Raw genomic sequence first — 72089 nt, forward strand, 5'->3', positions numbered from 1 at the left:
GAAGTTTTTGTTAGAATACCAGTAGTTCTCTTAGACTATTTGTTATGATACTTGATTTAGTTATACTTGAAGTGTTTTTCTACGATATTCAAGGAAAATTTAAAAGAAAATGCACTTGTTTCCCAAAATAAATGATGTTTTCTATACATAGTGTTGTTTAACTCTGAAAAGTTTTACACATTCAAATGACATGGTGCAGTATCGAGTAGCGAGTAGTTGTAGTGGAGTAGTAGCAGTAGCGAGTAGCGAGAGCAGTAGCGAGTGGCTTAAATGCCGGCCTATAGAGTCGAGGGTCCCAGGTTCGAATCCTGGGTCTGGCAAGTAAACATATTGTTTTTCAATTTGTGTATGAGTCAGAGTATGGACCTAATAGGTTGAGCAAGTGGCTGACATCCATTTCTCGTAAAAACAAAAATCTGTCAATACAAACCTCCACTCTGTGGAGGCCCATATGATCCTATTAGGATCGGACATGGTCGAAAGAAAAAAAGAATATTGAAACCAAAATACCTACCTACAAAATAAATAATTGCTACATTATGGATTATACAACATTTTCTCCTACTTAACCTCACTCTTCTGGCTTCTTTCTCTTCGCATGTGTAGGAATATTGCATTAGATTATTGTGTCCATGTATGTATTTCCCATGGGACTTGTGAATAGCTTTTTATATCAATTTACCACAGACTCACTATCCACAATAATAATGAATTCAACATTCTACGTAAATACAACATAAATTACTACTCATTCAAGGTCCATTTACCTGGATCACCCAATGTTAAAACTCCAACTTTTTTTGTGTGCATTTGTTTGTGCATCGTTAGTGCACGTTTGTGCACCTATAATAACCGAAAAATTCCAATTTCAAATTGGGTGTTCCAGCTAAACGTTGGGTCACCCAATGTTGAAATTTCAACTTTTTTTGAGTGCATTCGTTTGTGCATCGTTAGTGCACGTTTGTGCACGCGTTTATTTCGTTTGTGCACGCACATTAAGGGGGTTATTCGCATTTCAATTTGGGTGACCCAGCTAAATGCTGGATACTTGTGTCACTAAACTTATATTTTTTTCAAAGTTTAAATTGTAAGCACTAGTGCGTTGGTAGTTAACGTTAGTGCACGATTCTTTTTTGTCTTTTCATCTGTATTCAGCGCGCTATTTAATTTTTAAGTTTGTATGCAAAACCTGACTGCGTGGGTTTAAAAATATTTCTTTTACTAAAATCTCTTGTCGCATAGCTAATGCGCAGTCCTGCATACTTTTTTATTTTTTTTCTCATATAGTGCGTGAGTTATTTGATATGAAATATTTGATGAACGTTAAGTAGAACCATCCAACAAACTTTTTTAATTTTTTATTAGGTCATCAATTTGACTATTATTAGTTTACGTTTGTGCACGTGCTTTTTTTTGTTTTAGAGATTATATCGTGAGAGATATTAGTTCTCTAAATTCAGTGACATGATACTTGAACAAATAAATTTGCTTTAAAAATTTTTTGTTAAGTGCATACGATTATGTATATTTATGTTGTAACACGATTTTTCAAATTTTTATCTTTTATATTAACCTAGAAAATTAATTTTGAGTGGCCGTCAAGTTTTAACACCAAACATTTTTTTCCACATTTTTTAAATGCATACCTTTGAGTAATTTAATTATATGACTTTTCATATATTTTTTATTGTTTTTCCATGTAAATTACGCGAAAAATTCGCATTTTTCCATTTTCACTAAGTACCCTGTCAAAATATCCCGAACAAAAACAACCGCATCCGCATGGATGGTCTGGTCAAAAGAGTTTCGCAAAACAGCCAATACGGCTCCTATCTACCTGTTTTCCATTTATACTAATTGATGATAATCAACAACTTCGTGCTTCAATTTGGAAAGCACCTGTATATATTTTTATTGGTGCGTCGTCAAAATATACTATGCAAAGCCATTCGCAACAGTTATAGCTGTCACCAAAAACTGTTTTCATCACTCCAATGTCACAATATAATAATATTATACTATTTATTGTTATTGATCTTACAAATTATTGATGGCTTTCACTGTATCTTTAGACCTCGTGCGTTCATAAATGTTTCGTTATGCATTAATTTATGACGAGCAAGCTTTATATCCAACGCTAGTTACTTTAAAAATCCCAATTTTAAGTACGTTTAATAATAAGACAACCAATAAACAAAATTATAAGTAGTTATTATCCACCTTATCGTTTCGATTGACAGCGTATGAATCATGTATAATTAATAGTTATTAAATATTTGTATTTTGTCATATATTGTCTATGATTATATGTATACTAAGTTTGTTGTCGTTGCCTATCATACGTCAAAATCTTCTGTCACATGTGATGCGCCTTTCAGGTTTAGGGTACTGGAAATACTATTTAATACAAGTTTATCCGTCTATTTACCACATCCCTGCTTAAGCAGTTATAGTGGATAATTATTGTTCTCCCTAGAATTTTCCCAGCACCTAGTAACTACATTGAAGTATTCTATGGTAACAATGTCACGATAACGTCGATATTTTTTTCATTTCCTAATACCCATCATTTTCTACACACCCAGTGCCGTGGTCAATATTGATGGATGAGCCATAATGCACCAGCACCTATGCCACATACGCTCCTTGAAAATAACTAGGATGCCATCTGAACTGAGAGAATCATACTCTGTTTAACACTGTCATGAGACTTGTAGCTCTATAGCACACCGGTGCGCCGCTAGACGGTAGGTGTGTCGCGGTGCATTGCTTGCAAAAAAACAAATAATTTTGTATATTATACGATAATTACTTAATAACCAAATTTGCGTACATATAAAAATATATGTTCGGTAATATATTTTAGCACCTGCATGAACTTAATAAAACAATGCAAAGTCAGAATGAAAATAATATATTGACGTGCTCTGATAAACTAGGAGTTAAGACAAGGATCTCTACAAATGTATCAAAGGACCTACCAGACCACCATTAAAAACAAGCAATTAATTTTGGATCCGTCTCAAAAACAATTAACTTTGCAGCAAAAGAAATTTCATCATTACATTCATACAATCAATACGACTGGATTCGAAACCCTTTCGCAACCAATGCCGAAAATTCTATAGAAGCGCTTTCGTTGAAGTTGAATTGAGAAACGATGGGACTCTAAAAACTAAATTTTGCAGATGTTCCATTGGCTATTTTCTGGATTTCGGTTAAAAAAGAATATTCTTGGATTTCCGACAAGGAGTAAGATAAACACAAATTACAAATTTGCTCACATATTAAAAATAATTGACTGCAGCGCTATTTTACTACGCTGGTATTAATAATTTAAAACATTCGATTGTAGGTTACAATAATTATTTATTATTATTGTGTCAATATTCGACAAACAAATATTCTTAACCAGACAACTAACCATAATTCAAGTGGATGTATTAATAAATACAAACATTCAATACCATTAATTTTACCTCAAACACCATTTTAAAAACTCTATTTTAGGGTATCACACTGTCTTTAACCTTAGCGATAGGTAGGGGGGGCAAATATCCTAGTCTGGGGTCCCCCTTCAGGATGTGGGGTCCATGTTTTGGTGTATAAATTGTTTTACATGCGGTGTGTCACTGTCTTCTGTGAAGACCTGTGGTGTGTCGTGGAGAAAAGGTTGCGGGGCACTGATTTACATACCGGTGCAAGTCAGTTTACAGAAAGCCAGGCGGGAACCGCGCCAATTTTTATTGCTGATTTTGGCAAAATTCATGAATACAAAAATGAAAACCTAACCTAACAAATAATCCAGTAGGTATATCAGCTATTTTCAAAATTTGTTTGCCGCTGACTTCCTATAAACCGACAAGAACAATATACCTACCTACTTGCACTGTTTGAAAACACCTCAGAAACATTGGTACTTAAAAAAATATGACACCTGACAGAATTCGAACCTGTATACATTGAATTCTGGCCGATGCGCTTTACCAATTTAGTCACCAGTATTATATCCAATTACGGCATAACTAGCCGTAATGTGACTGAAGCTTTTTACAAATTATGCTAGTATTGTTGACCTTTGCGGCTTGGTAAGAATACAATGGGACTCAGCTTCCAGCGGTTCCATTAATCGAGCAGATATGTTTTAAAATTGTGTTTTATGTTCATAAAGAATGTCACCCTCACAAATATTGTGATATAGTATATTCTATAAGATCCCTTTAGAGCAGTGTGGACTCCTCCAAAAGTGCAATTAGTAATATTATCAAGGCCTGAACAAAAACGATGCATGAGTGCGAGTGGGAAAGTATTCGGCACCCTTATAATCTCTGCGACACGATAAAAGGTCTACATATGTTTGAGTTAGTTTCCAAAAGTATCGCCGACAAATTGTGGTAAATCGCTTCACGTAGCGTCGTAGCTCGTGTTGCTAAATTGCTATTTTTTGTGTTAAACATAGTCATTGGTAAATATTTTTAGTTATTTAAGCAGGAAAGATGGTTTTATGTGTTGTATTAAAATATGGTAGCCGTACTGATAAGCAAAAAGATGGTATTACGCTTCATAGGTAAGTTGATACATGTTCGTGATAATTTATTTGTATATTATTATAGAAAATTATATTTTAATTCTGAGCGTCTAGTGCGAGCACTACCGAAATGGTCTATGGTCTCGAACATTTGTAGACGAATGCGTTTGCTCACCCACAAACCAAACGCATGGCACGCAGCTTCATTTAGCAATGCAACGGGTGGCGTCTAGATGTATCTAGTCTATGAATATTATGCTCTCTGCGAATATAATAATATTTTATAACAGCTGAGCAAAGGAAAGGGTGAAAAAATGAAATTCAACATTTATCATAAAACATCAATTATTTATTAAAATACTTTAAACTACCTTTCTATTAACAATCATCAATCCAAGAGGTACTTAACTGGGTGGTCGACTTAAACTTAAAAATCTAAGGAGGTGTAACGTGTAATTTCTTTGCTTGGTCTAAATATATTACAATAAATCATCAATGTTATAAAGGAAAAATCATGAAATTTATGATACAAAAATTAATCAATTTTCTGTGGGTAGGTAGTTACATAGGTAAGTATTGAAAGTAATAAACTTCTGTCACCAATCAAAACGTGGGCGGACATTCTTCTCGGGATGAGCATCATGGTGTAGAGTAGAGAGCCGTTACAAGGCCCAACTCGTCTGGCTCGTAGCAAAGCTATATTGGCTTCCTGGAGTCGATTCGCATACGACACAGCTCGGGCCATGTAAATCAAATCATCCACATTATGGTGAGCGTGGAATTTGTTCAAACAATTCTCATACTGCAAACAAAAAAGCATTGATAAGATTAAGCAAACGTGTACAGAAATTAACAGAATATTACTTAAAGTATTTGCTGTATAAACGTATACTACGTAGTCAACAATTTATTGTTTTTACATTTCATTGCTTGTTTGACCATTAGATGGGTGAGCAGCACATTGCATAGAAAGCCTTGGGGGATTGATAGCAGTGGTGAAGGGTGGAGGTAGGCTGTTAAGAACTGCCATAAATAGTGCACTTTAAACTTTGTCAGTCATGCATATTTTTTTCATTGAAATAAGACAACTTACAGATGGTGTTGGGTTAGTTTTTAAAATTCAATTAAACCCTGCGAAAACAAGTCTTTTACAGATTAACATCCACATAGACTTTTTTGGAATACACTTTTTTTATCCCAAATTGCTCCATGAGATTTAGTCGATCACCCTTGTCATATAGATACACATATTTCGGACCATGAATTGGATCTACAATATGGCTGCTGCTCGCTATAAAGACGTGCTTGGTGAATTGTGTGAATCACTAAACTGTTTTACAAGTTTCACAATGCAGATAATAAACACCTCTTCTCTGAAGTGTATATTGATCTATCTAGTATCAACGATGAAACAAAGACAGATGACAAAATGACTAAGATGGTTATACATAATTATTATATCTTTAAAAATGAAAGTTTATGTCTTGTATATTAATAAAAAATGGGATGATATAACTGCAAATCAGACTGCTCTAATTAAATCCAAGCTTCGATGTCATCTGGGAATTGATCAGTGACTTTCTTGAGATGTGCACGAGCTACATCTCGTTAAGATTGAAAGGTAGATTTAGCGTATAGTGATCCAAGAATTTTTATTATCTCGTAGTTCTTTGGTTGAGCCTTTATGACATTTTTGAAACATTGGGAGGCCCAGTGAAGGAATAATTGTTGAATACAATAAAACAACTTAATATATTTATAAGTACATTTGCTTTGCATGAATTATTTAAATTCGCCCACCATACAGTATTAACAATAATAATTACAACATTATAATAATATAGACTAGAACATAAATTTCAGTCCTCATACTTGATAAAAAAATAAGAAAAAACTCGGCAATAAAGTTGGATGGCAAAATTAAAAAGTGGTCACGATCCTCAGCCATGAGTGAACGACCAAGAAGAAGGATGTATGTGGCAGTGAAGAATTATGGACCGAGAAAAATGGAGGAAGCTAAGGGAGGCCTTCATCCAACTGTAGATCGACCCCGGCTGATGATGATGACTTGATAAAAAGCTTAGTGCCCATACGCACTTGCGGCAGGCCGCATCGCGGCTAGCCGCATATCGTTTTTTGTATGCCGGCTAGCCGCAGCGGCCTGCCACAAGTGCGTATGGGTGAACAAAACAATTATTGTAAAGCAATTTTCTTAAGTGGTGAATACCAGGTCATATTCTATTATATACAAATTTTGATTCATAGATAGCATAAGGATCTCTTCGAATTTTCGTACTGACATACTAGTACTTTTTAATAGTTTAAATTAAATTATAGATTCTTCAAGATGTTACACAAGATTTAACAATGAAACATTCATCAATCTTCCATACATAACTCGAAACAGGTTCAGAAACAAACCTAATTGATAAAAATGTTAGAACATGACATGGGAATCAACCCTAGATTTATCGCATGCCAGCTGAGTCAGCTTGAGAAGATCCAAGATTTTTCGAATGGGTATTTTACTGAGGCTGTTCCAAGTTAAATATTTTCAATGAAGACTGTTACATACTTAAATCACGTGTATTATTTAGGAATATCAACTGTTAAGCTGTGGACCCAATAGGTTGAGCAAACGATCAATTATATTTCTTGTAAAAAATATCTGTTATGAGACCTCTTCATGAGGCAGCCGAGATCCACATCGGATTGTAGGTCCAGTAAAAAATATATTTTTAACTGTACGCCTATACAAATATGATATAAAATATACATACATTCTCTGAATCCCCTCGATAAAATGATATACATCTGCTCGAGGCCAAAGTGCGGCAGGACAAATGCAGAAAGTGCAAACTGCGTAGCCTGGTCGCGGTTTCTCGTGCAAGTTAGTAACAGTTCTCCGCACACAACCCCCGATTCTCTGTGTTGTTATTGGACTTGGATTGTAACCCTGAAAACAAATTACAAGACAACTGAATGAACTGAACTGAGAAAAATTTTCACCCTGCTGAATTAAGCGGATAGACAAGGTTCTTGAATTACTATTATGATTACTAGATAGATGGAGCAATGAGATCTTTTTAAAATTTATGTAGAAAGGATTTTATTCTTTTCGTCATAAATTTCATTTCATACTCATGTGATATATGAAATTTATATCATAATATGTAAATAGTATGTAATTTTATTAATCAGACATAATTATAGGTTCATATAATTTCTTCATGTTTTCTTTACAGACTTAACGGCCCACATGCTCAGCATAGGTAAAAATGGAGCTTTTATGGTATTCTTTTTCTTTTTTCTTTCGACCATGTCCGATCCTAATAGGATCATATGGGCCTCCACAGAGTAGAGGTTTGTATTGACAGATTTTGTTTTTAGGAGAAATGGATGTCAGCCATTTGCTCAACCTATTAGGTATATTCAGAGCATAATCCTGGACATTCCTTAAACGTTTTAGATAATCTATTTATATAATTTTGAAGCCTTATTATCCTTTATATTTATTTTAAACATTTGATGACTGCATAAAGTATTTTTATTACATAAAATAGTATTTTTTTAAACTTTTCGCTCTAATGTTTTAGAATATAGTCATATTTCGGTACATCCATGTGCAGTGGTATTAATATTTTTTAGATTCATTATTTTTTAAACGCATTAACAAAACCATTAGTAAAATTAATGTTAATATTATATAGTGACATATTTACGATAAAAAATTATATTTAATAATCTTTGTGATCCCAAATTTAACAAAAATTAGGCATTTTATTATTAAAAAATTGGCACGATTAACACATTTGAAGATAATTCTAAAGATAATAATTATAAGCTATGTCTTTGACCATTCAAATGTGATAAACATTCTACGAATAATGTTTGCTTTATAATAATTTATTGACCTAAGAATAAGGTACTATTTTTTGAAATACGCCATATTTATTGGCATTTCCCAGTGGTTAAGCTACAACATACGGCCGTAGCTATAAATTGACAAATGATAAATGAAGTAGGGAGTAAGATCATGGTAATGCCCGTGTTTGAACATGTACCGATTTAAAAAAATATTTTTTTTCGGTTAGGTTAGATTATGGTTATGGCTACGGTCGTATGTTGTGGCTTAGCCACTGGGAAATGCCAATAGAAATGGCGTATTTCAAAATAATACTACCTTATTCTTAGGTCAATAATTATTATAAAGCAAACATTATTCGTAGAATGTTTATCAGTTGTGTGATTCATGCGCACTAGAAATCGTATCTGTGGATGATCAGGGTTAAATTATTGTTACACTATAATGGTTTTTCATTGGAAAAAATATTTTAAATATAAAATATTTTTTTTATGAGAAATTGATGTTTAGCCACTTGCATTACCAATTGGATCCAGAGTCATGAGTCATGACTATTTAGAATTTGAATATAAGATAGATAATGCAAAATTGCATTTGGCACATGGCATTCATCCGTAAATCAACAAAACTTAAAAAAACATGAGAATTAATGGATCTTTGATGAAATATGCAAACTCAATTTTGAAAAATTCTAGATATTCATTTTAACTGAATGTTTAAAATATTATATTGAACTATTTTAAATGAGAGATGAGTATATTCTCATTTCACAGATTGACGTTTGCTGTGAAAAATACCTAAGTATCCCAAACCTTGCTTTATCCTGATTATTTAGCTTCATAAAGCAATGGCCCATGCCGAAACGGAGACGGAGAACAGCCAGGCGGTTGGGGTTGGTTCTCAGAGTTTCCCTGTAGAAGCCGAGAGCGCTGCGGTAGTCTTTTTTATTGAAAGCGATGCACACTTTCCAGAACAGCGAGGGGATGTTGTTGGAAGATTGATTCACCACAAAATTGAATTGTGCATCCACCGTCCACCACTTTATCACCCTCCAACAAGCACAAGTATGCTCGGCCCAAAAGATTCTGCAAAAAAAAAAAATACAGATGTACAGCATTTTCGCCGGTAAAGTAAATTCGGCTGTTGTATAATGAAAAATCAGTTGTTTTCATTTTGTTTTTCCAAGTCATGTTGTGAATGGATTGAACTTGTAAATTGTAAAGTTCACTTCATATTATTATATATAAAGAAATTTGAACAAAATTTGACTAGGTTGAATAAAATAGGTAATGAAAGTGGGTAGGTATCGTCTTACATGATCATACATGATGATTTTGTCGGCAGTGGTGTATAGGTTTGTGGCTTTGGTGAACAGATTCCGTTTCATGTTTATATTCTTTCCATGGTTAGCTTCCTGCACGCAGTATGTGGCGAGCATGTCCAGGCACCGCATCTGATCTTTCTCCGAGTTAGAATAATCGATGTTGGCCGCGGTGCGGCCCGCATCCAAGATTTTAATGAAGTCATCAGTTCTTTTTGTTTACGTACGGCACCTGTATAGAATACAAACATTTATATGAGAATACGCAATTTGAAAAATTGAAAGGACCCTCGCAAACGATGCTAATAGAAATCAAGATCCGACAGGTCCCATCCATTCATTCAAATATCATTCTCTCTGGACATAAAAATGTGGATAAATGTGGTTGAAAAATTAACCCTGCCTACATCGCAATAAGGGTTATTGTTGTACATTTCTTTCCGAAACGCTAATATAATATGTTAATAGAATTTAAAGACGTGGTATACCTATAAAAAGTTCTTTTTATCTTGTAATTATTTATATTTAGGATGGCTTCCTCGCAGTGTTAGGTACTAATCGTTCAATAATAATTAGGTACCTACTTATGTAGATACTACCTATAACCTATAAGAAGGTCCCGGTTTCAAACATTGGTCCCGGCGTCCCGGCCGGTTGGCATTTTGTCCCGGCTGTTGTTCCGCGTATCAATGGTTGTCATGAAATTGTCATTGTTGTGAAAAAGAAACACTTATAATATATTTTAATACACAGTTCGACTAACTTAATAATTGAAGGAATTCTGTGGAATATAAAAAATAGTTCAGCATGGAAGTACCAGATTTCTTTCTGTGTTGCTGGCAGTCACAAGATAGGTAGGTACATCAATGGTCGCAAGAATTTTCTTTCTCAAGAGAAAAGTCCACGTGCATTGCGAGATTTTTTTGAAAGTAAGTAAGTACCAGCCTACTTCCATCCGTCGCCACTGCCGTGTACCTACCTGCCTACTATTTTATAAAAACTCGAAAATAGTTCATTAAATAATTCATTCGAATAATTCATTAATTCGTGGTAAGTGTTCTCAAATAGCGAAGTCATCATTAGAGCATGTTTGTAAAATGCAGGTTTTTTCTCCTTGTCCAAATATGTTTTGTAAAACTCTTCCAAACCAACCTAATGGAATTTCTCCTTTAACCTCCTTTAACCTCCATTTGTAAATTTCTCACTAATAAATTCACGTCTACAGAGAATGGCGTTGCAAATGCAGCAAAAAGCATACGGTGCTTTTTAAAATCTTAAGCCAATATTGAATCTGAATTTGCGAAATTAGCACATCTAGCGGCAGCATTAGATATTATTTTTATTTTCTCACTGCTCCACGGGCCACAAGTTGACACCCAGTGGGCCGCGTGTTGGCCACCCATGTATTAGAGCATCCTTTTTTATTTATTTTCAAAAAATCAAATGATTCAAAACACATACTTTTTGAGTTATTAATATTTGGTTGATGGAATGACCTACACCATGACCCAACCAATGGAAGACAATTACACAATAACAATTAAAAATAATACCAATTACAACTAGAGTTGACTTTCCACTAACAGGGCATGGCTTTAATATAATGTACACTCAAAGGGAGACAAGTTTGAAATAATCTGTCTATCCGCCGCTGAGGTAGATCCCGGCCTTTTTTCTACGTCACGGTATCTCGGCGGGATTTTTAAACTGGCCGAAGGTCTTCTGGGATGTCTTCCACCCAGCCCTCCTGGTTCAGGGGTTCTTGGCGACCGCCTCCGTATACATGGTTCGCCAATTACAACGATGCAAATCGCTGCTTCACATGCAGTATAAAAGTAATGATTTTTTTTAACAAGTATAATTAATAAGTAAGTAATTTTTTAAACTTATTTCAAAATAATGATTTTAATTCTTTTTCAAATCTTCAATTTCGATTTCTTTCATTTTACTTCATTTAACCAGAGAAAAGTGGTAAATAATCAGTAAACAACAATCGAAAACGATGTTTTTATAAGTAATTTGCGCATTCATTTAAATTTAAACAATAGAACATTCTATTTTTACCATACTTTCCAGGCGCGCACACCGGAGGGTGGTGGTTCAGTAACTTCTTCTTATTCTTCGTCAGGACCTCATGATTGAGGATCGTGACAAGCTGGGCTCCAAATGGACCGGAGCTCACCGAAGCGCCGTTCCGGTTCGTGAAATCGTTAAAATTATCACTCCATCTCGCCGAAAAAATAACTTGAGCGTCTGAGCTAGATAGGCCATATAACAAAAAAATTCAACACTTATTTTTATAAAATACACATAAATTTGATAACTATGTTAATAGGTAAGTATCTCAGAAAATTGTCGAGCGCTTCGGTTTGTAAACTTTTCCATTTCGAGCGCTGGGACAGGGATTATTTGCGTGTCGACAGTCTTCTGATTGATTCAAATAATTATTATAACCATTAAGCTACGCACCTCCGATAATCAATTGTGGATGCGATAGAACGCAAAAATGCTTAAATGAACACCTTAGTTATATAGGTATGCAGGCCAGTTGTTTATAACTAGACTTAAATTGCGGATTGTTTGGGTATAGGGAATGTACCCAGAAAAGTGCGGTGTTCCGCAGTTAAAGCGACGAGAACCCATGAATAGAATAGAATATGAATAGAGCCCTACCGGCATAAGAAGACCCGCGAGATGAAGCGGGGGGAAAAGAAAGAAAAATATTGCCAGGTTCAATACGTATTTTGCCTCGTTAAATAATTAATCTTTGCTTCTAATAATAATAGTTTTATAGAAGTCCATTTGTGTAATAATTAAATTATAATACATGGAATTTTAACGAAATCATGTGTAGGTATAGAACGTATAAAATATTTTGAACGTATAATGCATTATTAATTATTGATGAATGAACTCATTCAAAAACTCAGAACATTACATCACCTTAAAAATGTATGTGTCCGAAAGATTTAAGACAGTACTTACATAAAAAATATACTTACCTAATTGTTTCCAAGAATTTAAGTAGGTATGAGCTTCGCCCCAGACAATATTTATATTTTACAACTTCATGTGACATCCATGTGTTTGGGACTTTGGGCAGTTTGGAAGTATTTTAGGCGATTTAAAAGGCAACAAGGCCTCATGTTTATTTAATTGGTATGCCGATCTTTGTTATTGATTTGAAACATGAATTTGGTAGGTAAAATAGCCGATAAACTGGATTATTTGTTAGTTTGGGTTAGTTTAGGTTAGGTTAGGTTGGGTTAGGTTAGGTTAGGTTAGGTTTGGTTAGGTTAACCTAACAAATAATCCAGTTTATCGGCTATTTTCAAAATGCGTTTTCCGCTGTATCCGCTTTAACCGAACAGTACCGAAATAAGTAGGTATATAATATTTATAAAAATTACTTATTTATTTGACACTCCTAAAACAATGAAAAAATAATAGCGTACATAAAAGGAATGGATATTAAGTGTATATAGGCGGGTACTTTTTGTAGTTATAAGTGTAGATATTATAATTTGCGCAAGAAAAAGAAAATAGTTGGTCCGAGTGGGTACTAATACAAAATGCAATAGTCATATTAAAATACACCTTTTCAAACACTACTTAGAAATCAATGTCTTTTTGAAACTATTACAAGAAATAAAAATAACGCTTCATTTTTTTCTTTAAAAAATATCAAACTAAATTTTAAATTATTGTACATGTCATCATGGACGCTCTAAGGACAGTCTAAGAATTGAATTTTGCAAAGGGATAATGACTTGCTTAATCTCTTTTTCTTCATCGCAAAATTTTGCAACGTTATAAAACAATCTCCCTGGCAGGTTCGGGTATTGGTTTTCCAGACTTTGAAGTCATTTTGTATGAGATATTGTTAAAATACTGGAGATGTTCGCGGTAAGTGTTTACTGAATGGAATGTGTCGCTGGACATGAGTGGACCTACCACTACCCCCACCTTTCGCAAGCCTTTCCTCTCACCCCGCATCATCTCGCGGGTCTTCTTATGCCGGTAGAGCTCTAGTAGTCTGCGCAAATGTGGATGTCAGTGGCACCTGCCCCACCCCCTCCTGCCGTCTTAAAAATCATTGAAAAATAGTATGGATATATTTTCAAAGTGGACCCCTCAAACGTTTTTTCTGTGTGCGCGCCTGATACTCTGCCTGATACGCCGCACTCATAAGAAGGTTCGCTTACCCCATGATTTGGTAATTTGCGGAACTGGCTTTCATACTTTTCTTTTAGATATACCAACAGTAGATACTGACAGCTATAAATATGGAGAGATAGTGTTTTATCTAAATGTACCGGAAAGAAATAAAAAGTTGCAATATTAAGTACCTACGTACTGAAATATGTTCTCCATGGAAAAACCTTTTTAGTCCATCGTACAATCGACCACGTTGAGTAGGGCAACCAGATGAAATAATATGAACTACTAATAATTAGTCGTGGATGTTGGAGCAACTTAATTTGAAAATGGCAAGAGAACAAAACAGTTCCACTCGAACTGTTCAAGCGTTAATTTTTTCCTACTAAACAACTTTTTTTTTGTTGACTTATGGAAGAATTACTCATTTTACGAGTTTCTCCTTTTTTAGTCTTGTTTATTATTATAGAAACTTATTTTCATCTGATATTTTTGGACATCTTTTCTTAAGCAGCTTAGAAATAAAACATTATAATAAAGTGCATTCTTTCTGCGCATTTTAAACTGTTTGTGTTAAGTAATGTATATTTCATAATTGCCGTTTTTTAAAACATTCTAGTATTATACCGAAGTACTGCTAATATTTTCAATCCGCGCGAACTGTTTAAAAATTATTAAGGTTTTTTCTCTTGTGCAGCATAAATAATTTTGAAAATTCATAAATATAAATAAAAATGTTTAAGTGTAACCTAACATCCATTTTGCTTATATGACATCGAGCTTCATCGTGACCATACTGAAATGAGATTCGATATAAATAAAAAGCATTTCAAGTTACAGGTACACTTTTATTTTATAGTGATGTACAATTTGCGTAAGTAAAGTGATAGGTATTAGTTTACATGGTATTTTGGTTATAATTATTTTTTAAATTTCTATCTTAATATCAATAATAATATAATTTAAATGACACTTTTATTTTATATCAATATTAATATACAACACAAATATGAATAACTAACATACCTCTTGGCACAGTTTCTACTAGATACATTTTTATATGCGTTTTTTTTATATAATTGTTATTTTAATTATATTAATACATTTAAAAGAATTGAAATTTAGTGAATTCACAGTGGTATAATATAATAATATAACAGTTATATTTATAGTGGTATCAAATATTATAAACTATTTCTTTTATTCAACGAATAATTCTCAAGATTTATAAATGTACTATTCTAATTATTGAACATACATAATTTTGAAAAACACTTCTGAGAAAATAATATTATAACCAATAGAAAAAATCTTTTTGAAATCAGCTGGAATCGAACTAGCATCTCTTGGGTTTACGTCCCGTCCGCGCATTATCCTCTACGCTACGAGGCGACATACTAATTTTAAGGGCGACAAATTTTAACTCTTGTGTATTACTCCTAAGATTCAGCGGAGACATCTATTTTTAAAGTTATTGTGATAATTAGTGACGAATAATATGAAGATATTACATAATACAGGCTTCGTCATAGTTGGTAGTTGCATTAAAATTATTTTTTTAAATCTTATAATATTAAAGCAATGGTGGCGAAGTTGTTTCTAGTGTTGATATTTCTTTAATGTTGGAAATTAATTGCAAGCTACATTCCTACTGCCCCCTATGTGCAATATTTTGCGAATAAAGTTTAGGAGATTTTTTCAAAAAGACATAAATCGCATTAATGTGGTTTTTCACAAGTAGATACGTCCCAATTTATGTGTTTTAAAACTACTAATTTTCCGAATTTTTTAAACACTTGTGTTAATGTGGTTTTTCATAAGTATTTGTAATTTTATATATTTGAATTGTACCAATTACCAGATTTTTTAAAACATATCGCTTTGATGTGGTGTTTCATTAGTAAATGAAATATTATGTTTTGAGATGAACAATTACCTGAATTTTTATTGACACACATCGCACTGATGTCATTCACCAGTATGTTACTTCATGTTTTTTAAGATGCCTTAATTGCAGAAAGTTTTTAAAACATACATCGCATTGTTGTGGTTTTTAACCAGTATGTATCATTTTATGTTTTTTGAGATCATCAATTCTCATGAACTTTATAAAACATACATCGCATTGATGTGGTTTTTCACCAGTATGTATCATTTTATGTTTTTTGAGTACACCAGTTCGACAGAATTTTTTAAAACACACATCGCATTGATGTGGTTTTTAACCAGTATGTATCATTTTATGTTTTTTGAGATCATCAATTCTCATGAACTTTATAAAACATACATCGCATTGATGTGGTTTTTCACCAGTATGTATCATTTTATGTTTTTTGAGTACACCAGTTCGACAGAATTTTTTAAAACACACATCGCATTGATGTGGTTTTTAACCAGTATGTATCATTTTATGTTTTTTGAGATCATCAATTCTCATGAACTTTATAAAACATACATCGCATTGATGTGGTTTTTCACCAGTATGTATCATTTTATGTTTTTTGAGTACACCAGTTCGACAGAATTTTTTAAAACACACATCGCATTGATGTGGTTTTTCACCAGTATGTGTCATTTTATGTGTATTAAGATGACTAATTTGCAGAAAATTTTTGAAACACACATCGCATTGATATGGTTTTTCACCAGTATGCGTCATTTGATGTGATTTGAGAATACCAATTTGCAGGAATTTCTTCAAACACACATTGCATTGATGTCGTTTTTCACCAGTGTGTGTCGTTTTATGTCTTTTGAGATTACTAATAAGCTGAAAATTTTTAAAACATACATCGCACTGATGTGGTTTTTCATCAGTATGTGTCATTTTATGGGTTTTTAGATGATTAAATTGAAGATATTTTTTAGAACAGACATCGCATTTATATGGTTTTTCACCACTATGTGTCATTTTATGTTTTTTTAGTTGTCCAATTTCCAGAAATTTTTTAAAACACACATCGCATTGATGTGGTTTTTCACCAGTATGCGTCATTTTATGTGTTTTTAGATGATTAAATTGTAAGAATGTTTTAAAACATACTGCGCACTGATGTGGTTTTTCTCCAGTATGTGTCATCTGATGTCTTTTGAGATGACCAATTTCCAGAAATTTTTTAGAACACACGTTGCATTGATGTGGTTTTTCACCACTATGTGTAATTTTATGTTTTTTCAAATGACCAATTCTCAGAAAGTTTCTAAAACACACATCGCATTGATGTGGTTTATCACCACTATGAATCAAATGATGACTTTTGAGGTTACCGATCAGCTGAAATTTTTTAAAACATACATCGCACTGATGTGGTTTTTCATCAGTATGTGTGATTTGATGTCTTTTGAGATTACCAATTATCCGAAATTTTTTAAAACATACATCACATTGATGTGGTTTTTCTCCAGTATGTGTCATTTTATGTGTTTTGAGATGAGTAATTTGCAGAAAGTTTTTAAAACACACATCGCATTGATGTGGTTTTTCACCAGTATGTGTCATTTTATGATTTTTAAGAACACTAATTCGTAGAAATTTTTTAAAGCACACATAGCATTGATATGGTTTTTCATCAGTATGCGTAGTTTTATGTCTTTTGAGACTACCAATAAGCTGAAATTTTTTAAAACACACATCACACTGATGTGGCATTTCACCTACATATACCTTGGTCCTACCACGCTGCGAGATTTTATTCGAGCGAACATTACATTTATATGGTTTTTCACCAGTATGTGTCTTGTGTGACTGTATATCCTGAGACTTCTTGCATGAAATGTGGTGACTATTTAGATGATTTACAGATTCAAACACTCCATAACAATCATTGCAAATAAAGTTACGTGGAAAATATGTAACTCTTCTCAGCTTAATTCGAACCTCCTTTGGCAAGTATAATTTCCGAACTTCCTGTTTAATATTTTGTTCATTTATGGTTATCTTTGACTGTTGTGTCATATTATCCTTTTTATTGGTGGTATTTGATATGTTGTTATTGGCCAGGTTATTGTCAACTGTATCTTTTTTAACGATGTCCAGTGGTTTATTTGTGAAACATTGCTGAGAAGAAATCTACAAAAAGAATAGAGTTGGTATATTTAATTCAAGGATGTTAAATATAACTCGGTCAAAACCAAAGGCCGCCTATTCGACGCTTGCATTCTCACCGTGCTGCTTTATGGTAGCGAATTATGGCACCATATATGAAAGCTCAGATCATCCGTATATTGAGTTTCGAAAACAGATGTTTGCGACGGATACTGGGAGTGCGGTGGTATGACATCAGGAGCAACGAGGAGATAAGAGAGCGCACATAACAGCAGCTCATCAAGCTGAGAGTGAAGAGGTGACGTTGGACCTGGATTGGCTACTGCGGATGCCAGAAGAGAATTGCAACCTGGCTTGCCTGTTCTTTAAGCCAATCGAATTCCGGCGTACTGGAATACCGCTAAATACTATCTATAGAGCAGGGGTTCACAAACTTTTTCGTCAAACGGAATATTTCGCGGGTTGCCCTTACTTTTGTAAACATTTTCTGTTTATTACAATTTTTTCACCACGTTATTTTAAGCTCAAATTTTGTTGTGCGAATACGCAAAACAGATGCAATACTATCATTGTCTGTTAATTTTCATCTTAAGTTTCATTTATTAATTCTTATGGTAGACAAATATAAGGAATACGGGATGCTGGTTTGACATGGAACGAAGGAAGAAGACTGGAGGGCAATATGGATTATTGGAGGCGCCTCGTGGTGTCCATATGCTCCAACTAAGGGGTGGATATGGCCGAAGGAGTAATCCCTAACACAGCATCCATACAATCTGTTTACACAATACAGACATGGACCAACCAAACCAATCCGCCCGGACCACACTCGGTCTGAATCGAGTGTAACACGAACCCCTACTGTATTGTTGTTTAATTTAAAAAAACATTATTACATTATTAAACAACTTAATTCACTGTTGAAAATGTCCATCTGAGGCGGACGAAACCGGTACAATATTATTTATTATAAGTAGATTAAGTACTACAAAAAATGCGTTTTTTTAAATCAAACAATACAATGCAGTTTCACCATGAATTTACAGTTAACAAAATAAAAGAAATTAACGAAGCCCTATTTTTGGGTGTGAAGCATCAGCAGTTTTCCGTATTGGTAATGTATCTGGAGTAGATACCCAAGACTAAGGTCACCACGCTCTCAAGGAGCTTTGGCTAATTTTATTAATTTAACTCTAATACAAAGTGCTTCGGTAGAGAAAGGCACAAATAATTTAAAAAAATTAATTTAATTTAATAATATTTATACCAATAAACGAAGCTAATAATACGGTCAGCAAAATTTATGTGAAAAGATTAACACACCACCACTCTTGCTAGCTCAGTAGTGTGGTTGTTAAAGTTTAAAGTTTAAAAAATAATTGTCTGTAGTATTAAAATTTTATATTAAAAGTTTCAGGATCGAAGTGGGTACCTACGCGGTATAACTAGACATAATATAAATATAAAATATACAATATATTGAAAGAACCACATTACATTATAAACAAGATGATCAAGCTGGAGACAACAATTATGAATGATTACGAGGAAACAAAACCAAAAATATCAAGACACCTGTTCATCGAGGAAGCAGGTGCGTAGCAACTCAACACACGAAATGTTGGGGAAAAAATACAGTTCGTAGACTAAACCAAATCTGAAACAATGAGAGAAGTTGACTGATACAAAGAATACCTACCCAAAGTAACGAAAGGGCTTACGGTTGATGAGCAAAACGGTTACGTGTAAATTGTGTGCAAAAATTTCACAGTGAGCTTTCTATCGGAAAGAAATGACCGTATACAATAAAATCAATCATATTAAATTTTATTAGATTCAATGTAAACATTAATTTAATTTTCATAGTCGATTTTGGTAAAATTCATGAATTCAAGAATGAAAACCTGACTTAACCAAACAAATAATCCATTATACCGCCTATTTTCAAAATTTGTTTGCTGCTGGCACCTGTAAAGTGTAAAAATTTAGATATGAATTTTATTCCAGTACTATACGACGCTATGAGGTTGAACGGTCTTTAAATATGCGACCATATAATATTTCCGATACAACATTTCACGGTGAAGTGTTATATGACTAATACGGCGTACTGCATAGGTACGATTTCCAGACACGGCCAAAACAATTTGTTGATGGACTGCATCATCAAATTGATGCTTTTATTATCGACCTTCAGGTCGAATTAGACTATATCCTTTGGGATGCTGCTGCTATAAACAAAATACAACTAAAAGGTGTCGAACACATACTTACAGAACTGACTCTTATTCGTATTACATTAATGTAGAATAATCGCACAATTCGATACCTTCTGCTTATATTATCAATAAGGAAACAACTTAAAATTGAAAGGTTTTGGGTCAACAGCTAGAAAAAAGAGTCAAAAATTTCTTCAATATGTAATACAAACGAACAGCCGTTTCTGAGATTAATATTTAATTTGATTATATACTGAAATGTCTGGGTTTATTCTTTATTAAACTGTAAAATTTCATTGTGCATTGAAGTAAAAACGTGAATTTATTCAAAAATTTCAAACGCCATTATCTTGTAGCAAGGTTTTTTTGAATTGTTTCCCTATTTAAATATGGTATAGAATTGGTATTAGCTTTGTAAATAACAAAGGTTGAATAAGTACCTCATCAAAGACATCATATTCAAATACTGTGGATGTAGGTAGGACAATACATCTATTCACACTTGTATAGATAAACAATTTGAAATCGTTGTAGGTACGAAGCGTGTTTGCCGATACGACAGGCGATAATAACATGTACCTGTTGCAATTTGATCACAGAGTTGTGATAGCAGACGTATACAAAGGAAGAAAATATCACATAATATAGGTACAATTTACCTTCTGTACTGGTCTGTAATCTGAATACGAACATCCAGGTGTAGGATCTTCTTCGTGGAATGGATGTATTGCATCTGCAACGAATTCGCGTTTAACGTCAACCAGCTGGAGGTCAATCTCGGGTTTTATATCAGTGAGACGCGTTGCTGGATGCTGAAAGAAACATCATACATTTGATTTATGTAATCACACAACAAAACTAGTTTGAGCTTGCGTATTTTATAACAATATACTTAATATAATTATTGGAAATCGCAGCTAGATGTCTAATCGTGCCAACGAGAGTTGACAGGCTCGTATGTTGTTAAACAATTTGTAAAAAATATAAACATACCTAATAATATGCATAGTATAGTAAATTATCGTTGATATTCCGCTAAAATAATTATAAAAAGTCGCAGAAAGGACTTAATGTAAAAAACTAACCTCAAAATAAGAACTGGAATCGTCGGTATTTATCTGCTTGACATAAGTGCGCGTGTCAGGGCTGTTCTGATGATTAGTTACATCAAATTGAACTTCAGTATCAGATTGGTCTCTATCAAATTCTCGCTTGACTTCCATGTTTATGTATTTAAAAGGTATCTTATAAAATTAATGATGTAGACAACTTTTTCTTTTGTTGTATTTATGTGAAATACAGATAAAAATATTTCGTGGAGCTCTTTTCTGATTGACAATAATGCATTGAACTTTTAGGTATTATGGAACAGATGCTAATGTCAAAAACACAAAAACGTCGACTACTTCGCTGGAGAGTGGAAGATATCATCAGTGTTGACATTGTAAGAGAAAAAAAACCCAATATAATTATTTTTTTATTGTCAGATTAATATTATTCAAATTCACAACTACAAGACGTGTCCCAAATCTATAAAATATACTTTTTTAAAAAAAGGACGCCTGGCGGGTATGACCAGTAAATAAAAAGATAGGCATGACCAACGACAAGAAAAAGAAGATACATTAGTAAAATAACACCTCACGCGAAGAAGGTAGAGCTAACAATTTTCCAAGAACTTCAAAGTCAGCATTAATAATAAGAGTTTTATTGGGAGGTAAAACTCCTTTCATAATCATATGTCATTTTATTTAGGTACTTATAAAAATATTCTCCAATTCTCAAAAACCAGAATAATGTAGTTTTAATAATCCTCCGTGTCAAATCTACTGTGGGTAAAACTGAATTAAATTGAACAGTGCTCTTGTGGTTATCGTGAATGTGATTAATATTTGAGTAATAATAACAAATAAATTAAACTGGGTTTTTTTCTCCTTTAATGTCAACACTGACGATATTTTTGACGTGAGTACTTGAAAGTGTTGCCAACCGTACTATAATTATAGTATTTGTACTATAATTTTGGTCCGCGTACTATATACGATATAAAATAGGTATAGTATGCCCAAAATACCATAATTTTGAATATCGTACTATAATTTAATATAAAAGTACTCTAATTTCGCAATCGACTCGTCTTCGGAAATTTGGAAATCTGCGGCACGCGCCTTCTCTTCGCCTAAAAAAATGAGCTGACCATGAAAAATAGGGAACCTGCGGCCCGCGGTGAAATATTTACACATTCTAATAAATTCTACGTTATTTTTTTTCTGAGAAACAAAAAACCTATACATTTTCAACAGATGACAACGCGTTCTATATTTTATCCCCAAATACTATAATTTTGGAGGCTCTGTACTATAATTCCATTTTCAAAATATGGCAACACTGGTACGTGACGGCCATAGACTAATACAGTTTTAGTGACGGCCATTGATATGGCGACGCTGCGCGCACCAAAGCCCAAATATTGAAGCATGGATACTATATGGATACTATTATTAAGAACGATCCTGATGGTCCTGATCCTGGTGCAGCCTTGGTTTAAAGTACCAATAATTCCGAATCCTAACGTCCCGGACGCCTCCACCATAAAGCAAGAAAATGCGGATGATTCAGTCTACAAGTTTGAGGTTAGTTTCTTATAAGAATCTGTCAAATACTACTGCAAAAGACCAGTCCGGCATGTTATAGTATGCTTCTATATTTTTTACAAACCATTTAAAAAGGTTTCCAAACTTTGTTTAATCAACTTCGACATCAATAATTATTATTTTATATCAGTAGATACCTACTTAATAAATGTTCACCATTATTTTGTAAGTACATGTTAGGCTTATACCCCGTTTACACATGCATGGATTTACTGCTGACAGTACGTATTATCGCGGTCGAAACAAGAAAATTCACGTGTAAACACTTATTGTCATGCACGTTACAAAATTGCATGCATGAATCAAATATTCTGAATTTTCATGCGACAGGTGCTATTTTTTCGATCTGCGCTGCGCGGTAGACCGATAGTAGCAAGACTGCCGGCAAAAAAACCAAACTGCTCCGCGGAGACTAATTTTGAGGTTAACCGATTTTTACGACCTGTCAAATAGTGCCATAAAATGACAACATCGCGTCTCGCTTGTTCTTGATGAATCAGATTAGAGAGTCAGCACTTTTACGTGAATACAATTATTGTCATGATAGGTAGTTTAAAATATTCATGATTGCTGCAAATAAATTCATGCACTTGTAGAGGCGCTATTAAACGGTACACATGCTGCTAGATAGGTGTATCTTTACTAAAAGATATTGCGATTTTAAATGAATATAGCTTACAACGTAGGTACTGTCAAACACATTTCGTGATTGTATTTAACTTTCTTATCATATCATAGCATATTCCTACTCAAATTTTTGTAAGTATTAAAATAATAAACATTGCATAGGTAGGTAATTATTATTTACTCTGTTAAGGAAACGTACGCTAACTTGTATATAGTAACATATCGACCCTTAATCGGCAGAACAACGTAAGCGACACTTTTTGGTAAATTGCGTCTTAAACTGAGAACTGGTTCTATCTATGGTTTGTGGTTTTTCTGTCTGGGTGATCCTTCCCGTAGCCAAAGGTCTCTCGTTTTAAGGCGCCAGAGTTTCGCCTTGCACCCTTCTCTATTAGCTACAGATATTATGTTGCGTTATACAGCACATTATCTGCATTGCCCGGGGGACGCCACGCGGAGGCTAGAGATAGGATTTGCTGACTTTCTTGGACTGTGGCGTCTCAACATTTTTTAGAAGTATACCTATTGGCATCAGTATACATCATTGAGGCCATAGTCAGCCTTTGCCCACAATACTCGACGCACTCAGAAAACAAGGAATCCCTGGACGATATATAAATATTTTCAATAATATATACAGTAGCGCAACAGCATCTGTAAATCTCCATAAACCATCGCGCAGATTTCCTATCAGCAAAGGAGTCCGACAAGGTGATACAATCTCACCTAAACTATTTACAGCTACCCTTGAAGACTTATTCAGGCAACTTGACTGGAATGACAAAGGGATCCCCATAAATGGAGAATACCTGAGTCATCTGCGCTTTGCCGATGACATAGTAATTTTCTCGCCAGACTCAGAAGACCTCCAAAGCAGAATGCAGGAACTCGCTGAAGTAAGCAACAAAGTAGGTTTGAAAATAAATGTAACAAAGACGAAAGTCATGTTCAACTGCTTTGCAGGCCAAAAAGAGATCCTCATCAATGGCACTCAGCTCGAACAGGTGAAAAGCTACATCTATCTGGGACAACAAGTATCTATAGATGGATGTATATTTGATGAAATTGTTAGCAGAGTAAAGCTAGGCTGGAGTGCTTTTGGCCGCCTGAATAATGTCTTCAAAAGTGACCTTCCACTGTGCCTAAAGCGCAAAGTGTTCAACCAGTGTGTGCTTCCCGTGATGACATATGCGTGTGAAACATGGACCTTAAGTAAAAGAGAGATCCAGAAACTTAGAGTAGCACAACGTGGTATGGAGAGGTGCATGCTGGGCATAACGCGAAAGGACAAAAAGAGGAATGAGTGGATAAGGAAGCAGACAAGGGTTTGCGATGTAATAGAGTTTATTAAAAGCCTTAAATAAAGATGGGCTGGACACATAGCTCGAAGAAGAGACAATCGTTGGACAAATCTAGTCATCCAGTGGTATCCAAGAAGTACAAAACGTCCACAAGGTAGACCTAGAGGCCGCTGGATCGATGAAATGATAAAGTTCTGCGGAAGTACGTGGCAACGCAATGCACAGGACCGAGAGAAGTGGAAGCAACTTGAAGAGGCCTTCATCCAGCAGTGGATAGATTCAGGCTGATGATGATGATGATGACAGTTAGTAAATTATTTTGCTAAAAATAAAATTTTTTGGCCTCTTTCAATTGATACAAAAAAATATGTAAGTAATTAATGTATACTTTAATAATTAACTTATTGTTACAATTAGCCGCCTCAATACATAAATATGATAAACTACCCTCGAAAGCCGCCGATAGCACCCTTTTTATAGAATACATGGACTGGGATGCATATATAGACTATTTCATCATCATCAGCCTGTATCTATCCACTGATGAAAAGCCTCTGAAATGAAATGAAAAAAATGAAGGCCTCCCCAAGCTGATTCCACTGCTATCGGTCCTGTTCCTTGCGTTGCCACGTACGTCCGCGAAGCTGTATCATTTCATCGATCCATCGGCCTCTAGGTCTACCTTGTACCAGACGTTTTGTACCTCTTGGGTATCACTGAATGATTACATTTGTCCAGCGATTGTCTATTCTTCAATCTATGTGTCCAGCCCATTTCCATTTGAGACCTTTAGCGTACTATATATTACGACTGAAGACTATTTAAAACTTGTTAATTCTGGCAACGATTCTCGTAGTGAACAATTTCAACATTAATAATGATCATAAGTTTTTTGAGCTGAATGTTTTATGTGCATTTATTATTGAAATAAGTCGTTATTTCTATTATCAAACCGCCATTAATGTCAATAGTTGTGTATAATACCTACAATAATATACATTGTTATTATGTCTCTTTATAATATTTCATTGTAGGTAGGTACATTTATAAATACTATCATGTTAATCTGAATATAGTTAATAATCGTAGGTAGGTACCTACGTAATTGCTTTGTGATAATATTCAAAACTTTATAATCATGTAGGTATTATATTGTATAAAGAGAAATCAGTTAAATAAGCGAAATTGATAAATACAATTATTGCTAGCGCCAGAATAATACACTCGCACATCTATAAAGTTGGTTTCTAATACTATACTTGTCTGCCAACACACATTGCATTTAGTGATTTTCACTACCTATCTAGTAAATCTTATTTTAGATGATTTAATCATGAATTTAGTCAGTAGTATGACCATTAATTGCCTTCTGATTCAACATCATGTAATAAATTCCAAATAACTGACTTCATGCAGCTTCAGTAGGTACATCTGTAATAATGTTTTCTGATAAGCAAGATATATTTAAGTATTTGATTTATTTTTGAACAGAGATTATCTTAGTATAATTTATATTGTGTGAGTATGATAATTAACATCTGTAGTCATACATACTATATTTGTTTCGATTAAAATAAGACTATTATGCAATTAAATTATACATAAATTTGTATATTTAATACGCCCGCGTTGGACGCGCGTTTTAAGCATTGGACTATAACGCCGTGGGCCCCAGGCTCGAATCTTGGGTCTGGAAAGTACACATATTGTTTTTTTAATTTGTGTATGTCAAGGAATGGACCTAATACGTTGAGCAAGTGGCTGACATCCATTTCTCGTAAAAAACAAAAATCTGTCAATACAAACCTCTACTCTGTGGAGGCCCATATGATCCTATTAGGATCGGACAAGGTCGAAAGAAAGAATATTTTATAGAAAGAGTAATATTTTTGTATCTTTTATAGTTTGGTTTAGGCAGGGCCAAATCATTAAAAAAAAAATAACGAATAATATGTGTAATACAATATGTATTCCTAATCAAACGAAAAAAAATGTGCATAGTTTGCGCACAAATCAATGTTGCCACCTTATTGTCACCAAATTATAAAAATACGCAGTTCAAGAAATAAAAAAATACCTATCTATAGTATTTCGGGGAAAAAAGTATGCATTTTATTCGCACAAACAAAAAAATAAAGAATCATTTGAGAAATTTTATTCCAAAGCCTTATTTTATTTAGGACTATCGACCAAAAATACCTACCGGAAGATTCAAGAAATTACAGACATTAATTTTAGGTCAAGAGTATTTTTTACGTCTTTCGAACCACTTTTTTTCAGCTCGTAAAATTTTCTTTTATTATGAAATTACTATTTAAATTATAAAAATTATCAAAAATTTTATACTTTTAATGTCGAATTCAAATTATTTGGATTCAAATTAATTTCATCCAATATTCAAAATAAAATTAATGTAGTATTTTCGGCTTAGGTACCTAGGTATATAATACACAGTTTCTTTTGCAACAATTCTTGAAATATCTTTAGAATAGGCAGGAATTTAACAGGGATATAATAATATTGAATTTTCCATCGACAATTAGAAATTGTGGTAAAAGTCCTAATGTCTATCGTGGAAGTCATATTAAATATTAGACAAAAGAAACACGAAGCTTGAGAAAACACAAAGTATTTTGACATATTTAAAAAAAAAGAGATTTTTTTAGTATATTTTTCCACGTATCTTTAGTTTTCTCTTGAAAAGATGAAGATTCGCTACCGGTTGTTCTTATGCATCAATGCCATTGAGCTACTTCAAAGCGGGCAAGTCAGCTAGTGCGATTATGAATATGACACACAAAACTTCGATTCGCTCAGAAGCCAAGAAGCTGGCGAGTTGAAACCGTCATTTTCGGTACTATTTTGACAGGTACTACTGTTTAGGTGGCTTCTATTGCTTACTGCGCAGACGCAGTAGGCGCACACGCCATCGTACACGCTTTCTACACAATACAGCGTGTAAAGTTGAATGGCTTTCAAGTTTTCTCGGTAGATTGTTTACAATATGCTTGTTAGCTTGTTCGATGATGACACTGAGCAAGTTTACAACCAGATTGTAAATTCGCTAACAAGCAGCTTGTAAAGTCGATGCCATCGAAGCTTTACTCAGAATACAGTTTGATAGTTAGTATTTTATTATTAAGTACCAATCGAATTATCGCCTATCTTTTTTACCTCCTGTGGAATGCTGTGTTCACTGAAATTCACCTTGCTAGGTAAATACTGAAATCAGTAACACGTGTGTTTATTTAAGATTTTTGTTAAAATAATTCACCTGTGATTTAAAATTTTTTCATACAACTGAGAATGATTATTGGTTTTGCTATTGTTTCGAATGTTTTTCATTGTCAGCAGTTTTGACTCATGTTTATTTTGATTTTCAGAAGCCACTCATCATGAAACAGGAAAGGGAAACCGATTCAAATGGCATTCAACATAATGGATCATCTGTAGAAATATCCCAAGAAACCGCCGAGAAAATAGGATTGCAACAAATTCAGCATACACAACCTGACATGGTTAAGATTCAATCTTTTCTGCCGTATGTTGAAATCGAGATCCACGAACATGATATTAAAACAGAAATTTCCCTTCCAACAAATAAAAAAAAGAATTTCGTATGCGGCGTGTGCTATGCACTTTTCGCATCTGAAAAAATTCTAATAAACCACAAGATTGTGGTGTATGTTATCGATAAATATAAATGTAAAATCAAGAAATCCGTTTTCAATTATAGCAGCTTTAAAAAAACTAAAGTATGTCGTGTAGAACTCTTAAAGACTCATAAAATAGTAAATATTGATGGAAAGCCTTTCAATTGCGATTCTTGTGAATACAAAACTGCCAAATCCAGTAACTTAAAGATACATAAAATGGTTCATTCTGGCGAAAAACCTTTCAAATGTAATTCATGTGAGTACAAATGTACTACATTCGGCAACTTAGCATAAAATGGTTCACTCTGGCGAAAAACTTTTCAAATGCGATTCATGTGAGTACGAATGTGCCAAATACGATAACTTAAAGAGACATAAATTAGTTCACAGTGGCGAAAAGTCTTTCAAGTGCGATTCATGTAATTACATATGTAATCAGTCCGCTAGCCTTAAAAAACATAAAATAGTTCATACTAGCGAAAATCCTTTCAAATGTGATTCATGTGAGTACAGATATGCCACATTCAGTCACTTAAAAATGCATAAAATAGCTCATAGTGGTGAAAAGCCTTTCGAATGCGATTCTTGTGAGTATAAATGTGCCTATTCCAGCAACTTAACGAAACATAAGTTGGTTCATAATCATAAAAAGCGTTTTAGATGCGATTCTTGTGATTACAGATGTAATCAGTCTGGCAGATTAAAGATACATAAAACGGTTCATACTGCCGAAAAACTTTTCAAATGCAATTCATGTGAGTACAAATCTGCCACATTTAATAATTTACAAAACACATAGAATAGTTCATCGTGGTGAAAGGCCTTTCAAATGTGATTCTTTGGTTATAAATGTGCCAAATCCGGTAACTTAAAGACACATAAAATGGTTTATATTGTCGAAAAGCCCTTTAAATGCGATTTATGAGAAGACAAAAGTGCCAAATTAGGTAACTTAAATACACATAAAATGATTCATAGTGGCGAAAAGCCGTTCAAATGTGACTTTAAAGATTGCAGGTGTATTCATTCTTCTAGCTTAAAAAAATCATAAATTAATTCGTAATGGCGAAAAGCCTTTTAAATTTAATTAATTGAAAAATATGTAATCATTCTTTTAGGGTAAAGAATCATAAAATGGTTCATAGTGGCGAAAAGTTCTTCAAATGCGATTATTACAGATGTCATAGTTCTACTAGCTTAAAGAATCATAAAATAGTTCACTGTGGCGAAAAACCTTTCAAAACCGTTAATGTGAGTACATATACAGTTGCTTTAACTCAAAGTTTACATAAAATGGTCCATAATGATGAAAAACCTTTTAACCGCGACTATATAATTGACATCAAGTCAAGTAATATTATATAAAATAGGTTTTAGCGATTTGATTTTAAATGAATAGTATGAAGAACTTCAGAATCATAAAAAGGTTCATACAGTAGATTTCAATCTCATAAAATGGTATACAAAAATATTTAAAAAAAATCTGAATACTTCATTAAAGGCTTATTCTATTCATTGATAGCGGAGTAAAGCGATTTGTTTTATGTTTTAACTTTTAATTTGATTGATTTAACACAAGTTTGAGAAACCCCATCATGGTAGAATATAAAGTAACTTGAATAATATTAAAATTATCGACTGATGGTACATGATGGAATTTGCATTTAAATTCTAATGAATTTAAGTTTTACTATTCCATTTGAGTCGTTTTTTGTGTCCCGGGTTTCGCCTTTCGACATCTTCAGACCCTAAGGAATAGTACAAAACTTATAACGATTAGAATTTACCCTGAATAAACTTAGAATAAGCCATAGCGAGTAGCTTTTAAAGTGCATCATATTGCAATGAAAATGCAGCCTCTATAGTAGATTGAAAAGACATCAGCTAATCATTTATTGTGTATATTTTAAATATTCGTATTGATGGTTAATATGAGACTGAGTGTAACTGACTTTTATTCTATGATTAAAATCAGCTGTATTCTCCTTGGTTGTTATACATTTTTATAGTAGTCAAACGACCTGCTGTTATATCAACAAGCGGCTCAATTTACCGAGAGCTTACCGCAGAGAAATGTCAAATTTTTTCTTTCAACACTTGAAAGTATCTAAACGCCACTTTTTGAGCATAGACAACCATGGCAAAACCGCTAATATAAACGTAGACAATAAGTACGGTCACAGAGAACAGTGAAATATTTTAATAAACTTAATAATTAACAATACAATTATTACGTTGGCGACAATACCTATGTAATAAAATATGAAAGTTCCTATTTCTTTCGAGCGTTGGTTATATTTTGGCTTTTTTTTAAAAATAAAGCTACCTCTTAAGACACTTATTTACATATTCCAAACTTTTTTCGTCGGCCTTCAAGACAAGTAACTAATAAGATAGTAATTATAATATATTAAGTTGTAGTCTACCTTTAGGTTAAACGCATAACCGAGAAAATTAAGATTAAAAAAAAATACGAGGTTAGTTTGGTATATTTAATATGAGAGATAACACGCTTCATGAATATTTATTATAGGTATTTTATGCCGAAACGTAGGTCCATTTACCTGGTTTGTGCACGATTTTTTTTCGTTTGTGACCTATAATAACCGAAAAATTCCAATTTCAAATTGGGTGTTCCAGCTAAACGTTGGGTCATCCAATGTTGAAATTTTTTTTTGAGTGCATTCGTTTGTGTATCATTAGTGCACGTTTTCGTTTGTGCACGAACATTAAGGGGGTTATTCGCATTTCAATTTGGGTGACCCAGCTAAATGCTGAATACTTGTGTCACTAAACTTGGGTTTTTCTTAAATTTAAATTGTAAACACTTGTGCGTTGATAGTGAACGTTAGTGCACGAATTTGTTTTGTTTTTTCACTTCTATTCAGTGCGCTATTTAATTTTTAAGTATGTATGCAAAACCTGTCTGCGTGGGTTTAAAAAAAAATATTTTTGTGAAATCTCTTGACGCATAGCTAGTGTGCGATTCTGCATACTTTGTTATTATTTTTCTCATATAGTACGTGAGTTATTCGATATTAAATATTTGATAAACGTTAAGTAGAACCACCCAACAAACTTTTTGAACTTTTTATTATGTCATCAATTTGTCTATTATTGGCTTACTTTTGTGCAAGTGCTATTTTCGTTTTCTCGATTATATCGTGAGAGATATTATTTTTTAAAATTTAGTGTCTTGATACTTGAACTATTAAATTTGCCTAAAATTTTTTTTTTAAGTGCATCCGATTATGTTAATTTATGTTATCTTTTAACACGATTTTTTAAATTTTCGTCTTTTATATTAAGCTAGTAATTTGATTTTGAGTGGCTGTCATGTTTTAACACAAAACATTTTTTTTCCACATTTTTTATATGTACACCTTTGAGTAATTTAATTACATGATTTTTCATAAAGTTTTTATTGTTTGTCCATTTGAAATACTCGAAAAATTCGCATTTTTCCATTTTTACTAAGTACCCCGTCAAAATATCCCGAACAAAAACAACCGCATCCGTTTGGAACATCCAAAAACAAAATAGCCAAAACGGTGTAATGCTCACTAAATATGTCGGTTTATAATAGACTACCTTAAAATTGATATTTTGATTACACAAAAGTGTCAATATTACAAAAACATTCAACATTCTTAACATTTATCTTTTTATTTATGATTTTGAATAGATCAATGTCACTTGCATACGGGAATAAGCAGTAAATAATAATTATTCTTACCTACTGTTTTTTAACAATATGATCCGTAATAAAAATAAATAAGTTATTAGAATACAATAAGCATAATAATGCATATTTTTGAAAAATGAAATAAATTTTTATGCAACGATATTTTCTTCAAAAGATAATATTGGAATGACATTTATATTTATTTTATATATTGGAGGTACCATGCAGGCACTTTACCCTTCCTAATAATATTTGCATAGGTATTATGATTTTTTTCCTTTTCTCTGTTTTTCCAGATGGTGCAACGTATGCTTGTAGTTCTGGTAGGTATTTTGTTAGGAGAGAAGTGTTAGACAAAAACTTCATTTATTATGCTCTTCAGAATCGATATCAAATGAAGTTTTGTAGGTACTTTAAAAAGTTATTGCCTCTGACGGCTTCGACAATTGTTTCACGCAAATGGTTTTTTTCTGAATATGTGCGTTTATTAGTTCTTAAGCAACGTACTTACTTACATATCTATTTACATTTATATTTAAACTCATCACGATTATGAGTTTTTAAATGACATATATTTTGTTTAGGTACATTCAAAATAAAATTCATCACACGCAAATGGTTTTTCTCCTGTTTCGTTTTATGAGCATTAAGATAACGTTGTGCCGAGCCTCCGTATAAGTAGTCAATTTATTTAAAAGGTTATTCACCATTTTGTGTCTTTACATGTGTTTGAAGATTACTCCGTTGCGAGCATCCAAATGAACATACATTGCATTTATAAGATTTTTCACGAGTATTTTCTATATAATAATATATTCATTTCATGTCTTTTAAGACAACAAAGTCGCACGCATTTATATGAATATACATCGCATTTTAAAGGTTTTTAACCGGAATTTGTCATTTGTTTGTTTTTAAGATGTCAAAGTTGCAAGTATCTATATGAACATACATTGCATTTATAAGGTTTTTCACCATCCACCAAAAATGGCCGCGCGGCCTAAGCGTTGGCATATTGCGTCAAGGGATCCTAGTTCTAATCCTCGGTCTGGCAAGTACGCATATTGTTCGCGAGAATCTATATGAACATACATTGCATTTATTAGATTTTTCATTAGAATGTGTCATTGTATGTCTTTTAAAACTTTAATTCGCGAGCATCTATATGAACACAAATCGCATTTGTTAGTGTGTATACCAGTATTACCATTCCACATGTTTTAAGACTACTAGGTTTTTTAAATGACATATTTGATTACATTTCAAATCACAATCATCACACGCAACTGGTTTTTCTCCTGAATGTGTAAGTTTTTGAGTTCTTAAACAACGTATTCGATACGATGCTGCCAAAAGTTGGTAAGTCGATAGTTTAGGTATTTTGAGTTTACCACGAATAAGATGTCTATACTTATATACGTTTGCCATATAAAAATATCAAGATCATCCGATTTTTAAAACATAGTTTCTTTAGCAGCTATTCATTATGTTAAAAATACGTAACTCTTGATCTTTCAATTTTCCAACATCAAAAGACTGGAAAGATGTTTACAGTTTTAATCTAGATAAAAATCTAACCAATAAAACGCAGTGGTAAAATCTTTGTAATACTATTACCTAACAGTTTTATTATTTTTCAATAGTTGAGCTAAAATATAGGACTTCCGAAATAATTTTGTAAATATTATGGTAAAATGGCATAGAAATTACATTATTTTCAACAGAAGGTATATGGAAGAATTATCAGAAACATATTCAAATAACATACCTAAACTTATTCAATGAAAGAACTTATGAACTTATACATCCAGGAGGACAGCCGTTTGCGTGTGATGAATGTGATTTCCAATATAATCAAATATGTAATTTAAAAATACTGTCACCTCCGAAAGGGGGGGGGGTTGTAGGATGATGCGCTGGACCCCCCCCCCCCCTGATGATCATGTAATGTCATGTCACGGTGATATCATCTGCTGGCTTCTTCTTTCGGGGACATGCTTATTTTGATTGACAACGCGGAATTATTGGCGAAAACGGCGTTTTATTGTTCGGAATACAGTTACAGTAAAAGAAGTACAGCGTAGAAAATATTCAATAAAAATATTTAAAAAAAAAAAAAAAATTAAATTTAAAATGGCGGTGACGTCGGCGAGCGCGGCGCCACAGCCGAAGTCACGCTCCTCGAAACCTTTTTGGAGAGCAGGTCAACTCTAGGCAAGAAATAAAATAAAACCTACAAATTCTGTTACTGAAAAATGACAAAAACACTCTCTGGTATATGTACCTGGCTTGTAGGTAGGTACCTTTGGTCTCCTATTTCTGAGAATTTCTGCTCACCACAGAAATAGTCAACCAGACCTTTTTAGGTACCTACCTGCTTTGAAAGGGGCTGTATTTTTTTGCTAGGTAGGTACATATTTTGAAATATTTGAACTAGGTACACAAATACATATTTTTTCAAAATAATCTCAAATCAGATATTCTAGGTATTAAGTACATTGTTTGGCTGGGAACTTTGCTTCCAATATTTATATAGGTAAGTGTACGAATTTAATACCTAAACTTGGAAAAACCAAAATTGGATGAAGGCTAATGTAGGTAATAATATTAAAAAATGATAGGTATTAATAATTACTATTTTTGGCATCTAAAATATTGTGCTGACAATTGTTTTAAGTTATATAGGTAACTACAAAATCGTTTGCTATTGATTGGCTTTAAAATTACAGCTTGCTTCTAAGTATTTTTAAAATTGACTAAGTATAGAATTTATAATGACGCTAGGTTTTACTTGGCTTGCTTATAGAATTAATGTAGGTATAAAAAATGCAGGATTTTATTTATATTAAGGGCTAGACTGATTCTATCAAATTTTGTAGAACTTGCAAAAGGGTGACTATAAATTTCCATACATCTAAGCTTACGGGCAAGAAATTTGCCTCGCAGTCGATCTGTTCATGTTTGCATGAATCAGCCCAATGATGATTCAGGCCTCATGGCCTTGGATCTTCTGAGGATGCCATGGTTTAGGCGGTATCAATACCTAGTAAGCTAAAAACATATGGAATGGCAATACTGATGAAAAACCTTATAAATGCGATGAATGTTCATATAGATGCTCGCAAATTAGTTGTCTTCTCTCTTCTTGGTTGTCTACTCATGGCTGAGGATCTTGACTACTTTTAAATTTTGTCATCCTTTGAGCTACCAAGACTTTCAGGCCTTCTCGACAATCCGCTTCTCGCAAAGCAGAATGAATGGTGCCAGAAGTACTCGTAAAAAACATGAAATAACACATTGTGACGAAGCACCTAAATGTGATCAGTGTACATATAGATGCTCGCTAGTTTAAAAATACATAAGATGACAAAAAATAGTGTTCAAAAACCTTATAAATGCAATATATGGACATAAAGATGCTCGCAACCAATAAACCTTAAAATCTATAAAACAAAACATAACGGGTCACACCCAATAGCGCCTCAGGCGACTTTTTTTTTAAACTATTAAAGCTTATTTATGATGTGTGTGTGTGTTTATCTCACTTATCTGGTCAACCCGACACGCCGAGCCCCCCGTAGCCCGGGCCCCCAGGCTAGAGCTCTGTCAGCCCTCCCCAGCCATGACCTACACCACTCCGGAATTCGGGTGGACACCGAGATTTTTTTGACAGTTCCATTAGGGATTGTGTTTCTAAACAAACCTGATATTAGTGTTTTGAAATTTTTGTGTTAGATATTAAAATCTAAGAAATTTTTCTAAAAAGGGTATTGGAGAATTATTACAAATCATTTTTTTGCCGTGTTTTTTGTCTAAGCCCAAGGGTATAGTTTATTGGCTTTTAATTTCAATGTTTAAAATCATTCTGATAATTTTCATTTTTGCCAGGGCCTTTTGCCCCCCCCCCTGGGTGCGCCACTGGTAGGGGGTAATCAGACTAAGCTGACTGGCTGTAAGACTGTGAGAGATATCAATTAAATAGTCAAAATAACGTTCAATCTCAATCTGTCTACATAGTGCTTGTGGCGTCCAGTCAATAGGCAGCGCTTTCGATGGGTCTCTTTTTGATGTCGCGCCGCTATAAGATTACAATAATTATTATTTTACTATGAAATGGCGAGGTTTGCATAGCGAAATTTGACGCGTGCAGCATGATGAATACTTTATTACGGTAGAGTCGTATTTCGTATTCGAAAGCTTGCATAGCTATAATTACCTTATAACAGCTATAAAAAACTACGGCGTGTGTTTTTTTGGTTTATTTCATATTTTGCAATATTATTGTAGGTATATGTAAATAATGCATGCTTGACTTGTGCGTGGAGGTGTTAAATTGAGGTGGGTTCTTATCGTTTAGATTGTTTAGAACGCCCAAAATTCTATAAGAATTATTTTGAATATCGGAAAAAATACGCAAAAATTACTAAAATTTCGATAATTCTATAGGTACTACATCTGTGCAAGCAAAGTACGATGATTTCGCAATTATTTAAGAAAATTTGGAGAACCTGGAAAAAAATTGCTCGAAAAACGTAAAAAAAGACCTCGACTTTGTTTAAAATGAAATTCTTTAATGTCTTTAATTCGTCGGTAGGTAATCGTTTTTGGTTGGAAAAGGTAAGTAAGTACCTAAATAAAAAGAGGTCTCGAAGTTGCTCTAATTTCCCGTTATTTTTTTGGTGAAAACATTCGTCTCTGTTCTGGCAGAACACACTAACTGGAGAATACTAGTTTTGAGTAATTTGACTTTGAAGTTATTAAAATGTTTGAAATAATGGTCTATCATGTAAGTTTATTAAGTAATCGTATAAAGGGTGACATTAAAATAAAGACTTTACTTATTAAGAAGGTTTCCAAACGGTAAAGTTTGAAATAAGGAACATTTTGGTACTAACACAATATGTCATTTTTTCAAATTAGTGTTTTCTGCCAGAACAGTGACGAATAGGTATCAAAATAAATCAAGGTGAGAAGCAAATACCTTTAAATTTTCAACATTACGACAAGAAGTATTTTTAAATTATTTTTGCCGAAATACAAATAAAATAAAAAGATGGCAACACTGTCCCATGCAAAGATAACACTATGCTACGATGACAGATATGTCAGATAATAAGAAAGTACCAGCCTCAATGTGATAAATACCTACGCAGAATGGACGTAAAACGCGAACCAGACGAATTACAATCAGATGCAGAGCAGCAGCATTGGTTTGATGTACCCATAGAGAATGCAGACGCAACGGATAGCGATATCTACACAAAGCACGAATGCGCAGATGACGCCAGCCGTATAATTGAGGTTAGTTTTTTTTTAAGACAAATTGTATCAAAGGTACGCATAAAGATAATATAAAAAGGTCCGTTAAGACGTTAGTTCTGTTGTCCGTTTAGTCGAGGTTTCCGTTTTTGGTCCGTTCAGTATTAAAATGGCTCGGTCTAGTTAGTATCCGTTCAGTCAGTTGACAGTTCAGCCACAGCCATCTTTAGATTAATAAAGCCTGGGCATAAATTTTTGCACAGGCAACGAGTGGTCCACTTTTCAGCTGTCAAAATAAGATCCCAGATTGCTTGAAATATTGGTTCGCGCTTTCTCGTTTCAAATTGAATTATAAAAAAGCAGTTCTCTGCAGTGGAGAAAGAGTGCAGTGACAAAATAGATAGTATTTTTTATTTACAGATGCCACTAAAATATTTTAGTAATTAAATAATTTAGTGTAATTATTATAATTAAGTATATTAAATATTTAATATACTTAATCGATTATAAATATAATATATAGCGAAATTAAGGGGTTACCATCGTGAATTTAAGGGTTAAAATAACGTATTCGGGGTAATTGAATATTTGATATACTTTAATACACGGATAATAGATGTTGATGGAAGTAACAAAGTTTTTGTGACATAGTAACTGTCAATACTTCACGGCTACTTTGTCATTGTTAGGGATGAAACCACAAAAGAGATTATTAAATAGAATTTCGATAGGCTATACTCCAATACACCACATTTTGAAGCGGGGTTTTGAATGTGTGAGTGTTCTCCGAAAATGAAACACTTTATGTACGTGCAATAGTGTGTGTTGCAACCTTCAAATACAACAATACTGAATAAACGTCAGTGCATAGACCGAGAGCAGTTGTCGGAACGAAGGACAAGCTTAGAATGTCTACTATCGACACGTGTTTAAGTTTATCCCATATTCTTCCACACTCGAGATCGGTTGCCTGTTACTCCTCACCCGTTAGGTATTTTAGTTCCCAATAATTCTGTGATCCCTGGATGGAACACGGTTTTATTTATTTATGAATTAGTTCATATCATTTAAAGACTTTACGTTTAGATTGTATGTTATTATTAAAACTGATTACCTGCGCGTTCTTGGCCGCGGAAAAAAATTGTGGCAAATAGTTCCGTGTATATGTTGATAAGGTTCGATCGTCCAGTTCATTAGTCAGACAACTCCAAAAAAACCTTCAGTTAAATATGCAGTTTTATATAAAATGTTACACTACCTAGTTCAGTACTCAGATATCTCAAAAATGCCACCAAAAATACTAATGCTGATAAACTTCTAAAGAATCTAAAGAATTAAACGAAATTTTGATATTGTCTGGTTCATTAAAAGAATATTTCTAAATGTCCTACTAATGTACCAGACATTTTGTCATCTGGTGATATTTTGTGGAACTAATTCAAAATTTTCTCATCATCTCTCAGTGATTGGCCGTTATGTTCAGATGTGTTTTGTTGATTAAATCGTTTCGATTGAGATTTTTCAGAATAACGCTTTTTCTATAATAAAGAATCATTAATTTAAAGCCATGTGTCGGGAAATTCAATCGTGCCCGGAAACTTGTACGTATGCAGTTCGTCGTATCACATTTCACCGTGTAATGTGGTATCGAAAATATAATATGGCCGTATATTAAAGACCGTACAACCTCTTTGGGTCGTATAGTACTGACATAAAGTTCATATCTAAATAAAACATGGTTCTTGTCGGTTCACACTTCACAGGGAGCCAGCAGCAGAAAATAGCCGATATACTGGATTATTTGTTAGGTTAGGTGTCTTGAATTCATGAATTTTCCCAAAATCAGCTATGAAAATTAAATTAATGTTCACATTGAATCAAATAAAATTGGAGACCGTATAGTATACGGTTATGTCTTTCCGATAAGAAAACTCACGGCGAACTGTGGCACGGTGAAATGTTTTACATACAAATTTACATGTTACCATAGTCAACATTTAATAAAAAAAATAATTAATATCAATACATTGAAAATAGCTCAGCCAGCCTAAAAGTCATTGTTTAATCGAATATATACTTTGGATTCAAGTAATAAAGATTCACATATTATATTCATGCTTTATTGTAACGAAATGAAAGAGTGAAATTGAATGCACCAGAGTAGGGATTAGTCTTACTGGGCGTCTTACGTGGGCGAAGTCGGTGGAGCATTGAGTTGCGCGCGCCACTCAAACGTATAACTGTGTGTGAACATGGTCGTAGACAAAGTCTTTTTTTGGTTATACGGTTATAAGTTTGAGTTGCGCGGGCCGCTCAATGCGCCGCCGAACGCGCTTACCTAAGACGAACCGTTACGAGCGATTGGCGTCACTAGATCGTCTAGAATCTATTGTTTTTTTCAGCCTAGCACGATAGACGTTACCAATATAAAGGCTGAACCTGCCTACCAGTCGGAAAATTCAAATGTAGATTTCGGTGAAGACGTAAAGCGTCCATTTGAATTTGTTTATCCTGCAGCTGGATGTTCTTACTCTCAATGGACGCCACTGTTAAATCAGGTATGCATCATTATTTTTACTATTTATCATACCATAACATTCTTCTTCTTTTATCTCCTCTTCTTCTTCTGCCATATCCGCCCCTTAGTTGGAGTATATGGACACCACAATGGGGTTCCAAGAATCCCTGGCGCTCGCTAGTCTTCTTGCGTCGTTCCAGGTCAAACCAGCATTCCGTAGCTCCGCCGTATACACTCGATGTATAATATTTAGCGGCCTTCCTGGACCTCGGAATCCGGTTGGTTTGAAGAACGGGCAAGCCAGGTTGGAGTTCTCTTCCGGCATCCGCAGCATATGGCCGAGCCAGGTCCAACGTCGCTTCTTTACTCTCATCGTGATAAGAGGCTGCTTAGTGCGTTCTCTTATCTCCTAGTTACTCCTAAAGTTCTACCACCGCACACCAGTATCCGTCGCAAACATCTGTTCTCGAAGGTCAGTATATGGTGGCTCCGACCGTTATCATAAACGCATATGTTTTACCCTTCTGTAGGTTTTTTGAGTCCCTTTTATCTATCATTTATGACATTAAAACCCTTGGCGGATCTTGGTCTCCTTCAAAAACTACAGACGATCCAGTGCTAACACAATCCAGTTGCTATGATCGAGAAGTTTTAAAACTCCTGTGGCGCAGTCCAGCTATCTCGATTTCCACCGTTCAGGCCTTCTCTTGCTTCGGGGCTTGCGTACATAGCCCGCCTTACTATTATATCGTCCGGTATTCAATGCACGTAAGCGATCCGTTGTGATATTTGCATTTTCATATGCCACGTGATCTTTTCTCTTTTTTCTCTCATATCTACCAAGTGTGTTATTCCTAATGTGACTAGACATCCTGTTTTCACCAGGAAAATCCCGTTTTTAGGCGGCGTGTCCCGGTGTCCCCGAACACAGCTTTGGGACGCCAAAATGCTCCGTTTTCGAAAAGAAGGAAACTTGTCACCAAAATACAGAAATATTTGATGAGTATTCACTTTTTTCTAATTACACCGCAAAAAGTGTCTGAATGGAACACTGGGAATATTTCAACCGAAAGTCATTGAGTGGAGTTGTTCTAACACTTTCGCGCCAATTATTGGGATCATAAAAATTTTCGTATAATTATTGAATATATTTTATGTCTGCCCGGCACTAATGCACCAGTAGAAAGGGTCTTCTCTCTTATGAATAAGTTGTAGACGAGTGACAAAACACAGTTAAAAGTAGATGTCCTTAAAGCAATATTAATTATTATAAAAGTAAATTCGAAAAAATCCTGCCAAGAATTTCATTCATGTTTGAAATCAACACCAGAATGATATACTAAATTTGTTTTTCGGAAAAATATAACATCAGATAAAATTTCATGTATTCGTACCTGTGTGTACTTTTCATTAATAAATAATATAACAAATGTACTATAAAAAAATATGTAGGAACTCAAGCGTTGTATGCGCCTACTCAAACATACCTACTGATAATCTTCAAATAAATAAATATAATAGGTAACCTAATATGACTTGAAAAAACATTACTATCTTGTCAATAATTGTATTGTATGAAAGTGTCAGGCGCTTAAAATGGATAAGTACGTACCTACTTTTTTAGGTGTCCAGTGGGTCTATTCTATGCTTATCGACCGCTAAAGTGATAAAGTGAAAAATATTATCAAACTTAGGGTAGGTTTGTATCAAAATATTAGCACTTATTGTAACAATTACACGAAGCCGGTTTTTATTGTTGCAATAAGTGCTATATTTTAACAGCACCTATCTTGCTGCTGTTAAAATATCGCACTTATTGCAACAATAAAAACCGGCTTCGTGTAATTGTTACAATAAGTGCTAATATTTTGATACAAACCTACCCTAAGTTTGATACTATTTATCAATTTAGTGTTCGATAAGTATAGAATAGACCCACTGGTTTGGGGGAAAAAATAAATGGACACATTAGTTATTCCTCAGTATACCTTGACCTCTAAATGTCACTTCTTGAATAGCTCCAAAGATTCTACTCAAACTCTCCTCTGAAAGATATCCATATCTCTCTCACTGTTTACTGATTTCGCTACGTGAAATCAACAGTGGGATAAGTCAAAATTACTAGATTCGTTAACTATATTATATTTATTTTGTTTTTACTGCTATTTATAATAGATTCTCATAGCTAGATTTAAAAAAAAACTATTAACATTGGGTCATTTCTGTTTATCACACTGTTGATTTGAAGTCACAGGACATTTTATAATAAATACTAAACAGTTTCCATTATTTCTGAGCTCCCAGGTCATAAACTCATAATACACGTTTTCTAAATAAATAAATAAATAGGTAAATAAATTGAATAACCCTTCCTGATCTCTTTGTAGATTACACCCACCCAACGATGTTCTACAGGAGGTAACTTCGAGAAGCCACTAGTGACCACTAGTAAGGACACATTTGACAACCGGGATGACTTCATCAAACGAATAGAGGCTGCAGCTAAACGTGTTCAACAGAGAATAACAGAGCATCCAGATATTACCATAGATGAACATTATATCAAAAAAGAAATACAAATACCAACATACTTCCCGAAGGTAGTGCGAATTCGATTAAGAAGAGTCACACATTTTCTACGCAATTTCGTTTGTAATGATTGTCATGCAGTATTCGCATCTTCTAGTACATTAAAAAGTCACCATATTTCATGCATGAAGTCTGAAAATTTGAATACTAACGCGGTGGGAAAAGTTGATGATAAACTGTACCAATGCGACGTGTGTTTATACAATTGTTCGTCGAATAATCATCTCAAAACACACAAAATGACCCATACCGGTGTAAAACCATATCAATGCGACGTATGCCCGTTAAAATTTTTGCAGCTCGGTAATCTAAAAATGCACAAAAAAACGCACTCTGGCGAAAAACCATTTCAATGTGCGGTTTGTCCATTCAAATGCTCGCGAGTTAGTGATCTCAAAAGACATCAAATGACGCACATTGGGGAAAAACCACACGAATGTCTAGAATGCGGATTTAAATGCTCGCGACTCTGTGATCTGAAAAGACATAAAATGACACATACCGGAGAAAAACGGTATCAATGCGACGTGTGCTTATTAAAATGCACGCAATTCAGTGACCTTAAATCACACAAAATGACACACACTGGCGAAAAGCCATTTCAATGTCTCATTTGTTCTTTTAAATGCTCGCGGTTCCGTGATCTAAAACGACACAACGTCAAACATACAGGTGAAAAACCATTTGCATGTGATATTTGCTCATTTAAATGCTCGTTTTCAAACAATCTCAAAACGCATAAAATGAGACATTCTGGCGAAAAACCATTTAAATGCAATTTATGCTCGTTTGAAAGTTCGCAACTTGGAAATCTCAAAGCGCATACTATGAGACATACTGGTGAAAAACCATATCAATGCATGGTATGCTCATTCAAATGCTCACAACTCAATAATCTCAAAAAACATAGCAGGAAACATACGAATGTTGTAGCTGGTGAATAAAAAATATGTCAATGCGACACATATTCCGATAATGTTCACCTTTAAATTTATTGTAAAAAGACTTTGCTGAATAAAGAATAAATAAACAATGTCGTCTTTATATTTATGTAATATGTGTAGTTGTTAAGCAAATGCCGCCTATTCGACGCTTGCATTCTGATGCTGCTGCTTTACCGTAACGAATCATATCACCTTACGATGGAACCGTATACTGAGCTTCTAAAACAGTCGTATGTAACGGATACTGGGTGTGCGGTGGTATGACTTTAGGAGTGATGAGGAGATAAGAAAACGCATCAAGCAACCTCTCATCGCGCTGAAACTGAAGAGGCGACGTGCTGCGGATGCCAGAAGAGAACCTCAACCTGGCTGCTTGTTTTTGAAATCAAACAGATTCTGGCGCCCTGGAAGGCCGCGAAATATTAATTATATATTGGTATGACCTTAAATGATGTAAGAAGACTGGCTAGCGATTCTTGGAGGCTCTACTGCTCTATACTACTATGATCTAACCAAGAGGCGGATATAGCTGAAGAAGAAGAAATTTAGTTAATATTGCATTAGCGAAAAGCATTAGAATTCGATGGTTCCTTATGAAATACTTTCGATCTGGTTAATTGAAAGGATAATTAATCACTAACATTCCTGTATAATCGTTTTATAAATGCGATGATTGCTCGTAATATAAAATGTTATTCATCGTTGTGCGTAATATCGACTGGTGTATTATTGAAGTACTGCAGTCCGGAGAAGTCACTCATTTTGCCATACAACAACTCATACAAAAGAGATGAGTATAATTCATTCTCATTTAATCGACGAATTCTAATATTATGTATTCCACAGTATTTAAAATTATGTTGTAAGTAAGTTTTTTTATTAAAATCAAGTCATAGCACGTCAGTTATAAATACGGAGTACTTACGTTAATTAATATATTTATAAGTACTTTTGTCTCTTGTTATGTTCATTTGAACATAACTAACTTTCATACCGCTGGCAACCCCGACGATTATCTATGGTCACGTCGATGGAGCGTACGCGATTAAAACAGATGTCGCTGATGGAATTTCCGGCCGCAACGGAGGTCGCAAGGTGCGAACGAAGCAACTAGGCTTTTTGATTCTGACTGTCGTCTAGTATAGTCGTGCTCCGCTTGAGTTTTACCCAACATTTATAATGGACGTCACTTAACGGAGTACGATTGCAGCCGCAGTGCTCGAAGCGTCTTATCGTTCCAGTTTGGTATTTTAAAACTATTATTTGATTCACTACTCTTCCAATGTTTCTTTTCAAACTTAGCTGCTTGTATTTATTATAGTATTTCCAAATTTCAATATCGAGCCGCTTAATAACTTTTTAATGTATTTCTAATTTCTTGCTTTTGCTATAATATAGTTTCGGTCAAGTATATAAATTGCGCTTTTATTTATTCATCCCACTTTATTCCACACTGTTAAATGATTATAATCGTTCACGGTCTCAAGATCGTGTGGCGCCCAGGACTTTATTATGTACATCTTTAACCATAGATTGCACGTGCCTTCAGCCGTGTAATCCCTCCTTGTTTTCTAATTAAATTTTACAGTTGTCAGTTGCGAGGTTGCAGAAGTAATTATTGGCCGGCTTGAAAAAGATCAGGTAACTCATGGCCCTTGCTCATGTCTCATGCTCTCTTTTGCTTTGAATTCTACTTTATTCTAATCTAATTACAAACTCTTTTATTTTGTAGTTGTGACGACAATGATCACAACTACAAAATACTAATATATCACTTTTTTAAAGTATATGGGTTGAGGTTTATATAAATATTTCATTTTGTGATAATTATTTAGGTAATTAAAAATATTTAAAATAATTATTGTTCTTTTGATTGATTTGATATTACCAAGAATATGAGACTATGTGTCGCTATCCATCCGTTTCCTCTTAACTTGCCAGCCTGCCTTTAAAAATATGAAACAGGTACAGAATGATACATATCTGTACAAACTTACCAAAACAACACGTTTCTAGAGTTTATCGTGAATATTTTTACACTAAAATGACAAATAATGTTTAGAACATAATATATACAAACAGGGATGTCGCAACTTAATACTCTTTTACTCACTTCATCGAGTCAACTCGGCTCTGGTAGTGATAATAACTAAGTAGGTAATATATTATCTTTGAGGTTGTATTTTTGAGAAATTGATGTTAGCCACTAATTAATACGGAACCTCTTGGGTCCATCAAAGCGTAGAAATACATGCGCCTGACTGAGGACCGCCGACATTAAGCCAAAACGTTACATACTGCGTGCTGCTTTTTTTAAATAATGTCCGATCCTTTGCCCCCCTCCCAAAAGTAAAGATTGTATTGACATTCGAGGGTATACTGACAGAAAGCATTAACTCATTAAAACAAGTTCTGAGATAATCGCAAAAAGGACTTTAATTTTTTTTTCAAAGCATTCTCCCACAGATTTTTTTATGATTTAAAAACATTTTTTCTACATTATAAAGACTAACCTTTATGGCAAACACAATACACGACATGTTACAAGTCCTGTATTTTGTATATGCAGAACGCATTAGGTCATTATCATGCTTTCTATCAGATTAAAAATATAACAATATTATTTAATAATGTTTCTATTTTCTCAACATTATATCCTATGCCTTTGTGCGTTTTACCAGGCCGTAGAGCGTAAAATTATGTACATTTTGGCATTTAAAACAGTAAAACAGCAAAGAATGAGTTAATGCGTTCTGTCAATATAACCTCAATATAGGTAATTATTTTTGTTTTTTAATAAGAAATTGATGTTAGCCACTTCAAGCACAATCTATTGTACATACGACATGCGAATTTGCCAGGCCCATGACTGTAAATCCGGAACCCACCACATTATAGGCCAAATGCGTGATCACTCAAACATCGTGGGCGTAATACTTACTACAGGTAGTTTAAAGGCGAGAAGAATCCTTGAATTGATTACAAACGACTTAGCATGTTGTGTAGGTAAGTAAATGACAACTCCCATTCTGACTGATCTTTTCTGACTAGGTTGAGCAGGATTTAATTGAATTTGAAAAACTACACAACACAACATAAATCTGCAACATTTATTTAGTAGTCTTCTTAGTTCAATGAAAATAAAACTGACTGATAAAGTTTAGTGTGGGAGGTTTCGGATATTGACATCCTACCTCCACCCCTTGCCACCGTTATACGTCGTACCTTATTATTTAAAGCGTATAGTACGCAGAATAATACCACCTTTACCTTAATAATTTTTAATTTCTACATAAAAAATAAGCCACATTTCGATATTTCCGTACATATTTAGTATAAATTGTACAAGGGTAGGTACTGACATGCCCGTGGACTTCCCGTCTTAAGTGGGAAGTCGGAAATAAGTTTTTGTAGGCCTAAAGTGCGGCTCTTGACCTCCTAAGTCAATTAACAAACGCCTATGATCGTAACACTTGGTTGTTTAGCGGGGTTTTGTTTTGTTTCCTGTTTCATGATGAGCCCATGTTTTGTGTTCTTTAGGCTGGGAGCTTGAAACAGGAATGAAACGGGAAAGAAATGTATGATAGGTATTGGAATGATATTAGTTTTCTTTATTTTTTTTTGTGTCATTTAAATTGTATGAAGAATGTATAGTAATAGGATATATAAAATCTGTTAGGTATAAGTTTAAATATTTAGTTATAATAAATATGTGCAAGGTGCATATATTAATATAGTAATATTATCGTACATATTCATTATAATATCGTCGTTGATTCTACAATACCTGCTATGAGCACAAAACCAAATTGTTCAGGAGACAAAAAAAACTGTTTTAAAAAATAGGTAAATATGTTTCAAGTCAGTTGACTATACAATTTGTTGACATTAATAGTTTTACATTGATTGAATAATAAAAAAAAACATTAAAAAGGAAGGAAATATACAATAAGCCTCGATTATTCTCTTTATTAGCACATGACAGATATTGTCAGCATCTTTTTGATTACATAACAGATATTTGTTGTGAACAAATTTTCATAATCAATTTTAGTAAAATGCAAACATCCATGAAAAAATATTATACATAGTATTTTATAATCAAGTGTATAGAAAATAAAATGAATCAAATAAAGAACATACTAACATGACAATCAAAATTATTTTTATAATATTTTGCTATCATATTTTAATTAGTTCTTGGAATTTGACGTAAACCGCAAATTATCATGGAATGTGATGATACTTTTCAATACCTATCGTTTTTCAGCTCTTGAAGGTGACGATATTTGGATGAAAAACTATAGCTCAAACAATAGTTGATGATAATTCGGTAAATATTTTAATTGACGAATATCATCGACAGTAGGGTCTCCGGCTCTCTTGCCTGGTCTGAGTAATGTAAGGTTTGTTTGTAACTGATCTTATTGTGAAAAAAAAACAAAATTTAGTACTTTCACCTTATATTGTTGCTTCTGTCGTGCTAATCTCATCCGTGCTATGTAATCCGATGGTGAATTTATTGATGGTTTGAAATAATGTTCCAGCGTCGCATGAACACTGTCGGCCTCCATCATAGTATGACCCTTTTCCAAAATATGTTGATAAATATTGTTATCGATTTTTTCTTAGCCGTATCGCTAAGAGCACTGGCTAACACCTTATTGCGATTCTGGTAATTACATCCATCAAATATAAGTACCATTTCTTTATAGCTAGGGGTAGATTTTCTAAGTAATCCATAATGCATACTTGATACACCCCCAATTGCTTCATGCCATGCGTACAATGACACTTCTTTATTATTTAATTCATATATTATGATGAAGTTATGAACTTGGAGTTTTTGCTTGTAATACATGGCAGAAGCATCTGTTTTGGGGCACAAAAGTACACTTTGGAGATCCATTGTCAATACCAGTTTTTCAGAACTTGCACTCTTTTTTGAAGCATTTTTTGCAGCCCTATGAGAGTGTTTTTTCGAAGAGTTTTAACCGAAGGTTCCAAAAACTCAGCTTGTTATATAATATCTGAAGACACGGATACATTTTTCATTGGCGACCGTAGAAGGATCATTATGTATGTGTATAATATTATGTTGTTCACCTGAACGGAATGTTCCATTTAAAATATGAGTAAGTCCGTCGTCAGGGGGTAGCAATGTAATATAGTCTAGAAATTCAAAGGTATCTGCATTTGAATTTGTGAATTCATTTAAATTTCTATGACCATCTACGGGAGTTAAAATAATATCTCTAACATCGCTATTATCCGATGGAGGAGCTCCATTAAAATCTGAAGGAGCTTCGTATCAGAGCCAGAAGCTGTAAAATTATCTAAAGATCCCCCAGATTCTTGATACTTTTTGTGTATTGCTAATTCAAGAATATTTTTCCTCGATATGACATCTCTAAAAAACAATGTTATGAAAATTACATGTCAAAAAAACAATTAAAATGACAATGAACACACGAATGAAAACAGATAAAACGTTTCACTTTTGATTATTGTAAACATAGGAAAGTAAAATTTAAATATTGGCTATTGAGCTGGTGGTTGTTAATATACTTCCTGAATTCGGATAAAACCTTAATGTAGATTATAGCGGCTCTAATCTTTTTAAATAAATTGAAATTAAATAATGGCAAAATATGTTTTCTACCATGTTCATGTTACAATAACTTTACACCTAACAGAGTAAATAGTAAAAATTACCTCAACCTTACCTACTAAATTTCAAACACTTTTAATTCTTGAATACAATTATATACTTAATTTTATTATAGTAAGTAGAAGAAATAATATAATTCTCACCATGCTACAAATCAATGGATAATTACTGTCATGTGACTGACAAAAGTATTAACTTGACTCAATAAAATGTGTGAGAGTCATATCAATGTTTGTTTGAATTGCACATAACTGTTATTTCATTTAGTAATATCTGCCATGTGATCAATGTCATAAAGGTGATCTTAAGTCAATTACTGCTATGTACACTTATATCACATAGCAGATATTACCATCACTAAATTCAACACCGACATTATGACAGCTTTTGTTTTTATTTATTTAGAATATTTTGGTAATTCCAATCACATAGCAAGTAGTATAGGTGGATGGAGAAAAAAATAACCTATCCAACTATGTAAATAACTCAAAACTGACAAAATGTGCACATAGCAGGCATTGCAGAATCAACGACGTTATATTAAAGTTTTCAAAATCGGGGGGGGAAATTTCAAATAAACGGCATGCCTCGTAATTGGACGATAGCTAGGCCAATCGAGACAGGAGTTTTTAGTCGGTAAGAAAAAGGAAACAATGCGGCTTCCGGTGTGTGAACCCCGTGGCGGCCGTGGCAGAGACTCAGAGAGTGAGATCTATCTATAAACTAGACGGTTGCCAAACGCTCTGCTACCAAATTAACTGTATACACGAGTATATTCGTCACCAAAGTACAGTTTTATTGATAGTTTATATTGGCGTACAGTTTTACGTTAGAATATTCAACAATCGCGGTTTTTGGAAGTGCATTCTTTTTGTTGGATAACTTTAAAGAGTGAGGTTAGGTCAGCGCTTGGTTTTCTCGAATGTTAGCTGATCCCGGAGTTTGATGTGAAGTGTTGCCAGTTTTAAAAAAAATCATAATTTTCCAAAATTATTAGGTAGTGAATAAGTTAATCCCCTTTATTTTATATACCTACAAGGGAAACATATTATGAGTTTTTTTTTTCGAACTTTTATTTTATTGGCCATCGGTTTCCAAAGCTTCTTCGTGACGGCTCCGAATAATAATTATATAATATCGGCGACAGCTAAGTTTGAATTATGTGAACTTTGATAAATTGTGAATTTGAACATTGACTTGACTTTGTGTAACTAAATAATAATTAATTCTGTGTATCAATAAACAACCCTTTGACTATAATTAAACCAAAACTTGTTAATCAAGTGTGAATGTGGACAATATAAGCACTTAATTAATTTTTGACGAGCTAAAATGATCATAGACACTAAAACGCTCTTGTCACATATGTGCCCAATCGTCATAATTATAGTATATTTGAACCTTTAGTGAATAATTAATAGCTAACACATACGTATTGGTTCTAAAGAAAAAAAATGTAAAATCTCATTGCCACCTCCGCAGCACATTTACCAACATATTATTGAATGGCTTCTAATTATTCGATTAATTATATTTAATTGAATAATAAGAAAATATACTAAACCAGAGGCACTCCAAGTGGGGCCCTAAATTTAATTGCCGATTTTAGCGTGAAGTTAGACAATTTAACTATAGTTAAGGGGGATGTCATCAAAAGTTTCGATTTCATAGAGCCATCTATTCCCCGAATTACAAAGCATATAGGTCAAAATTATATCAGATTCTAATTCCAATTACAATCCAATTTGAATGAATCTTCGAGGCATCTTATCTAGATGTCACTGTAATTATATATTAATAAAAAATCTAAAAACAGATGATATAATTACAATTATTATTTAAACAATGGTATATATATTTTTTGCATTTTATTTCAATCGGACTTTTTTTATATTTCGTCAGATTATTATAAAAATATACGTGGACCATCGACCTTATAATAATTACTTAATATGTGAGTTTAATTGGAATGGATTGGATTGTATTAGAATTTGGATTTTATAGTAATATTAAAAAAATATATACATATAATAATATTGTGTAATGATATTTATATGTGATAACAATCTGTGAATTATTGACATTCTCATAGTAATGAAGATAGGTAATTAATTAGGTATGGAATCATTAGACCATACACATGGTTTCCATAAAAATGGCGTCCTAGGCCATTTTACAACACATTTTTAGAAAATAATGATTAGGTTACCTAAGTAAAAATATAAATATTATCAATACATTATTAGAACAATCCGAAGATGACAGCCGGTTTGGTGATTTGAAAATAATTAAATATACCCAAAACATTGACAATAATATTTTATTCTCATCATAAGAAAATATACCAAACATCTGAATAGAATTGACCCATAGGGACTTTTTATTTTGTTTGGCATTCACAAAACGTAATAATAATAATATGTACTAGGCACACTGCAGGGTTTATTTGGAAAGCATCTGTCAGTCGAGCAGGTACCTACCTAGTAATATATCAATGCTGGCTGAATTGGCGCGGACAGGGAACTAAGAAATATTTTTTTTTCTTTTCTGTGGTCCGGACCATTCCAAACAAGCAATGTTGCGCCAGTTTTAATTTGTGACTAGGTATAAATATGCCAGTCGAGATTATTTTTGGTAGGTAAATACTTCTGATTACTTATACAAATATTGAAAACTGGTTAAGTAAAACCAAATAAGGACTGATCTAATTATTTAAATCTGAATAGGTATATCCCAAATTAATTTTACTAATTAATTTTGACATTATTTAGTTTGCAGATATTTTATTAGTAATATTTTTTTTATGTAGCTACTTACAAACATTGTGTCAATTTTATTTTCGATGAATATATATTAAGTAGATATGTTAATTACTTAACACATTGACTGCTGACTAGATAATTGCTTTTTAATTACCACATTTAAATAGTACGCTAATTATATCGATTGGCCACCTAATCGTTACGCACTAGGTACGTCTTTAGTGTCCAAGTCGATATGCCCTGGATCGAGGGGCCCTGGCACCTCCCAAACATAAAAATTATCACAATGATTTTAAACATTGAAATTGAAACCCAATAAACTATACCTTTGGGCTTATAAAAATAAAAACACTGCAAAAATATGATTTGTAATAATTCTTCAGCACCCTTTTTAGAAAAATTTCTTAGATTTTAATTTCTAACACAAAAATTTCGAAAAAAAAACAAACAAAATTTTAGAAACCCAATCCCTAATGAACTGTCAAAAAATTCTCGGTGTCCAACTGAATTCAGGAGTGGTGTTGGTCATGGCTGGAGAGGGCTGACAGGGCTCTAGTCTGGGGGCCCGGGTTGTGGGGGGCCCGGCGTGTCGGGTTGACCAGATAAGTGAGATAAACACACATCATAAAGTAGCTTTAATAGTAAAAAAAGTCGCTATTACACTTCATGGCCATGAACATTTTCAATTACTTATATAATTGTGCAATATATTTTTTGATTATTACGTGCCGATACTCGACAGCTCCGTTATTAAAGTAGATGTATTAAAAATCGCCAATAATTCACTGTATATGTACCCTTAATTTGAACTAAAACACAATTTGAAAAATGTTAATGTAGTGTTTCACACTGCCTTTAATCTTAGCGGTAGGTAGGGGGCCCGCCAAATATCCTAGCCTGGGGGCCCGTTTCAGGATGTGGGGACCATGGTGTAGGTACACCGAGTGCAAAAGACCGATAAACGATAAATTAGGCTGTGAAGAAGAAAAAGAGCCTATGGGACTAATTTACATTCTCCTCCTTGCCCCCCCCCCCAATATTAAATCCTGGGTGCGCCACTGCTTATTGGTGTAATAATTAGATTCATTTGCGAAAATTCGCGTTCACGTTCACTTGAAGAAATGGTAATAGAATTCAATGCATATATATCAAAGTTTTTCATGATATGTATGTCTTTTCATATAAGATGATTCAGGAAAACTAACTTGTACCTACCTACTACGTAAGGTCGAACATTATAACTGAGAATGTCTCAGGAGCAGTTACCCAAACTGAGGTTGCCATGCATTCAAGTGTGCTTTAACCGAATTTATATGACTAGTCAAGAGTGGCCATGAAAGAAAGGAACACATAAGCAAAATTAAAAATTTTGGTAGCTCATACAAAGCTGATAATTATGAATTATCTAACGAAGTAAAAACATCTTCACGTTGACAGTTTATGACGCCGCAAATTTTCTAAATGCAACAAATTGGCTTTTGTGTGACCAGATCGGGCGTTTTACTTTTTTTCTCTTTATTTCCTATTTTTTTAAATTAAGTAGGTACTTCAAAAATTATCGTTGTTAGTTTATTATTATATAAAATCGCTGAAATTAATAAATAGGTACCTACCTTAACAATATAAGTTTTAATGAAAAATTTTATGTGTTTGTTTGTGGGGGGGGGTGTAAATTTACCACACCGGCTGACGGGTGACACCAACACTATTTACGCCACTGCTCAAATGCGTTGATGATACGCACACACACAATAGAAAAATTAGAGGTGGTAACATTGCTAGCAGTGTATTAAAATTGACTGATGAATGTTTGCTTTATTTTATCAATATACAAGTAAACAAATGAGAAGACGGCTTAATGTAAATGCTAACATAAATTTCTCAAATGGTTTCAGACCATTCGTAATAAAATATATTACCATGTGCATGCCTACTAACGGCACGTATCTACATACGAGGTAGGTACTCGTACCTATTATTCATGCGAACTAGAATCTAATACAGATGACAGTTATTTCGGTATCGCACGTTGTTGCCGCTAGAGGCAGCACGTCCTTGACGACTGTATTTAATTTGAAATTAGTAAATAACATAATAAATATAAATTAAAATATTACGTTAAATATATCTAAAAAGTAAGAAAAATATATTGAACAGGCCCACGTTTTCGCTTGATGCAATTATTGAAAATTGAACATTTTTATTTTTCGTAAAAATCGATTGATTTTAGATTGAAAAAAAAACATTAAAACTATAATTAATTGACAAAAGAGATTCACTAGTTCCAAGAAAACTTATTAAACAACATTAAATCGATAATTTTGTTTCAAGAAATTACTTGGAACAATAAATATTTATTTTAGTAAAGCCCTTATTTTTAGCCGTTTTTTCAAATTTGTCGCTTTCTCTTTGAAATAAAAAAATATATTTTATTTTTCCCATTGTATTTAGATAGGTATCTATCGATTAAAATATGTTTAAAGCTTTAATTTGATAATGAATTTCTATGCCTCTCCCCCTTAAACCAGTTGCTCTCTGATAGTGGCCCTAACTTTTTGTAGTTTGTAACTACCAAAAAATAATTGAGAAAGTAATGTTAAGGTGTACTTGTGTTGAATAAACAATAACTCGAAAAATTCTGGGCGTTTTATTACTAGAAATAAAATAAAACTGTATTACACACCCACACATAATCATCGAGAACGATTAAAAAAAATAACAAGTTATTAAAAAAAGTGGAAAGAATAATAATTTTAATTTTGTACTATCGAGGGGTGATAAACACCACCACCTGAGCTACCGACACTCCCCAGATATGTCAGTACCTACTATAATTTCGTAATAGAATTATAATTAGCGACCCCTGAAATAAATTTCCTCAAAAGAGGAACCTATCTACCTACTTATATCGTCGGTATACTGCCAAATCTTGGTACCTAAGTCTCTAAATCATGTTATGGAGTTAATCCATTGCCGATGGCGCTGAGTAATCGCAGTTTGATATGCCCTACAAAATCAAGCATAATGCTAATTTCTTTTTGCTTTATTTATTTAGATGAATTGAAGTATTAAATGTTTTCCCTGCATGTTAAAAAACGTAAACATTAAATTAATCATAGTAACAAAAAAATTGTGTTTTGTAAGGTGAGGTGGGACTTACAAACCTTTGGCGCTTTTGGCAGAAATCAATCAGCTCTTTTGACAGTTATCTGTGTAATAGCATTGTGTTAGGATTGAAGAAAGGAAAGGTATAAAGGTAAAATAAATAAATTTGAAAGCAATTTTATATTATCAATTTCAATGAATTTATAAATATTTTAATGGACATACAGCAGTTCATATTACAAAAGGTCCATTTACCTGGATCACCCAATGTTAAAACTCCAACTTTTTTTGGATGCATTTGTTTGTGCACGATTTTTTTTCGTTTGTGCACCTATAATAACCGAAAAATTCCAATTTTAAATTGGGTGTTCCAGCTAAACGTTGGGTCACCCAATGTTGTATGCAAAACCTGACTGCGTGGGTTTAAAAAACATTTTTTTAGTGAATTCTCTTGTCGCATAACTAATGGGCAATTCTGTATACTTTTTAATTTTTTTTCTCATATAGTGCGTGAGATATTTGATATGAAATATTTGATGAACGTTAACTAGAACCACCCAACAAACTTTTTTAACTTTTTATTAGGTTATCAATTTGTCTATTATTGGCTTACGTTTGTGCACGTGCTTTTATTGTTTTAGAGATTATATCGTGAGAGATATTATTTTTTTAAATTTAGTGACTTGATACTTGAACCAATAAATTTGCCTTAAATTTTTTTTGTTAAGTGCATACGGTAATGTATATTTTATTAAACTTTTTCAACGTTTTTTTAATTTTTATCTCTTAAATTAAGCTAGAAATTTGATTTTGAGTGGCCGTCAAGTTTTAACACCAAATATTTATTTTCCACATTTTTTAAATGCATACCTTTGAGTAATTTTATTGCATGTTTTTTCATGTATTTTTTATTGTTTTTCCATTAAAATTATGCGAAAAATTCGCAATTTTGTATTTTCACTAAGTACTGAGTCAAAACTTCCCGAAAAAAAAACAACCGCATCAGTATGGATGGTTCTGTCAAAAGAGTCTCGTAACACAGACAATCCGACTGTTATGCTGCCTTCCTACCTCTTCTCCATACGTTTACCAATCTGACACATTCGTGCTTCAATTTGGCGAGCACCTGTATGTATTTTTATAAATGTGTCGTCAAAATATCCATTGCGAAGCTTTTCACACAGTCAAAGCTGTGTCGAAAAACAATTCTCACCACTCCAATGTCACACTGTCATAGTATAACATTTATATTGTTTATTTGAAAAATTGATGGTTTTCAGTGTATCGTTAGATCTCCTGCGTGCATAAATGTTTCGTTTGTACATTAATTTATGACGAGCAAGCTAATATTCCGCTAGTTAAACTTTAAAAATCTCAATTTTACTACGTTCAATATCAAGACAAACGATAAAAAAATTATTAGTACTTATTATTCATTTTATCGTGACAGCGTATAAATAAAATTAATTTATTAATATTGTTTTCGGCCGGCAATATAATTTAGTCTATGAATGCCTGTTGTCTTTGTCTATGTAAATACTAGCTAACGTCAAAATCATCTGTCAGTTGTCACCGCCAAAAATAATAAAAATATTTCAATTTTCTTTTGTAGTCAAAAGTGGAACTGGATTTTTCCATATATTTACCACATCCCTGTTGAAGCAACTAAAGTGGATAATTACCCTCCCTAGAATTTTCCCAGCACCTAGGCACATAGGTAACCGTACAAAGAGATTGAAGACAACTGTATGAGACTAATGTCACGATAACGTAATTTTTTTGTTCATATCCTCATACACCACATCATTTTCCACACTCCCTTTGTCGATGGATGTGCCATAATCCACCAGGACCTGTGCCACGTGCGCTCCACGAAGATAACTAGGTAGGACCCCGTTTGAACTTGGAGTAGGTACCTATCTTACGATATGATAACACTGACATAAGACTTGGGGTTCTGCATTCAGCTGATGAACTTAAAAACTGCAACATGTATTCTGTTTTTTTATTGTATTTAAATTCTATTAATAAAAGTATTGCAAGCCAGCCAGTGTAAAACAATATTTTATTTATACCTATGCTAAGCGAATGCGTGACAGGACATGACAATACTCACCATAATATACCTACTTAAATTATTTGAAAACATCTCAGAGACATTGGTGCTTGAAAAAATATGACGCCAGACAGGTTCAAACCTGTATACACTGGATTCCGGCTGATGAGCTTTACCAATTTAGTCACCTATCTAATTAGGGTGTAATTAACTATCCAAAATTCATCTGTAGCATTTTACAAGATTCACTAATATTGGTCATTGGCCTCCGCAGCTTGGCCAAAATACAGCTTCAAGTCCTGTCCGGTGCAATATTAATCCAACTGGTGTGTTTTAAAATTATTCATGTTCAATAAAAAAATGTCATCTTCACAAATATTGTGAAATAGTATATTGTATAAGAGCACGGTGGATTCCTTGCACACAGATAGGTATATGCCAAAAAGTGTAATAATTAGTAATATTATGCTTTCTCATATTATAAAATCATTGTATAACTTGATAACTGATGCAGATAGACTTAAAATTATCAAAGGAAAAAAAGGGAAAACTGAAATTCAACATTCATCGTGAAAACATATATTTATTGAAATACTTAAAACTAGGTACCTACCTATATCTATTAACAATAATTATTAACTCCAGTGGTACTTATGTAACTAGATAGTCGTCTTAAAAAAATCATGAAATATACGATATAAAATTAAATCAATTTTCTGTTGGCCCATAGGTGAAGGGTAAGCGAAAAGAATAATCATCGTCACATTAATTCAGTTTTGAGATTAAGTGAAAAAACTTAAACTGGTTATATGTATATTATCTGCTAAGCTTGAATTAAAAGTTATCTTTTAATATTAATTACATTCACAGTAATTCACTCTAGTTAAATATAGTTTAGAAAAAAAATAATTGCATATTATATACTTACTATAATATTTTCCTAGTCAAATATTTGTGATAATGATCTATCTTTTGAATATCAATGTTTTCTTTCCGAGGTCAGTGTTTGGACAATTATTTTTATTATTTACTTCTAATTATGCCATCAAATGCCGTGTCCACACTGGCAACCTCATTAAATTTCATGATAATTATCAAAATTTGTTTGACCAAAAATTGTTTTAATCGAAATTTAATGAGGTTGCTAGCAACTTGTTGCCAATGTGGACGGTCTCTAATAGCTTACAAAGTTTTCCACTAAATGCCATCACTATTTTTTTTGCGGACAGTGGTCTTTCCGTCTGCATACCCTTCAAGTAGTATTGAAAAAGTAATATAAACTTTATGTAGTTACCAGAAGAAGTCAATATTAAAAGTCGTAAATCTAAAAGATATTTCTCTCCCATCTCCGATTAAAGTGGTATCAAACAACAACCAAAAGTGATCATATAACATAATAAAGCTGATCTTTTACATAACCAGAATGTATTTTACATCATTAGACTTTAAAATACAAATGAATTAGGTAGTGAAGAAGTAGAACCTATGTTATCATTCTGTAATAGGTGGGGATGAATATAGAGGCCGCATGTCAGAAAACATAATGAAAACTCCATTTTACTTCCGGAATAAACATTTTCCAAAGCATTTCTTTCGTTTCATACCTTTTTTCATAATCATACAAAACTGACAACGTTCAATTGTAATAATTATAAATTCAATCTGAGATCCTCAACACATAATCATCAGATATAATTTTGCCAATAAAATACAACAATGTCATCATTTATGAGTAAGCATTAGCCCTGCACGGCATCTTAAATTTAGGCATAACTTAAAAAACTTAAATTTAGGCATAACTTAAAAAAACTAATGACATACATAGCCGACAATTAATCTGAAAAAAGCAGTATTAATAAATCAATTTGTGGTACAAAGCGGTAGACCTGTGAAAACCTAATTTGATAAACATGCATCTGCTACAACGGAAAAACATGCGTCTTAATGAAAACTAACATGACACAGCGCATATCGTCACTGTTCTGGCAGAACACACTAACTGGAGAATACTAGTTTTGAGTAATTTGACTTTGAAGTTGTTAAAATGTTTGAAATGGTCTATCATGTGAGTTTATTAAGTAATCGTAAAGAGGATGACTTTAAAATAAAGACTGTTTATTTATTAAGAAGGTTTCCAGACGGTAAACTTTGAAATAAGGAACATTTTGGTATAACTAACTCAATATGTCATTTTTTCGAATTAGTGTCTTCTGCCAGAACAGTGACGATATTAAGTAATGTTTACATTTCAAAAATATTAATGAAAATATTATAATAAGTACACTAACTTATATCTCATTATGTTATTAGTATTGTTGTTTTAATTTAATAAAACGCATTTTTTTTGTAGTAAGTACTTATTCCACTTTTAATTAATTGATTAGGACCGGTTTCGTCCGCCACATTTTCAACACAGTTGAAAATGTCCCCCTGTGGCGGCCAAAACCGGTCCTAATCTAAAAAGTGGAATAAATACTACAAAAAAAAAATGCGTTTTATTAAATTAAAACAACAATACAATGCAGTTCCAACATGAATTGACAGTTAACAAAATAAAAGAAATATTATTAGTAGGTAGTTAAATTTTTTAACCACACAAAATCCATAAACTTTATGGTATTGATACATAATTTATTTTGATTGAGGTAATTATAACTAGAGTGAAGAAAAAATATTCTCTCCAAGACCTAAATAAGGATCGAGAATATCAGACTGATCGAATTGAATTAGGTGCGTATCCAATTATTGTTATTTTTTTTTCGACCATGTCCGATCCTAATAGGATCATATGGGCCTCCACAGAGTAGAGGTTTGTATTAACAGATTTTGTTTTTTTACGAGAAATGGATGTCAGCCACTTGCTCAACCTATTAGGTCGATACCCTGACTCACACACAAATTGAAAAAACAATATGTGTACTTGCCAGACCCAGGATTCGAACCTGGGACCCACGGCGTGATAGTCCAACGCTTAAGCCACGTGGCCACCGTGGGCGTATCCAATTATTTAAATACTATAAAATAATATTTGACTCGTGCTTATTTTTTTCCCACTAACTACCATTCATACATCAGTCTCTCAAACCGTCAAACAAATCCCATCGCCCATTGTTTTTCTTGCAATATGCAACATAATGACCAATATTTTTATAGTACATGCGAGCATTCGCAATCTATATTCGTTGATTTCAAATTTTATGCTATTTGGAATATCATTTAAACAAACTGATATGTCCGGTATAATGTCAGAATTATTATTCTGGTTGAAGTCGATCGATATTAGTGCAATAAATAAATGGTCCTTAGAGTCGTTAAATGATGATTTTTTGATTTGTCCACATAGCTCACAAAGTGCACAGTCAGATTTAAGCGTATTATCAATGAATTTCTGTAAATCACCCACTTTATCACCATTAATTACCGTGTTCAATACGTGAAAATTCAATATTTTATTTCGTACACATACATTTTCACAGACAGTAGTGTGAATAAAAGAAGGTAAATCCTTAAAAAGTAATTTAATCAACTCTTCAGACGTACTTTCACAAGACACTTGTCGAATACCTTTAAACAATTCGGCAAATGGTAATATCTTAGTTTAAATTAACCCACGTCTTCTGTAAGCCTGTGCAGTGGCACCATCTCTCGCGATATTATTGACGCAATTTCTTGACCATCTATAATAGTAGCGCATACTTGTAAATACACATTCAGTGACGTGTATCTGGTAAATGCACGCACTACAGCGGACATTAATGCAATTGACTGATCAGTTATCACAATTTTTGGCACCTGACCAACATCTCTTAACCAGTGGGAAATGCTGTTGTTGTCATGCTGTTCAGAAAGCATATGTGCAATTGGATACTGTAAATCTAACACGTGATCACGTACTATGATTTCATACAAATATATATTTTTGGTCTGCCTTCCCCACAATGAAGATATTTTTTTCACTAAGTCCCCAGTAGCGTCAATGCTAATTCAAGTAGTCTCAGAATTTGACGCATAAGATTAATTGTAAACTTTTGCTTATAGTGGACTCCAATAATGGACAAAGAATCTATCATACCCTATGTCTCTTATGATATTAGTAGCCGATTGGTTTTTCATAACGGAAAGTGCAATAATTATTGGATCATCGTGGAGTGTCTTCTGTTTTAAATATAAACTCTTTGCAACGCGCAGAGAATTTAATGATGGTAAATGACTTGGTTTGGGATCACTGGCACCCATGAGATCACTAGCTTCGCATCTTCTATAAAAGGTAGCTGAGATGTTTTTCTTCTCCATTCTGTCTACAGCAAGTCTTCTTTTATCACGTAAAATTGAAAAATTACATTAGTAGGTACAAATGAAATATAAAAAAAAGTTTCTCTTATATAATCTTTACTATTGAATCTTATTTCGATTCTATTATTGATGGTATAGCTTGATTTTATCTTGGGCTATTAGAACCATATCACGCCTAGATGCATCAAAAATTATGAAATTTCTTGACGGGTAGGTAGCGAATTATGGCACCTTACGAAGGCTCAGAGCAACTGTATACTGAGCTTCGATAACAGATGTTTGCGACGAATACTAGGTGTGCGGTGGCATGACTTTAGGAGCAACGAGGAGATAAGAGAACGCACCAAGCAGCCTCTCATGACGCTGAGAGTGCAGAGGCGACGTTGGACTTGATTAGCTTATGAGTTTGATGAGCTTAAATATTGGGACCATACCTAAAATAAAAAGGATTTCAAGTTATACACATTTATATTTTTATAAAAATCGATGTTTTTTTAAATAAATATAAAAATATTAAAATGATGAATTAGTCAAAAATCTACATGACGAAAAATTGAAACCATAAGCTAAATTTTAATAATAAATATGACCATAAAATATAATGTAATAATAATGTAAATATCTAACAAATTCACATTTTTTTACAATTATTTTAAGTTTATCTTCGACTTAAAATAAAAATATTTTTCTTCCTACTAGTTTATCAAAAAAATGTCTCAAATTGCAAGCTTCGTATTTTTCCGCTAGGTGCCTCTGGTAGGTAGGTAGAAGCGTCCCCCAAGAGTGTAACAGGATAATGAAACATGTTGTAATTTGATATAATTTATCAAGCATTTTCATTCAACAGTGTTTTAATTTATCAATAAATACATAATATAGGGAAACACACAGAAAAAATATTCATCAATTAATTAGAGGAAAAAGTAAAATTTTAAAACATATAGAACCTATACTAAAGCCTGATTTAATATAATTAAAAAGTAAAATATTTAATGTCGGTAAATATTTAAACTTTTTATAATATAATCTTGTAGAGTTACAAGAAGAGCTCACGAATATCCACTGGGATGTTGTCGGACTCAGCGAAGTAAGACGTAAAGGTGAGGGTATTATCACTTTACAAAGCGGACATGTGCTGTATTACAAAGGAACCGATGAAGGACGCACGAGTGGTGTTGGATTTATTGTCAACAAAACCTGGAAAGACCGCATAGTCGAATTCAACTGCATTTCTGACAGGGTCGCAAGCCTGATACTCAAAATCAATGCAAGGTACCGGATTAAGATTTTGCAAGCATATGCTCTGAAACAGAGCTATTGTAGGCCTCCGAATTCTTCGGCTAGCTCAAGTGCCTGAAGTGGAGGGACATCAAGTTGGAAGAGCAGGCAGTCACTTTATTATAGTCATTAAAACGAAGGGTTACTATATTATATTCTGATTTATTAAGAACCGTAACCACAATAACAAAGAAAAGTTCAACTACATCAATGTTCGAAGAACCACAATATATTTTAAAAAGTCTAATCCATTAATAACTGTATAACCACAATATTATAGAAAATGTCTAATTTATTAATGTTCTTAATCCACAATATTATAGAAAATGTCTAATTTATTAATGTTCATAAACCACAATATTATAGAAAATGGCTAATTTATTAATGTTCGTAAACCACAATATTATAAGAAAATGTCAAATTCATTAATGTTCATAAACCACAATATTATAGAAAATGGCTAATTTATTAATGTCCGTAAACCACAATATTATAAGAAAAAGTCTAATTTAATTAAAGTAATCTAATATATAAAAAATAATATTTGTTTGTGGGTTTGTTTGTTTGTTTGTTCGTTTTGAATGCACTGCCATACCGTTCATCCGATTGCGATAAAACTTTGTCAACTTATTGCTTGCACTTTCGCGAAGAGTATAGGCTATACTAATATATAAAAATGAATGTCTGTCTGTCTGTATGTCTGTCTGTCTGTGTGCCTGTCCCGTATGCGTTCCTATACCATTCATCCGATTGCGATGAAATTTTGGTAAGAGGTTGTATGCATACCCATGAAGGTTTCTGAATTAGAAAAATTATCATCTTCTTCTTCTTCTTCATTCTATTTTCTTTTATTCGTATGGTTCCTATACCATTCATTCGATTGCGATGAAATTTTGGTGAGTGGTTGTATGCACACCCATGAAGGTTTCTAACTTAGAAAAATCATTATCTTCTTCTTCTTCTTCATTCTATCTTCTTTTATTCGTATTGTTCCTATACCATTCATTCGATTGCGATGAAACTTTCATCGGTTGTTGTGGTAACACCCGTAAAGGTTTCTGAATTAGTACAACCATCTTCTTCTTTTTCTCCATTCTATCTTCTTTTATTCGTATGGTTCCTATATCATTCATCCGATTGCTATGAAACCTTCATAAGTTTTTGTGGTAACACCCGTAAAGGTTTCTGAATTAGTACAACCATCTTCTTCTTCTTCTTCTTCATTATTTCTTCTTTTATTCGTATGGTCCCTATATCATTCATCCGATTGCGATGAAACTTTCGTCAGTGGTTGTTCCAACACCCGCAAAGGTTTATGAATTTGTACAAACATTTTCTTCGTCTTCTTCATTATATCTTCTTTTATTCGTATGGTTCCTATACCATTCATCCGATTGCGATGAAACCTTCGTGAGTTGTTTTGATAACACCCGCAAAGGTTTCTGAATTAGTACGACCATCTTCTTCTTCTATTCTATATTCTTCTATTTGTATGAGTTCCAATTCCATTCATCCGATTGCGATGAAACCTTTATCACTTTTTGTGGTAACACCCGTAAAGGTTTCTGAATTAGTACAACCATCTTCTTCTTCTTCTTCATTATTTCTTCTTTTATTCGTATGGTCCCTATATCATTCATCCGATTGCGATGAAACTTTCGTCAGTAATTGTGCCAACACCCGCGAAGGTTTCTGAATTAGTACAACCATCTTCTTATATTCTATCTTCTTCTATTCGTATGCGTTCCTATACCATTCATCTGATTGCAATGAAATTTTGATCAAGTGTTGTGCTCACGCCCGCAAAGGTTAATGAATTGATAAAACTATTTCCTTCATCTTTTTCTTCAATTCTATCTTCTTCTATTCGTGTGCGTTCTTATACCATTCATCCGATTGCGATGACATTTTGACCAGTTGTTGTGCGCACGCCCGCAAAGGTTTTTGAATTAGTACAATTATCTTCTTCTTCTTCTATTCGTATGCGTTCCTATACCATTCATCCGATTGCAATGAAATTTTGATCAAGTGTTGTGCTCACGCCCGCCAAGGTTTTTGAATTGAGGCAACCATTTCTTCTTCTTCTTCATCTATTCTATCTTCTTCTATTCGTATGCGTTCTTATACCGTTCATCTGATTGCGATGAAATTTTTGTAAGTTGTTGTGCGCACACCTGCAAAGGTTTCTAAATTAGTATTATATAAAATACAAAGTTCGTTTAATCCAATTTTGGTTTGTTAGTGCATATTAATAACATTAATAACGTTTACGTATTTTGGATTCGATTTTAATTTAGTGTTCTTTTGTTTGACCTTTACTCCTATTAGAATTATTTTCATATTGATATATTGTATTACAAAGATATTTTAATATTAAAAAAATTATTACCTCTTATTATTTTTTAAATATCTAAGATAAATATAACCACGAAGCGACCCTGTGCGAAGCCGGGTATTTCAGCTAGTTAATTATAAAAATAGATGCACTTAGGATTTATACCCTATTATTTAATTATTTAATATAATCTATTATTAATCCGTAGCTGAGATTACGCGAGCGCGGGGCACTGCGAAGAAAGTTTGAGGACCGGGTCCAAAGAAAAACAAATCTCGAAAACGACTAAGTCACTGGATGACACTTCACACGGCCCGAACTGTCAGATTGACAGTAGGTATTCACCGATAGGTATCGACCGGTAGGTATTTCGAGCCGCGGCGGGTGGCTCAAGGGGGGGTGATTCACGTTCGGCGAGATCTACCCCTCTAGTTACTCGGACTTGTATAGAAAATATTGGAGAAATCGCGCTGCAGACTGTCGCAGACACGAAGTCTGGAAGCTCGGAGAAGACTGATAGAGAAATCAAAATTTGGGGGTTTTTATTCAAATCTGACCGATTTCATCCCTTCGATCAACGTTCAGAGGGTGAAAAAATCTTCCAACGGTTTCCTTATGCTAATTAGCGGAAATCGTATGGTGGCTAATTACCCGCAATACCTACGTAAGGACCCGCTATGTCGAATTATAGGTATTAGGGCGTACCTCAAAAGGGGCGGTAACAACTTTGCGATACTTGCTTTTTCATGTAATTATCTGTACTGAGTCTAGGTACCCTAAGAAGCAAAAACGTCTTGTTTCTGACCTAGCCACGCGAAAAATGCACGTACGGAAAAGTATTTAGCATCAACGGATTTGTAATTAAATTCCCCGGCGACACAGTATACCCCCCGTGTGGTGACGTTCTTCATGGCTGAGGGAGAGCCGTTTACCGGCCGCGTCGCAAGCCCTGGTGGCTTGACGGTACCTCCCACTCAGAAACAAGAGTGCTCACAAGCTAGCCTGGAGGGTAAGGCCTTATATCCCAGTGGTCAAATTGGCTTATTTGTGGCACCAGGCCTACAAGGGCGCATACCAATCCTTCGGCTAGCTCCCGCTGGAGGGACAACTTTGAGGCCCTCTGACGGCCTGAATACCTCCCGGGCGTCGGTTTCAGAATATGAAATCGGTAGATAATTACCCCTCTATCGCATAAAAGCTTAATATTTACAATTACTAATCGGGAACGTTATTGAAAATGGATATATATTTGTGCCTGTCGCGTAATCTTTTCTACCTTACCCCCTATTATAGTTCGGTGTCGCCATAGGCACATACTTACGTCTAGTTGACGGATGTTATTCCATCAACCAAACATCTAGGCATTATTAATTGCTTAGTACATACATTACTCATACTCCATCAATCAAGGATTTCCCGCACTTTATTCTGGTACGTGGTCTCCTTGATCGACCGAAATCATCGATCCGATTTCCCGCCGCGCGTGAGCGTGACGCTGTCATACACGCGAGCGAGAGGGACTCTGTCTCTACAGAGGGGGTATTTCGTGATCGCGAAATCGGTTCCAACACACACGACAGAGACGCCATCGTATGCTAGAGCAGGAAAGCTGCCCGAATACCAATTTGAAAACGCCGTTCGCAGAACAGCCGTGGCTTTTTATGATCGATTTCGAATGAAATTAATTCCGCTGAATCGCGATTAAAATCGGTTCGATGGTTGCCCCATGTGTTGCTATGCTTTGTGATCGCGCAAATGTGCGAATGGAAGCTTTCGCAACAGGCTATGAGCATATGTTTACAATCATCACGCCATGTATGTGCGATATGTAGCGACATCGAATTACATATTATTACATTAATTATCTCTTAATTATCTTAATTATTTTAACTACTACATATTACTAACGCCCGTCCATACGTCCTACTTTATTATTTCTCTAACCCATTGCCTATTACATTTTATTAACCATTATATTACAATTATACATTACCAATTATCTTACATCCAAATCATATTTTATATTTAATTTAATTTAATTACCCTTTATCTAAGCATATTATATTTGATCAAAATTTTAATCCTATTACCTTATTATCTATATGTACATGGTCTGCGACCGACTTATCTCCTCCACAGCTCACCTTGCGGAGTGCTAACACTCGACAAGGCAAACTGTGGGACTTCTACATATGTTAATTTTGTTCAGCTTTGTCGAGGGTCGTAATCATTCCACCGGTGGCACATTGACTACCAGGGTCAGACCGAGCGGCTGGGAGGCACTACTCCTTATGGGAGCGCCCCCCACAGGGGCAGAAAATTCAGTGTGCAACACTATCCTGATGAAAAAGTGTAAGAGTTTTACGAAGAAATAACTAATCTTTGTCTATCTAATAAATAATCTTTGAAAAATAAAAGTAAATGCCACTTGAACATCATAATGGGAGATTTCAATGTAGGTACGTATTGGATCATACCAAAGAGATGACGTACTGGTTGGACATTTCGGACATGGCTCAAAAGATGGTAGAGGGGACATGCTTGTGGAGTTTGCTGAAACCAACAATCTTCACATTATGAATTACTTTTTTCAACATAAACCTACACGTAAGTGGACATGGAGAAGCCCGTCAGGTAGGACCAGCGAAATCGATTACATCCTCACTGACAGAAAATATACATTTTTAAACTTTAAGGTGATCAATCGGTTTAACACCGGCAGCAATCGCCGGATGGTGAGATGTAAGATAAGATTGAACTTCAAATCAGAAAGATCCAAACTCCAGAAGTCAAATGCTCGCATATACTTGCAGAACAGTACTGAATTCCAAGATGAACTCAAAAATGCACTATCGGCTTTCTTAGATGAGAACGAAACCTTTTCCCTATCAAACGCGGAGGATATAACGAATATCATTCTACAATGTGCAGAAAAAACAGGCGTAATAAGCTCGGAAGTCACACCTCCCACCTCCCAACTCGCTTCGTGGTTATATTTAACTTAGATATTTAAAAAATAATAAGAGGTACATAATTATTTTTTTAATATTAAAATATCTGTGTTATACAATATGGCAATATGAAAATAATTCTAATAGGAGTATAGGTCAAACAAAAGACCACTAAATTAAAATCGAATCCAAAGTATGCAAACCAAGGCCTGAACAAAAACGATGCATGAGTGCGAGTGAGAAAGTATTCGGCACCCTTATAATCTCTGCGACACGCGCTAGAGTAAGATAAAAGGTCTACATATGTTTTCGTTAGTTTCCAAAAGTATCGCCAACAAATCGTGGAGAATCGCTTCACGTAGCATCGTAGCTCGTGTTGCTAAATTGCTATTTTTTGTGTTAGACATAAAGTCAGTGGTAAATATTTTTTGTTAATTAAGTAGGAAAGATGGTTCTGTGTGTTGTATTAAAATATGGTAGCCGTACTGATAAGCAAGAATATGGTATTACGTTTCATAGGTAAGTTGATACATGTTCGTGATATTTTATTTGTATATTATTATATATATTATCAGTGACCTAGTGTTTCTTTAAAATAACTTAAAATATGGATATCTTTACCTAATGGTTACATTTTGACCGCTTAAAAATACTATATAACGTAAAAAAATAGAAAATTATATTTTAATTCTGAGCGTCTAGTGCGAGCACTTTGGGCGAGCACTACCAAAATGGTCTATGGTCTCGAAAATTTGTAGACGAATGCGTTCGCTCGCTCACAAACCAAACGCATGGCACGCAGCTTCATTTAGCAATGCAACGGGTGGCGTCTAGATGTATCTATAGTCTATGATGAAAACGTTATTAATGTGTAGTAAAAAAAATCAAAATTGCATGGAACAAACAAACAATAAACGTTGTATTTTATATAATACTAATTTAGAAACCTTCGCAGGTGTACGCACAACAACTCACAAAAGTTTCATCGCAATCGGTTGAATGTTATAGGAACGCATACGAATAGAAGAAGAAGATGATTTTCTAATTCAGAAATCTTTGTATTCATGCGCACGACAACTCACCAAAGTTTCAAAGCGAATAGAAGAAGAAGGAGATGGTTATTCTAATTCAGAAACCTTTGCAGGTTTTGGCACAATTGAGCCGTTGCCCGGAATAATGTTGTATCCAACAAAACTGTCAATGTTGAGTTATTGATGGAATAATGTTGGGTATGTTATTATGCATCTTTTAAGGTAAGTATTATGGTCGGGAAACAATATTTAAGCTTGTGGCAGCATTTTAAAGTTATTGGTTTATGGAAGAACGTTGTCTATGCAGTTGTCAAAATGGCGTCGCTGTCCGTCAATATCACGGAGCGTGGCTTAATTCATGTAAATAAAGGAAGAAAACGGACATCCAATGTTTTAAACTGGAGAGATAATAAAGCCAAGAAGTTGAAGGATGCAGGAAAAGAATATTTATCCAGAAAAAATATTATTAAACCTGCAATTGAGCCACCGAAACAGGTTTGTGGAATAATGTTGTATACGATTTGACAGTTCTATTGATGTCACGAATAAAATTACTATGTTCGACATATTATTCCTCGTCGAACGTTAATCGATTGTATTCAAATGATTTATCCATATTGTTATTTGATAATAATGCTTGCATTATATTACTCTTTATATTGTTACTTAATATAATACCTTTTCAAATTTTTTAATCGTTTCTTTCTATTTTTCGCAGGGTCGCGTTTGTGCCGAAAAATGTTTGAATCGCGGATGTGTTCTCGATTTTAACATTAAGACAGAAATACAATCAGCATTCAGGTTGCTAAATCATAATGGACAGAGTCATTATCTCGTCTCATGTATCGAGAAATTGAATGTCGGACGCCGTATTCAGAGAGCAGACGAAGATAGTGCTAATTATGATAATCACTCACCGATTGACTTATCTTTCCGTAAAATTTGTACTTTTAAATATACAGTAAAAGTGAACGGTGAGGTATATCCAGTGTGCCAACGTACATTATGTGACATTCTTGGAGTAACGCCTAGACGTATCCAGGTGATACAAATTAAACTTAAGTCAGGATCAGGAGTTGATGATGGACGAGGTCAACATATGAACAGACCGCATGCTAATAAACCTGATTTAAGTGTATTAGTATGCAATCATATTAACAGCTTCCCAAAATATGAAAACCACTATTCGCGAGACCGCGGTGATCCGCTCAGGGAGTATTTAAATCCAGATATTAATATCAGAATAATGCACCGCTTGTTCATAGAAACGCATCCGACTAGTAATGTAAAGTATTGGTTTTACAGAGATATATTTAATACTAAATTCAAGCTGCGTTTTGGTCAACCACGTTCAGATACGTGTCGCACTTGTGACCAATTTCAGATGCAATTGCAAAATGCACAAACTGAAGCATTAAAGCAAACCATAATGAATAAAAGTGAACTTCATCATCGTAAAGCCGAAAAAGGCTATGTGGTTTTAAAGAATGACGGAGAAGCGGCCAGAAACATACCAAATTTGCATGTCATATGTGGTGATTTACAGCAAGTATTGTTTACGCCTCAATTGACTCATGGAAATATTTTTTATCAGCGTCAATTCTCTTGTTACAACTACGGTATACATGAAATGTCTACAGGAGATGGAACGATGTGTCTGTGGAATGAGTCAATCGCAAGAAGAGGCTCGCTGGAAATTGCCTCATGTCTGCTCAAATACATCAAAGGCAAATTTTCACGACTTGAAATCAATCAAGAAAGAAAACTGATTTTATGGTCAGACAGATGTATTGGCCAGAACAATAACTGGACTCTGGTGTGCCTTTGGTTATACCTAATTCAAAATAAGTTTTTTACCGTTATTGAACAAAAGTTCTTAACAACGGGACACAGCTTTATGCCTTGTGACCGTGAATTTGCTTTAATAGAGCAAAGGAAACGGGTTTCGAAGGTAATGGTGCCGGATCAGTGGAATCAGGTTATTAAAGAAAGCCGTCCAAACAACCCATTTCATATACAGAATATGGATCGCATTGACTTTAAAAATTTCACAGATGTTGAAAATGCAATGCAGAGACCAACAAAAATGAAGATCACTGGTGCCATTTGGCTTCAGCTCTCTGCTGATGATCCCACGACAATCAGAGCTCGAACCTCCCACGATGAACTGGAATCATGGACATCATACAGTCTTCTACCACCTCTTCGTGGAGGACGGGGAAGATTGGCTAACGTACGGAGAAATTTCATGCAGTTAGGGAGCTTGGAACTCACTCCAATGTACTCCAATCCGCTGCCAATCAAGGCTGCTAAGCTCAAAGACCTCAATGATATGTGTGAATTCATGCTAGATGAGCACGCTGCTTTCTATAAGGCACTATTGAGTGAAGTAGAATAAATAAAAAGCATTTTGTGGAATAATGTTGTATGTGAAATTTTCATATACAACATTATTCCATTAATTCACTATATTTTTTTGTAATAAATTCAAATTTAATTGTCTTTCTTCACACTTTATATTTTAAAACTCTTAATAATTGTTTGTTTATTGTATTTCAAATATAAAATGTAAAAAAACATAACTGATTTAGTTTTTTCCATTTTTCTCAAAACAAGAATATTGTTGGATACAACGTTATTCCGGGCAACGGCTCAATTATTGACGAAAGTTTTATTGCAATCGGATGAATGGAAGAATATAAAATAAAAGAAGAAGATGGTTGTATTAATTCAGAAACCTTTGCGGGTGTTACCACAACAACTGACGAAGGTTTCATCGCAATCGGATGATTAGTGTAGGAACTATACGAATAAAAGAAGATATAATGAAGAAGAAGAAGAAGATGGTTGTACTAATTCAGAAACCTTTGCAGGTGTTGGCACAACCACTAACGAAAGTTTCATCGCAGTCGAAAGAATGGTATAGGGAACATACAAATAAGAGAAGATAGAATGATGAAGAAGAAGAAGATGATGATTTTTCTAATTCAGAAACCTTTGCGGGTGTACATACAACCACTTACCAAAATTTCATCGTAATCCGATGAATGGTATAGGAAGTTTTATCGCAATCGGATGAACGGTATGGCAGTGCATTCAATATGAACAAACAAACAAACAAACAAACACACAAACAAATATTATTTTTTATATATTAGATATAGATTTGTATAGGCGTTCAGTTTAAAACATTTTTATACTGACCCTACATTCCGATGTGGATCTCAGCTGCTCCACG

The 72089-nt window shown here is 33.9% G+C and overlaps 2 protein-coding genes and 1 pseudogene across 4 annotated transcripts; 1 reads left to right on the plus strand and 2 right to left on the minus strand.

The window, feature by feature from the left end:
* Positions 1 to 5175: 5175 nt before the first annotated feature.
* LOC147080104 (RNA polymerase-associated protein CTR9 homolog pseudogene) lies at positions 5176 to 9846 on the minus strand (annotated as a pseudogene).
* A 5128-nt stretch (positions 9847 to 14974) lies between these two features.
* LOC147080105 (uncharacterized) lies at positions 14975 to 21542 on the minus strand. The gene is made up of 3 exons (XM_085960175.1): positions 21222 to 21542; positions 20796 to 20948; positions 14975 to 17941 (listed from the first exon to the last, which is right to left on the minus strand). Exons 1-3 carry the CDS (start codon positions 21357 to 21359, stop codon positions 16262 to 16264), a joined length of 1971 nt encoding a protein of 656 aa, XP_085816301.1. The 5' UTR covers positions 21360 to 21542; the 3' UTR covers positions 14975 to 16261.
* Positions 21543 to 22558: 1016 nt separating this feature from the next.
* On the plus strand, positions 22559 to 43500 carry LOC147080106 (uncharacterized). Of its 3 annotated transcripts, XM_085960200.1 has the most exons (5): positions 22559 to 22769; positions 28102 to 28236; positions 37213 to 37360; positions 39721 to 39876; positions 42224 to 43438. In XM_085960200.1, exons 1-3 carry the CDS (start codon positions 22614 to 22616, stop codon positions 37273 to 37275), a joined length of 354 nt encoding a protein of 117 aa, XP_085816326.1. In that variant the 5' UTR covers positions 22559 to 22613; the 3' UTR covers positions 37276 to 37360; positions 39721 to 39876; positions 42224 to 43438. The 3 variants fall into 3 exon arrangements, with proteins under 3 accessions (XP_085816326.1, XP_085816310.1, XP_085816318.1); XM_085960184.1 differs by lacking the exon at positions 37213 to 37360 and having other exon boundaries at positions 22568 to 22769; positions 42224 to 43500; XM_085960192.1 differs by lacking the exons at positions 22559 to 22769; positions 28102 to 28236 and having other exon boundaries at positions 37159 to 37360; positions 42224 to 43500.
* The last annotated feature ends 28589 nt before the right edge of the window (positions 43501 to 72089 follow it).

Source organism: Rhyacophila brunnea, unplaced genomic scaffold, assembly GCF_057557595.1.
Source record: "Rhyacophila brunnea isolate RB1 unplaced genomic scaffold, BYU_Rbru_1.0 scaffold_1, whole genome shotgun sequence".
NCBI lineage: Eukaryota > Metazoa > Arthropoda > Insecta > Trichoptera > Rhyacophilidae > Rhyacophila > Rhyacophila brunnea.

Bases quoted from the DNA above. Each gene is read 5' to 3' on its own strand.
- LOC147080105 (XM_085960175.1), bottom strand. From the start codon at position 21,359: ATGGAAGTCAAGCGAGAATTTGATAGAGACCAATCTGATACTGAAGTT. The intron at 20,949-21,221 runs GTTAGTTTTTTA...TGTTTCTTTCAG, and splicing joins ATTCCAGTTCTTATTTTGAG to CATCCAGCAACGCGTCTCAC. The intron at 17,942-20,795 runs GTAAATTGTACC...TTCTTTTTGTAG, and splicing joins ATTACAGACCAGTACAGAAG to ATTTCTTCTCAGCAATGTTT.
- LOC147080106 (XM_085960184.1), top strand. From the start codon at position 22,614: ATGGATACTATATGGATACTATTATTAAGAACGATCCTGATGGTCCTG. The intron at 22,770-28,101 runs GTTAGTTTCTTA...TTTGATTTTCAG, and splicing joins ATTCAGTCTACAAGTTTGAG to AAGCCACTCATCATGAAACA. The intron at 39,877-42,223 runs GTATGCATCATT...ATCTCTTTGTAG, and splicing joins GGACGCCACTGTTAAATCAG to ATTACACCCACCCAACGATG.